This window comes from Monodelphis domestica, chromosome 1 (assembly GCF_027887165.1).
Source record: "Monodelphis domestica isolate mMonDom1 chromosome 1, mMonDom1.pri, whole genome shotgun sequence".
Classification (NCBI taxonomy): Eukaryota; Metazoa; Chordata; class Mammalia; order Didelphimorphia; family Didelphidae; genus Monodelphis; species Monodelphis domestica.
Window position 1 is genome coordinate 688454915 of NC_077227.1, and position 72089 is coordinate 688527003.

The following is a 72089-nucleotide window of genomic DNA, read 5'->3' on the forward strand; positions in this document are numbered from 1 at the left end:
CATATGCATATTTTTAACTTTAGGTATCTGTTTTTCTCAATATCTACTCTTTGTGAAGTTAGTTTGACTGAAATAGAAGGGGGATACAACCAGTTCTTATAGGCCTTTGTTGTGGGGGTGCAGATGTGTATGCCTGGGGTTCAAGAAGGATACCTTTTGCAAGAATGCAAAACTCCAAAACTTTGCTTAAAAACAAAAAGATAAATGTATTAATTTAGGATGTAATGTTAAGAATGGCCAGGAGCATAGCAAGGTGGAACAGCAAGATAGGGATCAGTTTCTTGGGAGAACAGAATGAATGGAAAGGCTGTTCCCCCATTAGGATAGCATGACTGCTCTCCAAATGACATCAGTTCTGAGGATCTTATACTTTTTACAACAGAGAGTATTAGTCACTCAGGCATGTGATGGGGTGATCATTTGTCTGGGGTCTGCCTGGGGACATAAAGATTTCTTAGTTTTAGGGAACAAACTGATGTCTGATAGGATCAAGATGTGACCTGGAGATGCATCTTTCTGTCCATCTTAAATCTAAAAGATGATGAAAGGAGGACAATCATCTCAGGACCCCAGAGGGGTCATTGGATGTTTTTAGACTCAGAGTCACAAGGATGTAAGGGAGCAAAGGAGTTTCCCTGATAATAGTTTGCCTGAGTTTCTGGGGGTACAATGCCCAAGTCAGTCTTTGCTTGATACAAAAGACAAGATAGGAAAATTTCATATAGTACTTAATAAAAGTTTTTTGTTGGAATAAGATAGAATGTTGGTTGTAAAATAAATGAATTATTTTTAAATTTCTTGGTAAGATATATTTTCAATATTTCAGGTTTTTTTAACATTGGAAATGTATTTTTAAAATAACAATAACTATGACAAAAGTGCAGAAATATGGATTTTTTGGTAATAATTGATCTAGTGAATATTTCTTTTTATTAAAAGTCAGTAAAAATAGAATAATAACCCTGACCTAGATTTTCATAGCATGAGTCACAAAAAATACTGATAGAGATGTTTGATAAATAAAAATAATGGCAATGCCACCTTCATTGGATAAAACTAATGGTGTTTTAGTAATGGTAACTTGCATAATGCTTAAAATTTTATCAAATATTTATGTTTAGAAGAGAATTATTGAATAGTCCCAGAAATAAAAAATCATGTATTCAATACTTACTAGATTCTAGGTACTATACTAAATAAAGGGATTATACATCCAAGCAAACATAACATTCCTTTCCTTCAAGGAGAGAGCATTTTAAAGAGGAGTACAAAGACCTATAAAGGAGGTGTGAATTGTTAAAACCTGTCTATTAGACGAGTTATAGAAAAGAAGACATTACTACTCATCAATTAGGATGAAGCAGGGCAGAGCCAAGGTGGTGGCTTAGCAGCAAAAGCTGAAACTAGTAGCAAAAACAAAGTGCCCTGACAATCCTTCCAAACCAATATTTAAAAAACACAATAGTTCTGGATCCTTTCAAGTCTGTGTTTCTGTGGTGAAGAAGTAGCCCCAGAGCAAAATAGATCAAAGTTCTAATCCCTGCAATCCAGCAGTAGAGGAGACAGAATCATCAAGCAGCTTTCAGAATTTCTGGTGCACAGGCAAAAAATGTGGGAAAATGGGTAAAAAGTAAAAGAAATACCACCCTTGAAAATTAAATATAGGAATAAAAAGCAAAGCACAGAAAACACAGGGGAAGATAAGAATCAAGAAATTACATGCAAAACTTGAAAGAAAAATGGAACTTGGTCTCCAACTGAAGAACTAAAAAAAGAATAAAAAACCAAATAAGACAGGTCAAAGAAAAATGGGAAAAAGAAACAAAAGTAGTCCAAAATGGAAAAAAAAAAACAGCTTAAAAAGCAAAAGTGGTCAACTGGAAAAAGAGACACAAAAAATCCAATGAAGAAAAGAGTGCCATGAAAAAAGAAAGAACTAAATTGGGGGGGGGGGAGATCAAAAGGTCATGGAAGAAATTCAGTCTTTAAAAATTAGAATTTGGCAAATAGAAGATAATGACTTCAAGAGGCATAGAGAAAAGATAAAATCAAATCAAAAGAATGAAAAATAACAAAAGAAAATAAGAACTATTTCACTGAAAAAACCCTAAAAAACAAAAACAACTAACCTGAAAAATAAATTTAGGAGAGACAATTTAAGAATTTTTGGACTATCTTAAAATGATGGCCAATAAAATAAATCTATACAACATATTAAAAAAAAATTGTCCAAAATTTTTTCCTGACATTCTTGAACAAGAGGGCAATATAGAAATTGAGAGTCCACAGATCACCTCCTTCAATAAATCCCCAAATGACAATTCCAAGGAATGTTACAGCCACGATCAAGAGTTTTCAGGCCAAGGAGAAAATATTGCAAGCAGCCAGAAAGAAGAAAATCAAATATTTTGGATCCCTAGTAGGGATTAGACAGAATATGGAAGCTTCCATATTGAAGGACAAGAAAGCTTGGAATTTTACATTCCAGAAGTCAAGGAAACTGAGTTTACAGTCAGAAATTACCTACCCATGAAAACTGAGTATATTCTTTCAGAAGAGTATATGGTCATTTAACAAAATAGAAGATTTCTAAGCATTCCTGAAGAAAAGTACCAGGCTTAAACAGACAATTTGATGTTTAAATACAAAACAAAAGTAAAGCATAAAATGGTAAAAAAGAAAGAGAAAATATTTAAGGGCTTAAATAAGATCAAATTATCCATATTCCTATATGGAAAGATGATATCTATGACCCTTAAAATCATTTTCATTATCATAGTAGTTAGGAGAAGTATACATAGACAGAGGTTGTCTTAATAAGTTATATAAGATTACATATAAAGCAATAGGATTGAAAAATGACTGTACTAGTAAAAATGGGAAGAGAGAATTAAAACAGGATCAATTATATCACATAAAGAGGCAAGGGAGGGACAAAATAAACTTACAGTTGAAGAGAGGATGAGGGTGATGACACATAATATTCAAACCTTACTCTCAATGAAATTGGCTTAGAGAGGGAAAATCAGCCAGATTCACTGGGGTATAGAATCCTTTCTTACCCTATAGTTAAGGGGAATGAGAAAAGGGTTCAGAAAGGGAAGTAATATAAATGAGTGGGAAGTAGTAAAGTGACTAAAAGGAAAACACTGGTGTGGAGAAAGAATAAAAGGAGAAAGAGTAGGATTAAAAGAAGAAATTAAGATGGAGTGAAATACACAGATTAATCATAACTATGAATGTGAATGGAATGAACTTACCTATACCGTGCAAACATATCAGAGTGAATTAAAAAACAGTATCCTAATATATGCTATTTACAAGAGACAGTTTTGAGGGAAGTAGACACATATAGAATAAAGGTAAGAGGCTGTAATAGAATTTGTTGGGCTTTGACTGAGGCAAAACAAGCAATAGTAGCAATTATGATCTCAGACAAAGCTAAAGCAAAAATAGATCTTATTAAAAGAGATAAGCAAGGTAATTACATCTCAATAAAAGGCAATATATACAATGAAGAAACACCAGTACTGAACACATATTAACCAAATGGTATAACACCCACATTTTAAAAGTAGAAACTAAAGAAGTTTAAGGAATAATAGCTAGTAAAACTATACCAATTAGGGGCCTCAATCTTCCCCTATTTGACCTAGATAAATCTCACCAAAAAATAAATATGAAAGAAATAAAGTGAATGAAATTTTAGAAAAGTTAGATTTAATATTAGGAGAAAATTGAATAGGCATAAAAAGGAATATAAAGTGATCGCTCACCAATTCTGGGAGTTATGTTCCAGAGTCCTTCAATAGGTGAAAATCTTTAAAGTAACAGCTTTATATCTATTATATATATATACTGTGACAACTACAGAGGCATCTCACTACTCTCCAGTGCTGGAAAGATCCTGGCCTGTGTTATACTCAACAGACTCCTGTCATCTGTTTCAGAGCAGAACCTGCCTGAATCACAATGTGGCTTCCAACCAGATCGCAGCACCATCGACATGGTCTTCACAGTGAGGCAAATGCAGGAAAAATGCCTTGAGCAGAACCTGAGTCTCTACATTGTCTTCATAGACCTGACAAAGGCTTTCGACACAGTGAACAGGGACGCATTGTCGGTGATCCTTAGCAAGCTCAGCTGCCCAGCAAAATTTATCAAACTGATCCAGCTCTTTCATGTCAACATGACAGGGGAATTCCTATCTGGTGGAGAGACTTCTGATCGTTTCAACATCTCCAATGGCATGAAACAAGGCTGTGTCCTCGCTCCGGTACTATTCAACCTATTTTTCACCCAAGCATTACGACATGCTGTGATGGATCTAGACCTGGGCATCTACATCAAATACCGACTGGATGGCTCACTATTTGACCTTAGCGACCTGACTGCAAAAACAAAGACAACAGGGAGACTCATCCTGGAAACTCTCTTTGCAGATGACTGTGCTCTCATGGCCCACCAAGAAAATCATCTTCAAACCATTGTGGACAGGTTCTCTACCGCAACAAAACTGTTTGGCCTGACTATCAGCCTCAGCAAAACAGAGGTGCTGTTCCAACCTGCACCAGGGAGGCCAACTAACCAGCCATGCATTATAATCGACGGCACGCAGCCTTCTAACATCACTTTCAAGTACCTAGGCAGCACCATCACCAACAACGGATCCCTAGAACACGAGATTAATGCCAGGATCCAAAAGGCCATCCAGGCACTCGGGCGGCTGCACTCCAAAATCCTCCAACACAGTGGTGTAAGCACTGCAATGAAGCTCAAAGTGTACAACGCAGTGGTCCTCAGCTCACTCTTGTACAGTTGTAAGACATGGACACTGTTCCGGAAGCACATGAAACAGCTGGAGCAATTCCACCAACGCTCCCTCCGGTCAATCATGAGGATCCGATGGCAGGACCGAATCACCAACCAGGAAGTCCTCGACAGAGCCAACTCCACCAGCATTGAAGTAATGGTCCTCCAAACCCAGCTACAATGGTCTGGACACGTCATCCGCATGGACCCACAGTGAATACCAAGACAGGTATTCTATGGTGAACTGTCAGCTGGACTCAGGAAACATGGCTGACAAAAGAAAAGATCAGCTAAAGTCCAACTTGAAGTGGGCTGGCATTACACCAAAGCAACTAGAACTTGCTGTCTCTGACAGAAGCAGCTAGAGAACCCACATTAACAATGCTGCCACCACCTTTGAAGATGAACGATGTCGACGTTTTGCCGATGTGTTTGAACGCCAACATCAGGCCACAACCGCACCTCCCATAACAACTGGCATCCCATGCCCCATGTGCCACAAACTCTGAGCCTCAGTCTTTGGACTCCAAATCCACATGAGGGTACACCATAGATGAAACTGCACAAAGACAACAGTTCATTCTCCATCACCGAGAGACTACCACTATACATACACTTTATAAACCCTTCCCACTCTCCCATAAACTCCTTTAAGATACTCTTATTAAATTTTCCCATACACTTATAAACACTTTATATGCTCTTAAACACTTTCTACACTCTTAAACCTACATAATTTAGCATTTGGGTTTACTGCCAGAAACCTCAGAAGATACAGAATGTTTGGGTGGCATAGGACTTGAAATAAATTCAACCATTTTTGGAAATTTCACAAAAACATGACATTGCAGAGCAACACTACATACAATGATCAGATGTAGATGTGAAGTGGACAAGGAAAGATGCTGAACATATGAGCACAGTGCAAGAGAGCAAACAGACCAATGCTACATTCACTGAGCCAAGCGATGCCCAGGATTAAGAAAACAGTACTGTGGTTAGTTGCCTTTCTTGACATCAGCCAATAGTGTGGCATGTACAAGCTCATGTTGACAAAATTGTGCAAACAATAATGGCATACTGCATTTCCATTGCGTACAATACAGTGTTATTCCACAAAATCCCATGTTATTGTAAAAATTCCATGAACAGAATTTATATATATATACTAGGTACAAGCCATCAATGAACTCACCAAGAAAAAATCCCCAGGATCAGATGGACTCACAAATGAATTCTCTCATACATTTAAAGAATAGTCATTCCCAATATTAAAGAAAATATTTGGTAAATTAAGGGAAGAAGAGTTCTATGAAATTCTATTTATGACACAATATATTGCTGATACCTAAGCCAGGAAGACCAAAAACAGAGAATGAAAATTACAGAGCAATTTCCTTAATGAACATTGATGCAAGTGTCTTAAATAAAATAATATTAAAAGGACAACATCGAGTTATCACTAGGATTATTCACTATGACCAGGTAGGATTCATACTAGGAATGTAAAGCTGGTTTAACATTGGGAAAATCATCAACATAATTGACTATCAATAACCAAATTAACAGAAATCATATGTCATCTCAATAGATGCATAAAAAAAACAAACCTTTGACAAAATACAATACCCATTCTTATTGAAAACACTAGAAATCAGTAATAAAAGGGCTTTTCCTTAAAACAATAAGCAATATTTATTTAAAAACATCAGCAGTTATCATTTGCAATAGGGATATGTTAGAAGCCTTCTCAAAAAAAATTAGGAGTGAAGCAGAGATTCCTATTATTACCATTATTATTTAAAATTTTCTAGAAATGGTAGTGTTAGTGATTAAAGAAGAAAAAGAAATTGAAGGAATTAATGTATGCAATGAGGAAACTATCACTCTTTGTTGATGATGAGAACGCATACTTAGAGAATCCTAGAAATCAACTAAAAATTATTTGAAATCATTCATAACTTTAGCAAAGTTACAGGATACAAAATGAATTCACATAAATCATTGACAGTTCTATATATTTCCAACAAAACAGCAGCAAGAGTTAGAAAGAGAAACTCCATTCAAAATTACTCTAGAAATCATATATTACCTGGGAATCTGTTTGTTGAGTCAAACACAGCAATAATATGAACACAATTACAAAATACTTTCACACAAATAAAATTAGATTTAAAAATCTAAAAAAGTATTATTTGATCCTGGGTAGGTCCATCCAACTAATATAATAAAAATGACAATCCTATCCAAATTAATTTAGTTATTCAGTGTTATATTAATATAAATACCAAAAATATTTTATAAAACTAGAAAAATAAAAACAAGATTCATTTCTAAGAAGAAAAGGTCAAGAATATCAAGGAATCTAATGAAAAAAGTTGTGAAGGATAGTAGCCTACTAGTACTGAAACTTAAACTTTAATATAAATTATCAAAACTAGGCCCTTCTTACTATAAACTCATCTCTATACTCTCTTTCTTCCCTTAATTCCTTCATTTGCATTAATTAAAAGCTCCATAAAACCCAGCTGATTTGAGTATTTTCATATTTGGGAATTTTTCCCATGGTGACCACTTTTTTTTTAATATATTTTATTTGATCATTTCCAAGCATTATTCGTTAAAGACATAGATCATTTTCTTTTCCTCCCCCCCCCACCCCCCATAGCCGACGCGTAAGTCCACTGGGCATTAGATGTTTTCTTGATTTGAACCCATTGCTTTGTTGATAGTATTTGCATTAGAGTGTTCATTTAGAGTCTATCCTCTGTCATGTCCCCTCAACCTCTGTATTCAGGCAGTTGCTTTTTCTCGGTGTTTCCACTCCCATAGTTTATCCTTTGCTTATGAATGGTGTTTTTTTCTCCTGGGTCCCTGCAAGTTGTTCAGGGACATTACACCACCACCAATGGAGAAGTCCATTACGTTCGATGATACCACAGTGTGTTTGTCTCTGTGTACAATGTTCTCCTGGTTCTGCTCCTCTCGCTCTGCATCACTTCCTGGAGGTTGTTCCAGTCTCCATGGAACTTCTCCACTTTATTATTCCTTTTAGCACAATAGTACTCCATCACCAACATATACCACAGTTTGTTCAGCCATTCCCCAATTGATGGGCATCCCCTCGTTTTCCAGTTTTGGGCCACCACAAAGAGCGCGGCTAAGAATATTTTTGTACAAGTCTTTGTGTCCATTATCTCTTTGGGGTACAGACCCAGCAGTGCTATGGCTGGGTCAAAGGGTAGATATTCTTTTAGCACCCTTTGGGCATAGTTCCAAATTGCCCTCCAGAATGGTTGGATCAGTTCACAGCTCCACCAGCAATGAATTAATGTCCCTATTTTGCCACATCCCCTCCAGCATTCATTACTTTCCTTTGCTGTTATGTTAGCCAATCTGCTAGGTGTGAGGTGATACCTCAGAGTTGTTTTGATTTGCATCTCTCTGATTATAAGAGATGTAGAACACTTCTTCATGTGCTTGTTAATAGTTTTGATTTCTTTATCTGAGAACTGCCTATCCATTTCCCTTGCCCATTTATCAATTGGAGAATGGCTTGATTTTTTGTACAATTGATTTAGCTCATTATAAATATGAGTAATTAAACCTTTGTCAGAGGTTTCTATGAAGATTTTTTCCCAATTTGTTGTTTCCCTTCTGATTTTAGTTATATTGGTTTTGTTTGTACAAAAGCTTTTTAGTTTGATGTAGTCAAAATTATTTATTTTACATTTTGTGATTCTTTCTATATCTTGCTTGGTTTTAAAGCCTTTCCCCTCCCAAAGGTCTGACATGTATACTATTCTGTGTTTACCCAATTTACTTATGGTTTCCTTCTTTATGTTTAAGTCACTCACCCATTTTGAATTTATCTTGGTGTAGGGTGTGAGGTGTTGATCTATTCCTAGTCTCTCCCACACTGTCTTCGAATTTTCCCAGCAGTTTTTATCGAATAGTGGATTTTTGTCCCAAAAGCTGGGATCTTTGGGTTTATCGTATACTGTCTTGCTGAGGTCGCTTTCCCCCAGTCTATTCCACTGATCTTCCTTTCTGTTTCTTAGCCAGTACCAAATTGTTTTGATGACTACTGCTTTGTAATATAGTTTTAGGTCAGGGACTGCAAGGCCCCCATCATATGTGTTTTTTTTCATTATTTCCCTGGATATCCTTGATCTTTTGTTCTTCCAAATGAACTTTGTTATGGTTTTTTCTAAATCAGTGAAGAAGTATTTTGGTAGTTCAATGGGTATGGCACTAAATAGATAAATAAGTTTGGGTAGGATGGTCATTTTTATTATATTGGCTCGTCCTATCCATGAGCAGTTAATGTTTTTCCATTTGTTCAAGTCTAGTTTTAGTTGTGTGGCGAGTGTTTTGTAGTTGTGTTCATATAGTTCCTGTGTTTGTCTTGGGAGGTAGATTCCTAGGTATTTTATTTTGTCTAAGGTGATTTTGAATGGGATTTCTCTTTCTAGTTCTTGCTGCTGAGCTGTGTTGGAGATATATAGAAAAGCTGATGATTTATGTGGGTTTATTTTGTATCCTGCAACTTTGCTAAAGTTGTTGATTATTTCAATTAGCTTTTTGGTTGAATCTCTAGGATTCTTTAAGTAGACCATCATGTCATCCGCAAAGAGTGATAACTTGGTCTCCTCCTTGCCTATTTTGATGCCTTCAATTCCTTTATCTTCTCTAATTGCTACTGCTAGTGTTTCTAGTACAATGTCAAATAGTAGAGGTGATAATGGGCATCCTTGTTTCACTCCTGATCTTATTGGGAATGCATCTAGTTTATCCCCATTGCAGATGATATTAGCTGTTGGTTTTAGATAAATACTGTTTATTATTTTTAGGAATGATCCTTCTATTCCTATGCTTTCTAGTGTTTTTAATAGGAATGGGTGTTGTATTTTATCAAAGGCTTTTTCTGCATCTATTGAGATAATCATGTGGTTCTTGCTAGTTTGCTTGTTGATGTGGTCAATTATGTGTATGGTTTTCCTAATGTTGAACCAGCCCTGCATCCCTGGTATGAATCCTACTTGATCATGGTGAATGATCCTTCTGATCACTTGCTGGAGTCTTTTTGCTAGTATCCTATTTAAGATTTTTGCATCTATATTCATTAGGGAGATTGGCCTATAGTTTTCTTTCTCTGTTTTTGACCTGCCTGGTTTTGGAATCAGTACCATGTTTGTGTCGTAAAAGGAGTTTGGTAGAACTCCCTCTTTGCTTATTATGTCAAATAGTTTGTATAGTATTGGGATTAACTGTTCTCTGAATGTTTGATAGAATTCACAGGTGAATCCATCAGGCCCTGGGGACTTTTTCTTAGGAAGTTCTTTGATGGCTTGTTGGATTTCAATTTCTGATATGGGATTATTTAGGAATTCTATTTCCTCTTCTGTTAGTCTAGGCAGTTTGTATTTTTGTATATATTCATCCATTTCTCCTAAATTGATGTATTTATTGCCATATAATTGGGCAAAGTAATTTCTAATGATTGCCTTAATTTCCTCCTCATTGGAGGTGCTGTCCCCCTTTTCATCTTTAATGCTGTGAATTTGCTTTTCTTCCTTCCTTTTTTTAACTAGATTGACCAGTACCTTGTCTATTTTGTTTGTTTTTTCAAAGTACCAGCTTCTTGTCTCATTTATTAAATCAATAGTTATATCACTTTCGATTTTATTAATTTCTCCCTTAATTTTTAGGATTTCTAATTTGGTTTTCTGCTGGGGGGTTTTAATTTGATCGCTTTCCAGTTTTTACATTTGCATTTCCAATTGATTGATCTCTGCTCTCCCTTGTTTGTTAATATAAGCATTCAGGGATATGAATTTACCTCTGATTACCACTTTGGCTGCATCCCAAAAGGTTTGAAAGGATGTTTCGCCATTGTCATTTTCCTCGATGAAATTATTAATTGTTTCTATGATTTCTTCTTTAACTAAACGGTTTTGGAGTATCATATTGTTTAATTTCCAATTGGTTTTAGATTTGGTTTTCCATGTACCATTACTAATCATTATTTTTATTGCCTTGTGATCTGAGAAGGCTGCATTCATTATTTCTGCTTTTCTGCATTTGTGTGCTATGTTTCTGTGACCTAATGTATGGTCAATTTTTGTGAATGTGCCATGTGGTGCTGAGAAGAAGGTGTATTCCTTTTTATCCCTATTTATTTTTCTCCATATGTCTATTAATTCTAATTTTTCTAAGATTTCATTCACTTCTTTTACCTCTTTCTTATTTATTTTTTGATTTGATTTATCTAAATTTGATAATGGTTGGTTTAAGTCTCCCACTAGTATGGTTTTATTGTCTATTTCTTCCTTCAATTCTCCTAGTTTCTCCATTAGAAATTTGGGTGCTATATTATTTGGTGCATACATATTGATTAATGATATTTCCTCATTGTCTATAGTCCCTTTTAAGAAAATATAATTACCTTCCCTATCCCTTTTGATCAGGTCTATTTTTGCATTGGCTTTATCAGATATCATGATTACCACTCCTGCCTTCTTTCTATCAGTTGAAGCCCAGAAGGTCTTACTCCATCCTTTAATTCTGACCTTGTGGGTGTCAACCCGCCTCATGTGTGTTTCTTGAAGACAACATATGGTAGGGTTTTGGATTCTAATCCATTCTGCTATTCGTCTACGTTTTATGGGTGAGTTCATCCCATTCACATTCAAAGTTATGATTGTCATTTGTGGACTCCCTGGCATTTTGATTGCCTTCCCTAATTCTAACCTTTTCTTCTTCAGCTCTACCTTTTAGTCCAGTGATTTACTTTGAAACAGTCCCCCTTGTCCCCTCCCTTGATGTTTCCCTTTTTAGTCCCTCCCTTTTTGTTCCCTCCCCCTCCCCCCTCTCTTTCCCTCCCTTTTTGTTCTCCCTCTCCCCCCCCCCCTTGGTTTTCCCTTCTCCTTACCCTTGTTGGGTAAGATAGAATTCAAGATCCCAATGGATCTGGATGTTTTTCCCTCTCAGAGCTGATTTCCCTGAGATTGAGGTTTAAGTAACCCCCCCCCCCTTCCTCTCCTTCTTATAGGAGTTTTCTTCCCCTCCCCTTCCCATGTGAATCTTTGTGTGAGAATGATTATTCTATTTGGTCTTTCTTTACCCCCTATTTATACATTACATTTTTCCCCCCACATGTTAGTATACATAGGTTGATATAAATGTAGTCCTTATTGAAGAGAGTTTGAGTAAAAGAAGAAGATAACATTTTCCCCTTTCCTTAATATTTACCTTTTCAGGTATTCCTTGCTCTTTGATTTTCGGTATCAAACTTTCCACAGAGCTCTGGTCTTTTCTTTGCAAAAAGTTGGAAGTCTTCTATTTTGTTGAATGCCCATACTTTCCCTTGGATGTATATAGTCAGTTTTGCTGGGTAGCTGATTCTTGGTTGGAGACCCAGCTCTCTTGCCTTTCTGAAGATCATGTTCCATGCCTTACGATCATTCAGAGTAGAACTTGCAAGGTCTTGGGTGACCCTGATTGGCATTCCTTTATATCTAAATTGTCTTTTTCTGGCTTCCTGTAGGATTTTTTCTTTTGTTTGATAGCTTTGGAATTTGGCAATTACATTCCTGGGAGTTGTCTTTTGGGGGTTTAGTGTAGAAGGTGTTCTGTGAGCTCTGTCAGTGGCTGTATTGCCCCCTTGTTCTAGAATCTCTGGGCAATTTTCTTTGATTATATCTTGTATCACCATGTCCAGTTTGGTGTTTATTTCTGGCTTTTCTGGGAGTCCAATTATTCTTAAATTATCCCTTCTCCCCCTATTTTCCAGATCTATCACCTTGTCGGTGAGATATTTTATGTTCTCTTCTAATTTCTTGGTATTTTGGCTTTGCTTTATTGATTCTTGCTCTTTTACACGATCGTTGTCTTCCAGCTGCCTGATTCTGGCCTTTAAAGCCTGGTTTTCTTTTACAGTTTGGTCAAACTGGTATTGTAGATGCGTGAATTTCTTTTGCATTATTTCCAACTTTTCCTCCCAGAAGGCTTCCATCTTTTTGGTCATTTCTGATTCAAATTCTTCATAGGTTTGTGGAGAGTTTCCATTTCCTTTGGAAGGTTTTGGAGCATTTTCTTTTATATTATCTTCTGTCTGCTCTGTATTTTGTATTTTGGCTCCATAGAATGTGTCCAAAGTCGCCCCTTTCTTCTTATTTTTCTTGGTATTTTGGGGCTTCTGTGGTTCTGTGGAGTTTGCCATTTCTGAATGTGGAGGATTAGCTTTTCTTATCTCTGGTGATCCGAGGCTTTAGTCCTGGGCAGATGTTGGTTCTATGAGTTTTCCCTGGGTTAAACTGAATATGCCTCACTGGAACTGGAATGGAAGGGTCAGACCACGAGGCCACACTCTCCCCCTAGCTTGCTTTCAGGAAGTTGCCTTCAGAATCGCTGGCCGTGAGGCTGTTTCGTAGGCCTGCGGGGGGATGGGCTGCAGCTTTCCCAAGCTCTAGGGCAAGGACTTTCACTCCGACTTGGATAGCAGGATCCAGCCCGTGAGGCTGTCTTGCCCGCCCTGAGGGTTGCTGTTGTTTCGACCAGCTCTCTGCAGCGGAAGCCCCAGGCAGTAACTTTCACCAGGACTGTAGAAGGCCCTGAGGGTTCTGCTCTCTGAGCCCGGCCAGGCTGCGGCTTCCGGGAGCCTTGGACTCTGCGCTCCTACCCCTGAGGTCCGAGTGATCTCGGGTTCTGGCTTTTAAGGGGAGCCGTACCTTTTGAACCGGGTCCAGGTCCAGGAGGAGGGTTCCCAGGGTCTGTGCTGTTGATCGTTTTGAATTTCGGCGCCTTAGGAGCTTATATTTTGAGATCGGTCGGGAAGGGTTTTCAGGAGATCTGAGCTTTAGCTTTCTCTAAGCCGCCATCTTAACCGGAAGTCCGTGACCACTTATTTTTGATTTAAATCAAGACACTAAAATTATCTTTACAGTTTTGGCAATTCACAGTCCTGAAACTGACATTTTTCACAGTCACAGGTACCACCTTCCACCTCTCAGATTGGCCAATATGACAGTAAAGCAAAATGACAAATGTTGTAGGGAATATGACAAAATTGGGGTACAAATGCATTGCTAGTGGATTTGGGAACTAATCCAACTGTTTTGGAGGACAATTTGGAATTATGCTCAAACAACTATAAAAGAATGCATACCTTTTAATCCAGTAATACCACTATTGGCTCAGTATACCAAAGAGATAAAAAAAAATGCGCAAGAATCTTTTTGTACAAAAAATGTTTATAGCTGCCCTTTTTGAGTTGGCAAACAATTGGAAATTAAAGGGATATTCCTCAATTGGGAAATGGCTGAACAAAATATGGTATATGATGGTGACAAAAAATAATTTCCCTTTAAGTAATGATGAACAGGAAGATTTCAGAAAGAACTGGAAAGACCCATGTGAACTGATATAGAGTGAAATAAGCAGAACCAGGAAAACATTATACACAGTAACTCAAATATTGTTGGATAATGAAATGTGATAGACTTTGTTACTAATAGCAATATAATGACACGACTATTCTGAGGGACCCAAAAAAAAGAATGCTATCCATTTCTAACTTGATCTTCATCAAAAGACCCAGAGGTGATTGCTATCTACCTCTAGAGGAAAATTGTGTAGTATAAATGTAGATGAAAACACTCCAGCTGCTCCATGTTCTGAACCTGGACTCAAGCTAACCTCAAGACACTATGATCCTGCCTAAATGTCCAGAAGAGTACCCCATACCCACCCCTTGAAGTTCCAAGTCCTAGCACTTCAGTCCATAATCTATCAGCTGTCTTAAGGGGAGGTCCAGAAGCTATGTCCAAGCCTACAGTGAGATCCCAAGTACTAGTATAAGGTAGGTCATAGTCTACCTGGACAGCGTAAACCCAGAGTGAGTCCTAGGGCTCTTGCCCAAGACTGAGATGAGGCACTGAGTCTCAAAATAACTCACAGTGCCCTGAGCCCTGCAATCTTTCAACCTTCATTTACACTAAGAATCTTATACCCAACAAAATTGAGTATATTATTTTAGGGGAAGAAATGATAATTTAATAAAATAGAAGATTCCCCAAACCATGTTTTAATATCTTTCAGACTTCTTATGCTCACAAAGTGTCAATTAATTATCCTTTGGGGAGATTCAATTATTTGAGGATTTCATCAATTTCTCACAATCATATCCAGAAAACTGTAAAAACAGTGATATATAAAAAACAAAAACAAAAACAAAAAAAAAGACTTAGGTATATTTCATTGAGAAACTTAGGATAGAGGAAAGATAGTAAAATGAAATAATATCCTTAGTTGATATTGATTCAATTATGTCATTTCACAAAACAAAACCAAAAAAACTGATCTCCTCTAAATGCTACTACTAAGATTATTTTTATTCAACCATAAAGTAGAATGCACCAAGTAATCTCAGCATGGGAATGCCTGAAAAATTTTAAAGGAGGTGGAGTTTTTGCAATACCTTCCATTAAATCAGACTGGATTCTCCATGACTATTAAATTGCCCAAGCATTAACAAGAATGAATGTTTTGCTTTGGTTTTCATTCATGGTTCTACTTTCTCATTTCTGGAAATTTGTTTTGCATTTTTAATTTGATGAAGATTTTAAGATGACCTAATCAAGCCTGAGCTCTCCTTTGACTATGTGACTTTACTAGTACAATGGAAATAGGCAAAATTAATGCTCAGCAGACCAGTGTACTTTTTAGTGCCATTTCAGTATCAATGTCCCCACAGAATAGAAAAATAAAAAGATGGTGTCTTGAAAATAGGCATGTAAAAATGGAATTATTCACCATCTGCACTTACCTAAGGTGCCTGCCATAATCATTTAGAGTTCCTTGTAAATTAGGTTTTGACCTGTTTGATTTCTGCTTCTGCCATTAATGAGTTCCTTGTGGCTATAGTTTTCTAGTATTCATTTTGTTTAACTTGATCAGTTTGACAGAAAGCAAATAAAATGCGTCAAAACATGATTCTCCAACTAATGGTATGAAAGACAGGGAGGGAACATTCTGATACAAACTCTTGCCCAAAGCACCTATATTTTATTTATTCTATTTTAGAGGTATTTTTCAATCCGTTTTACTCAGAATCCAGCTGCACTACTAAATTTAGGTTATGGACAATAAAATAATTGTTTCTTTCTCTTAGGAGAAGCAGCATTTCTAGTGGGTCAAGTATTGTATTTGGAGTAAGGCAGACAGATTTAAGTCCTGTCTCAGGCATAAGAATGGGCAAGCCACTAAGACTCAGTATCCTTCTCTGTAAGGTGTGGTAGTAACAGCACCTGCATCCCAGATAATCCTCCCAGGGGTTGTAAAGAAAAATTGAGATGGTAATAGTAAAGTGTTTAGTAAAGTACCTGTTTCTTATCAGTAGTCTCTAAGTGTTAGTTAAGTTGTCATCATCATCATCATCATCATCATCATTAATTGTATTGCCCTGGGTAATGTAATAATAGTTAGCTAAAGGTAGTTTTGAAATTTTTATCATCTTTACTTCAATCCTAGCTCCCTATTCACAATGTAACACTGTCTCTGGTCTAATATTTTAAAATTATTTTAATATTAATTTGATTAATCTGGGGAAAATAATTCACCAAATCATTTTATTTTATTTTTGCCTTTAAGAGTGGTATTACCCTATTCTTTATTCTCCACTCAATCTATGAAGACAAAGTATGAGACACCTTCTCTTATGTTTCACTCTCTACTCACCCTTGGAAGTGTGAAACACATACCCTGTTGAAAATTTACCAAGCTAGAGAATACTTCTGGACAATATATCTTTCAGTGAATTGTTAATAGAAGTATGGGGAAGAAAACCCAGTACTGAGATTATTTGCAAAAAGGAAAGTCTTCTATTTGTAGTTCATATTTTCTCTCTCTCATATATATTCTGTGTTAGATGTTAGGAAGTTATTTAAGGGTTTGGAAATCCATCTCCTAATTTGTAATGCAAGTCTGTTATACTTACCAAGCAAGATTTATCTACGGCCCCCTTTGGTTTAAAAATCCCATTATATATGAATACAATTTACTTAGTAAATTTGTTATTATGCCACATAACTGTATAGCTGATTATGAAGAGAACGTTTAAGGGAAATGTCAGATTAGAATTGGATTTATTTTAGAAAAGAAAAGGACACTGTGATGTTATCTTCACAGGAATAAAGAATTTAGGTTGTGTTTATGAAGAGGAAAGAAAAATTATCTGTTAATATCCTTTGAACATTTATCACTTGGGGAATGACAATACAAATTTGCCTCAGTTCTCCATATATTTGAGATAAATCCCCCAATTTCTGCTTTCCTGCAAAGCTAGCTACATTGTTTTTATTTCTATTAAATTTAATGTAATCAAAATTATTTTATATCACAATGCTCTCTGCCTCTTATTTATTCATAATTTTCTCCTATTCATAAATTTGATAGTATTTGCCATATCCTTCTAATTTACTTATGCTATCTACCTTTATTTCTGTGTTATGTATCCATTTTGACATTTTATCGGTAAGTGTCATATGATAATGATTTATACCTAGTTTCTGTCAGATAGCTTTGCATTTTCCCAATAATTTCATAAACAAATATTATATTATTATCCTGAAAGCCTAAATTGTTGTATTTATTAAATGCAAAGTTATTATAATAATTTGTTATAATACATTTATACCTATTTTATAGTGGCATCACCGACCCACTATTTTATTTCTTCATCAGTATCAGATAGTTTTGATACTTAATGCATTATAAAGTTCAATATCAAATTCTACTAGAATACTTCCTTTACATCTTTTCATTAATTCCTTTTATATTTTATACTTTGTTTTTCTCCAAATGTATTTTATAGTTTTTTTCAAAATCAAATCTATATGTAGTCTTAAAAATGTTTCAAATCATTATAAAAATACATAAATGTAAATAAAACAATTTTGAGCTACTCTCTAATACCTATCAGATTGATAAAAAAGACAGAAGAAAATAAAAATTTTTGAGGGAATGTGGAAAAATTGAATCATTAATGTATTTTGGTGGAATTGTGAATTTGTTAATCCATTTTGGTGAACAAGATTGAATTTTGCCAAAAGAGATATAAAACTGACCCAGCAATATATCTATTAGGTCTGTATCAAAGAGAACAGGGGAAAAGGAAAATAATTTATATATTTCCAAATATTTATAGAAACTCTTTTTGCAGTGGCAAACAACTAGAAATTTAGGAATGCTCACCAATTAAAAATGGGTGAACAAGTTTTGTGTATATCCTGCAAGCAATAATGAACAGATTGATTTTAGGGAAAAAAACATGGAAAGTATAAAAAATAATGTTGAGTAAAAAGAACAGAAACAAGATAACATTACATAGAGTAACAGCAATAATGTTTGAAATCTAATCAAATGACCTCCAGAGAAATGATATATAGAAGGACATATTATATAGTTGTGTGTATACTTTTGGGAGAAAGGGAGGAAGAAAACTCAGAACTCAAAATATAGACAAAAATATTATTTTTAAAAGAGGAAAGAAATCATCTATGTTAATGAACGAATAGACATCTCTGGGTTAGAGACATATTCTGAAGAAAAGGTAGTAAATTTTGCTTACTCAAATTAATGGAACTTTCATTCGGGGGAAGGGTACCCTGAGGATCTGAGGATATAACCACAAGTATTATATTTCTCAATAACATTGACAGGTGGACATCTTTGTTTCTTTGGGCATCTTGCGGTACAAAAGACAAGTCTGACTAGGCTGAAAGTGACATCAACATAGAAAAAGAAAATATGAAAACCAAAAAGAGGAAGAGAGAGTCAGAGACAGACATACAGAAATAGAGAGAGCCAAAGAGAAGCTAAAAGAAAAGAGAGAGATCAGATTATATGAAAATATTTATATTTCATATAGAATTTTAGGTTATATATAATAGAAACTATTTTATAATCATGATATATTCATATAGTATTTTAAGTTTTTAAAATATATTTTATTTTCTTATTAAATTATCAAAACAACTATGAATTAGATGCTATTATTATTCTTACTTTCTGGATGAGGAGGCTTTAGCTTAAAAAAAATTGTAGTTTTGGGAAGACAATTCAGCCTACTTTATACCTCCTGTTCAATTCTAATTCCAATTTATTAGCTACCTGAACTTCCTCATCCAAGTATATGCATCAATGGATGAACTCTACCCTTTGTTAATAGGTTCTGGCTATAATACATATTCTTTAGAATATTCCTCTTATCCTGGGCAAAAAATACTTCCTAAATCATTAGTTGTTTAAGGAGGAAATTGTTTTTGTTTTTGTTTTTTCTAATTATACAGTACTAAGGAGAATCTTTAATGCAATGGTAAAGAATTAATTCTAGGATCAGAACACATCAGGTCATGGTTAAGACTTGATGACTGGTTCATGACTGCTTAAATCATTCTACTCTTCTGGGTCTTTGTTTCTCTATTTGCAAAATATTTGATGATGACAATAATATTAACAACCATAAACATTAAATCTACTATGTGCTAGCCATTGTATTATTATTTTCTGAAATGTTACCTCATTTTATTTTCAGAAAAATTCTGGAAGATGGGTGCTATACACATTTTACAGGAAAGTAAGGCAAACCAGTTAAGTGACTTGCTGAGGACCATACAGCTAGTAAAAGTCTAAAGTAAGATTTGAACTTAGGTCTTTTTGACTCTAGACCCAGTTCTCTATCCATTATATCAATTAGCTATCTCAAACTTTATGTATTGGCTTGTTGAGTAAAATATTCTGCAAATATTAAAATGCAAAAGATACATTAGTTAGCTTTAAAAAAAAGCATATCTTTCTCTGTTCTAAAGCCCTACCAAATTTTGCATTCTATCTTCTAATGTCCTTTCTTTTTTAAAATAAGTGATGTTCTTAATAATAATAGTCAGCATTTATGCAGTATTTTCAGTTTTGCAAAACTCAAAAATTATCTAATGTCCTTTCAAATTTTACCCAACCATGATTTTAGTGAAAAAGAATAACTAGTTTGGAATTTTTCTGAGAAAATCAATTTCAGAGTTATCTATCTTGATAGTTCACTCATCAGGGCTAGAGGTCAGATATAAGAAGTAGTTACTGAAGTTAATTCTAACTCAGAGTTGTGAGTCATCAGGTACTCATTCATATGTCATCTGTAGAATACGAGTGAATAGAGTATGCTTCAGTAGTTTGGAAATGAGGAATTAAATATTTATTGAACTTTTATGAAAATAAATTAGAACATATACAAAGAACAGTTATCTTAAAATTATATGATGAATATGATTTATCTTATTAAAGAACAAACATATTAATTTAGTTAATAAAAATAACCTACTATGAAATCATTAGTAACAATGAAGAGGCTGAGAAGAGGATCCTCTTTGAAGGAGAGAAACAAGTGATTAGGAAGATGGATTCCAATTTATTCTTTTCCTTCCTTCCTTCCTTCCTTCCTTCCTTCCTTCCTTCCTTCCTTCCTTCCTTCCTTCCTTCCTTCCTCCCTCCCTCCCTCCCTCTCTCTCTCTCTCTCTCTCTCTCTCTCTCTCTCTCTCTCTCTCTCTCTCTCTCTCTCTCTTTCTTTCTTTCTTTCTTTCTTTCTTTCTTTCTTTCTTTCTTTCTTTCTTTCTTTCTTTCTTTCTTTCTTTCTTTCTTTCTTTCTTCCTTTCTTCCTTTCTTCCTTTCTTCCTTTCTTCCTTTCTTCCTTTCCTTCTTTCACATTTGCTTCAATAGATGAATAAGTTATTATTTATTTTGACTTATTGTTAAATAAAGGTATGTTAAAATCTTCATGAGTCATTGTAACTGACAGGTTTTGTGTAAGTGGAAGCATATTGCTGGTAGCTCAAGTGCCATAATTGTTAATAGGAGGGGGGGTGGAGTCTGGATAGTGGCTTAGAAGCAACAATCATCAATTCTTCTGTGAAAACCTACACCAATCAAAAACATAGTGATTCAAGTGGGACAGAAAACCAAATCCAAGAACAAGACAGAGCCTGGGGATGATCCTGCTTGATTCAACTTAAAAGCTACTCAGAGAAGGTTGAATTCTCTGGTTTAAGGAAAAGAAAGAAGAAAGGTACAAGACCCCTCCCCCACCCACTGTGCTGAGACTCAGGAGGTTGGTGGGATCTCAGGCCAGGGCTCCTGTCCCGAGGGAGTGCCTTGCTACCACAGCTACTAGAGGCTCAGGGTTCTGACCACAGTTGGCAGGGAGGCAATCGGAGGAGAGGGGCAGTCTGGTCGCAGCCTTCAGCCACCACTCCATCTTGGGCCTCTGTCTCTGGAAATTTTGGCCTCAGGGCACATTCTGCTCTGCAGATCAGCTCAGCCAGGCTTAATCCAGTCTATAAACAGTGCAGAGAAGAAGCCCCCAGAGGGCAGTATAACAATGAATTGAATTAAAATTAAATTTTAGAATTTAGAATTGGATTTATATTTTGATTTTTGTATTTGAACTAAATTCAACTTCTTGGTTTGAAGAGTTTTGTATTCATCATCATTACAGAGACTAAATTGGTGGATGAGACTATAATACTTGGATTCCTGGATCCTACCAAAGCTATAATGATTGGGACTTGCCATTTATGGTTAAATCTCATGAGACTATAAATAATATTGTAACAAGTTTGATTTTCAGTAGGTTCACTAGGATGTACTATTTCAGCACTGGTGTTGATAATGTCAGTTAGTTAATTCCAAAACCTCCTAAATTAATCCTTAACTGCTTAAAACATTTCATACTATTTATATAAAAAAAGAATGAGTATGACTATTGTCTAAGATATGATATTCAATTGGATAGACTACATAGCTCATCCACTAATATGGATATTTAAGGCCAACACAGCAAATAAACAGGAGTTGGTCTACAACAAGAAAGAGTAAGCAGTCTTGCTTTAGGTTTATTAAAAAATCTTTAAAGCTTCCAGACTTCCTTCAAAGAGAGGTTCATCTTCTTATGATTAATTATTATTTTCCAGATTATATATCAATGCAATTTTCAATAATCATTCTATGTATTTCACAAATTGTGTTCTCTATCTCCTCACTCCTCATCCAACCCCAAAATGGCAAAAAATATGTGTTGTACATGTATCATGTATTATCATATAATACTTCCATGTTCACAATATTGTAAAAGAAAATACCTATTATTATGTATTTCCACTAGAGAAAATTCATTGAGGAAATAAAGTGAATATGATCTTTCAATCTGTGTTTGGACTGTCAGTTTCTTCAAGACTCCTTTTTAATATTAGAATTCTTCTGGTGATGGTGTATGGCCAAACTTCATGGATAATAAGAGTATCAAAAAAATGGAGATGAGGATAACTCAGAAGATAAAATGCACAGCTCATGCTTCTTGAACAAAGTAGGCATTCAATATTTTATTGATTTTAATCCTATTTTATTACACTGAATTTAATTGAATAGAATAGACATCTTTTTCTTTGACCTAGTTGCAATAGGCTGTATGAAAAGCTCTTTTTGAAAAAAATGCTATTCTTCCTAATGCAATAATTATAATAATAAATGCATATATTGAACAGTGATGTTTAAAAAATATATATATATATAATTTTTTGACCCAAGCAACTAGCTGATAATATAAATACTATTTTTATCCACATTATATAGATGAGCAAATAGAAGTTGAGAGATGATAATTGTCTTGCCCAGTATTGCAGAAGTAATAAATGACTGAGGCAGCATTGAAACTCATATTGTTCTAAAATACAGTCTAGTATTTTATGTCTCATGCCTCCTGTGCCTATATATTATCTGCCCATAGACTTTCATTAACATCTTTGATTTTATTTTGTATGTGATATGAAAATGTAAATTCAAAATATTTAATGCTATTTATTTATGCTGCATTCTTTTAAAAAGTCTATTCAATAACATGTATAAAAGGGATTAAATCAACATAAGCACAAAGAAAATAAAAGTAATGTTTGCATGTGAATCTATCACTGGTGTATCTAATGCTTTCTAAATGGATTTTGCATCTTGCCATTTCAACAATCTCTATTATTGTTCAAATTGCAACTGTTATATTTTTCTTATACAAAATAATCAGCCAAAGCAATTTAAATATATATTGAATATTTCTATGACTTTTCTCAGTGCTTTGGAAAAAATGAATGAAAAGGGAAATAACTTCGTAGAATTAGAGCTACAAGGGAATTTAAAGAAACTGTAGTTCAATGTAGTTTAATCAAAAAAGCAACAAACATATCTAGGTTAAAGGCATGTATTAATAGATTGTTAGGGTTTAAAAATTGTTCATAGAACATAAAAGTCAATTATTTCATTTGTAGAAATGAGGAAACTGAGTCTCAGAAAGGATTTGCCTAGGACACATAGGTAATTAGTGTCATAGGTGGTACTCAAAAACACTTTTCCAGAATCCTAGAGATGTATAAAAAATTACATAATCTCTAGCTTGAGCACCGTTTTAAGAGTATTTTTATTGGTACAATTTCTATCAACCCAATTTGGGTTCTGGATTAGTCCCTAGAAATAGAATATTTTGACTATATATGTGTATATATATATATATATGTGTGTGTGTGTGTGTGTACACACACACACAGAAACATATTTCACTGCTTTGCATTTAATTTTCTTTGTCAAATGGGAAAAATATCATACTAAGTTACTAAGATTTTATATTTTTACATTTATATTTCATGAGAATTCAGTGATAGATATGTAAAATTCTCTGCAAACAATTTTCTCTTATTAAAGTTATTATTGTTGTTTATAGAATATATTGACAATTGTTACAAGAATTTCATCATGAAATTGCTGATCTTTTAAGTCATTGGGCAGAAACTGAGCTACTTGGTAGATGTTATAGTTAATATTCTATTTATATGGGATTGTATTACTTGGCCGAAGAAGTACCTTCCAACTCTCAAAAACTAATTATTCTCTAATTTAATAAATTCTTCACAATTCATCGGAGATAAAGTTGGACAAAAGGACATGTTCTCTAGCCTTGAGAAATGTATAATTTATTAGGGTAGTAAGGTTATACAAATTTCTAGAATGAAGTTTTTATCTATAATAAATATACATGAAATATCAGAGAGATCTTAGAGTTTTGATGAAGACAATTAATCCCAGGTTGAGGAACTGTGGTGTGGAAGGTTTCATTGAGAAGGAAACTCAATGTTGGCCATATAACAATTATACTGAGGGAATTAGATTCTATGACCTCCAGACTCACTTTCACTTTTAATATTGTTGTTGTCTTGTTTGATTTAGTATTAGGAGAGTAAGGTTTAAAATAATAATACTTCGGCTTCCATATGTAAATCACTTTGGAATTCCTAATAACACACCATAAATCCATTAAAACTTTTTAGAAGATCTGCAAAATGCTAGAATTATAGATTAAGAACTTGAAAAGACCACAGAGGTCATCTAAGTCCCACCCTCTCATATTTCATAAATTGAATTGAAGTCTATAAAGGAGATTTGAAGCCAAAATTATCATTACCTTATTATAAAGTTGTCTACATTTAGCTAGGCTACTTTTCAGACAAAAGAAATATAGTCCATTACTGGATTAATACTTGAATCCTTTCCAGGTCAGTAGGATCTGCTAAGACTTGAGCCTGCACAAATGGCCTATGATGAAGGCTCCTCACCTTGATATCATAATGAAACATCATAGGCGAATTTCAGTTTGGGAGTATCCATCATCATCAGAGATAGATGATAATGGTGATAAAGACAGAAAACAATGATAATGATGATAATGTAATATTTCCAGTTCACATGGTCCTTTAATACTAATAAAGTGATTTCTACATAATAATCAGAGAAATATGATTATTCCTTATATATATATACATATATATATATATACATATATATATGTATATATATATATACACAGTCTCAAAATGATTAAGTGATATCTAAATGTTATTAAGCTAGTAATTTTCCATATTGGAATTTGAAATAACGTTTTTTTAACTTTCAGTTTAAATAAACAACTTTTTTTTTTTCAGCAATCTTTTCCCTAAACTTAACATCTATTCTCATACCCCCTCCAAAGAATGCTTTACTAGCTATTGTCTCTATTGATAGTATTATCATCGTCCACTATGAGCATATTCACAGATATTAAGCCAAGGTAATAGAAGGATATCTGAGGCATAAATTATAATGTCAATGAAATATTTTTATTGCTTTTTTTAATGATATTTCAAAAAGATGTCTGATTGTAACAGACAAGAGTACATCTTTCACAAATGTACAACATTCAAACTGAGGGAGTAAAAACACCGAGAAAAAGCAACTGCTTGACTACAGAGGTTGAGGGGACATGATGGAGGAGAGATGCTAAATGAGCACCCTAATGCAAATACCAACAACAAGGAAATGGGTTCAGAGCAAGGACACATGTGATACCCAGATGAATCATGTGTCAGCTAGGGAAGGGGTGGCGGGGGTGGGGGGGAAGGAAAAGTAAATGATCTGTTTCCAATGAATAATGTATGAAAATGACCAAATAAAATAATGTTTTAAAAACTAAAACAAAAAACAAAAAAAAAACCAAATGTACAACATTCAGATAATTAACCATAATTACATCTCTCATCATTTTCATTAGATAATAAATATTACCCATGTTGCATTATTTATTATTTATTACTTACATAATTTACTGACTAAAAAGTCTTTCTAATTTTATTTCAGATATTAAAATGTTGGAGTGTAGTGTGAAGATAGAATTTTCCCTCTGTTATTTCTAATGTATTCAATCAGTAACCTTTAGTTTAATCAATCAAAAATTGAAAACACCTCTACTTAACACATGACCAGTCACTAGGTGGAAGAGTTCACAAGTCAAAAACTTTCACCTCCAAGGGGGACTGCCTAGCCCTGGGTAAGGCTAAGCTTATCCAATTTGGAAGCTATGATTGGTTCCTGTGAAGAGGGGAAGAGACAGGAAGTGATTTGGGGAAAGGACTATAAAAAGGCCACGACTTCCTGGATTTGGGTCTTCTTCTTCTTTCTTAGGATCTTCTGTCTTGGAGTCATTCATGCCTTGGTGCTTAATGAGACATTTTCCTTGGATCCTACAGTGGTGAGTGGAGTGATTCCTTCCTTGGTTTTTCAGTGTGGTGACCCTCTCTGCTCATTGGTGCCTCGGTAGGACACTCCCTTCAATGTGAGCTCTGGTGAGATTCTTGATGGTCTTAACCTTATGTGCACTGAACGTTCTTGATAGATTCTTCAGTGTCTCCTGGCTCTTCAGATTTTGGCTTCCTAATTAGGACTTTGGATTTTGGTGAGATTAGCTTTTAGATTCACATTTGTGTTCTGGAGACATTTGATTTAAACTCAGGGTATTTGTAGCTAGGTGGTACTTTCTGTCTATATTTTTTTCACTTTTACTCTTTCCACCTCTTTATAAATAAAGCTGGTAAAAGTCATTTTGACTTAAGCTGTAATATTTTTAAATTGATGACTATAATAATATTACCTTAGAACTTTCATATTAGCATAAAACATAAACTTAAATTCTTACAGTAGGTAAGTTGACTAAGTTGACTGCTGTATTTTTAGGTAACAGTCCAGAAGTTGATGATCTTTGTATTAGGTCAAGGTAATATGTGTGTACACACACACAAACACACACACACACACACACACAAACATAATTTGTTCAATCATATTAAATTTATTGTTTCAATGAATCAGCATACTATGCATTGAGAATATTCAATGCCTTTAAGCCAGCATTGCAATAGGCAGTTTAAATCCTGTGAGAAAGCTTCTCCTTCAGAGGACTGATCTTCAGCAGAAGCTGAAATATGTTCCTCTCAGTGACCTTATAAATCTATCTATCTATCTATCTATCTATCTATCTATCTATCTATCTATCTATCTATCTATCTATCTATCTATCTAACTCTTGCTTGAAAAAGAAAATGTCGAATGGGGAAGGATGTATCTCTTAATTCTTGATCTCTCTAAACCATGGGTTCTTAACTTTTTCCAGTAGGCATCATAGACCCCTTTGATTGTCAGTAGAAATTTATGGGCAACTTCTCAGGTTAAGTTTTGTTTTGTTAAACCCATACCTTCTGCCTTAGAAGAGTGGTAAGGGCTAGGCAATGGGAGTTAAATGATTTGTCCTAAATCTAAAAACCTAAAAAGGCTAAAAAGTGTCTGAGGCCAGATTTGAACTTGGGACCTCCCATCTCTGGGTGTAGCTCTCAATCCACTGAGCCACCTAGCTGCCCTCTTAGATTAAGTTTTAAATGAATGAAATAAAATTTAAATGAAACAAAACAAACAAAAAAAAAAGAAAATCAATTATGCTGGAAAATAACATTTTAAAATATTGAATACCATTCATGAAAAATGCTTTAAAGATCAATGAGTTCACAAATCCAAATTCAAGAACTTTGTTTTGTAGAACATGGAACAAAAGTATAATTGTAACAAATTCATAAAATATCAGATTTGAAGGAATTTTCAAGAACAAAGTTTAGAGCAAGAATGACTTTTGAAAAGTAGTTATACATATGTAAAATCTATCCTGGAATTAATTTTTGAGCATAGATTGTGAGAATATAGATTGTATAATGACCAGGTATGAAATGTCCTTAGAACACAGAATCTTGAAGTATAAAGTAGAAGAAAAATGTAGAGGCAGAAAATTTCTTTACAAATTGAAAATTAGAGTAAGAATAGACCTTGAATGCCCTCTATTCTCCCACTTCCCAAATGAGAAAATTGTAATACAATGATTTTCCTTCCAAATCACACTATTTATGGAATGTAAAAATAATTTTAAATGGCTGAATAATAAAATCCTCTGTTTGTTCTAAGGGCATTTAAGTGGATGTATTTAACACACTGCTTTCTAAACTTCATTAGAACACTTCACTGCTTTTTCAGAGATTTGGCAATTCTCCAAATTCTGTATTTGCAACTGACATTGACTTCAGTAGGAATTAAGCAGCTCTGTGTGAAATGTACTTGGAAAATCAATATCCCATGATATTGTTAGCATGATTTTGGAGAGAGTTTATGTTAATATTTTAAAGACAACTGTGCTCCCCATCCTCCACCTCTAATTTTCATGTGTTATTGAGCAGTTTTTTCCAAATGGTTGGTGAACTTCTGATGTGTTCAATATAATATATGGTGCTAACAATGATTCAAAGCTCTAAAAAAACAATACTGGAGAAATCTAAAATAGTATCAAATTGTGCTCTGATAATTCTTCAATTATGTGTCATTGAAGTATATATAATTTTTAGTTGGGGCGTTACAGCTCCTTATTTCATTCCTTTCCAATTGACTCTAGTTTCACATTGTTCTCATCCAAGATATTTTCCCTTAAACAATTTTGAAAGAGGAAATAGTCTGTGCTGGGCAAGAATAATAGAGATTCAAGGTAATATGACTTTTTTTTCCTTCTGGTCTATTTCCCCATTTGTAAGTAGAACAGAATAGACCTTAGACCTATGGACAGAACATGTGCATGTGTTTGTGCATACATGTGTGTTAGTGTGTGTTTGTGTGTGAAAGAGACTCTCTTTTCATAGTAGGGTAACTTGGAAGCACAGGAAATAGTTCTTATTTGACCCAAAATATTTTTTTACCTGTTTGACAATTATAAGTCAGTTAATACTGCCTGATTCCCTTTCTACAACTGTCTTATTTTTTCCCCAACTATAAAAATAATACTTATCCCCTAGCACTGTTTTGAGGATAAAAACTGATATCATTAAAGGACCACAGATTTATAATAAATATTTTCCTTCCTTTTTTCTCAGAATTTTTTAACTTCCTCAGTTTTCAAGTGCATAAGACAATGTAGAAATTATTATAGAGGTAATCAGACATATTCAAATACTGTAATCAATTAAAAATTAGAATCTCAAGTCAAGAAAACATGTTCTAGATAAAATCAAGGCTACAGAAATAACATACTAATAACTAGTTGCATCACATTTAAAATATATTGCTGGACAATATTTGTATTTAAATATTCTTAGAAGAAAATAAATATAATTTCATGCTTTGAATGGCATGCTTTTCATACTCATTTCGAACCATATTAATCATAATGATACAAACATAGAATTTTTGGTTAATTTACCTCTTATCAATTTATTTGCCCTTCATAATAATTTCTTGGAAAAAATGATTTCATCAGTAATAGAGAAAACATGAATTGTTTAGGTATAAGTATGTGTTCAGGGGGAAGGAATCGGATTTCAGAGACACAAGTTATGACCAAGATATTAACTCATATATAAATCATTTTCTTTGGATCTCAGTTGCCTTATCTAAAAAAAGGTGTCTGAAGTCAATTCAATTTTAACACTATATGACTATTCTTTGAATATTGGAAAGCATGTTTAACAAGGGACCAGATTTTCAGTCAGGTAACTCAAGTTCAAACCTAATTTCTGACCCTTACCAGCTGCTATTTAATTCTAGCAAATACCAACTTTGAACCCCAAATTTCTCATAATTGCATTTATATAGTGCTTTAAAGTTGGTAAAGTATTTTGTAAACATTTTCTTATTTTACCTTCACAAAAGCACATTAGCAAGATATCTTCATGTCCATTTTATAAATTTTATAATAAATTAGCAGACAATAACTGGCTTGCCTAAGATCACTTGTCTAGTAAGGTCTGAGACTAGAACTGAATTTAGAGCTTTCTGATTTTAAGATCAGTGCTTTAACCTCCTTGGACCACTTAGCTCATGCATCTATAAAATATTATATGAAATTCTCAGTTATCTCATGTCATGTATATTATACATTTTATAGAATTATTAAAAAAACACTGTAATCCTTAAAAGCTTTAGATAAATATTATTCTAAAAATCATAGACATTTTTATCATCCTATCTTCTAATCTTCCATAGGATAATAGGCCTGTTTTCCTCTTCCCCCAAATAAAATGAACTCACTCTTTTTTCTTCTCTTTGGTCCTATGTTATACTTTGGTCATATATCCAAGACTTCCTGCCTTTTTTATTTCCCTCCTAATTGATTGGAAGTGTATTTCAAAAGTAATAATGCTTTATTGTAGTCAATAGAGGATACAGTTTAAATCTTGATTCTGATCCTTGATATTTATCTGAACTTTCAGAAGTCTAAAAATTTCACTAAGCCTCAGTTTTTGAATATGAAAAATGGGAATGATATCACTTATGATACCTAATCCAGGAGATTATTGCTATAAGCATTAAAGTAAATGATGTGCAGATTTCTTGTATATATAAATGTTGTTTATTATTGTAGCAACATTGCATATAACTCTTCCTCCTCTTGAACGAATGGTAAATTTTGTATATTTATAGTATCTGTTCTAATTATGCTTGAAGCAGCAAAAATCTTTGTTCATGAAATAATATCAATACTAAAGTTCCAAATGTTTAAAAATTCTCTCTCTGCCAAGCTGGCATTCAACTCTACTAAACAGACACTGTTCAACTCTAGCATTATGTGTTCTAAGCCTTCTTCCATTTCATCCAGTTATTCCTAGGTCTAAACATCCAAATCTTACATTCTCACATTTGACATTCTAAGTTCTGCTGATATTTGATTTTCTAAGCCTCTAATTACTTCTATGGGATAATATCACAACTTGATTTCCTTAAAAAATTATTAGATTTAACGTATTTTCCTGAGACATATACAGTGACATTCCTCCCTCCCACCCTATTTTAATACTTAGTAATATAGATATGTTGCACTACCTTCTTCCATTCAACTAGTTTGAGTTAGTGAAGTTTGCCTCTTCAGAATTCTGATACCACTGAGTTCTTTGTGTTTCCCAGAAGTTTGCCAGTTCACTGCTATCCATGCTCCAGGATTAAGACAGGTAATAGAAATACCAGCAACTTAGTGCAAGCCTTTTAAATCATGCATTTCTTTTCTGAAAAAGTCAAGAATGTCATCACAAGGAGACTGTATACCCAGCAGTAACTGAGGTATCGCAGAAGTTTCATTGAACTTCCATAATCCCATTGAAGACCGATAATAAAAGAAAAAGACATTTTCTGGGACTCTGAATCAACTCAGGGAAATTTTTGACAATGTGAAGCACAGTTAGGTAACAGGGTCACAGTACTAAAGGGAGGAGGGGAAAAAGATCTTCAAGAGCCCACAGGCACCAAAGGGAACATTCAGAGCAACATAAGTGAATGTGTCAAATCATCTTGCTACCCAGGAATCAGGCTACTAAGTCACAGTCATACAGTGACAGCACTCCAGGAGCTCTGAAGACATCTTGATGAATTTTCTGGCAAGCGGAAGATCAGATCTGGTGGAGTGCAAGTCAATTAGAAAAGTGAGACTTTGTCATTCAGTTGCCATGCCTTATTGATTCAATAATCAAAGTCTTTCTGGTCACAGTGAGGTAGTGAAATGAATATCGAGTACTTTACTTAGTCAGGAAAACCTGAATTCACATCGTACCTTAAACAAAAAATAAATGTCAGACATTGGGTAGCTCATTTAATTAGCCTAGCCTTAGTTATTATGAAGATCAAAAAGGACAAAGTGCTTTGACAGTCTTTAAATATTATATAAATACCAGCTGTTTGTTATTATTTTTATTATTTAATGTTGCTCTCATTAGTCACCTACTCATTCACATGGTAAGTGCAATAGCTTCAGTCTTTATTATCATTTAACTAGACTATTTTAATCCAACCCTGAAAAACTAGTCTTTCCAAGAAACTGGTTGTCCCAGGTTCAGAAGTCATAGATGGCTCCATACAGAATCATTTCACACTTTCCCCCTGTAATATTCTCCCTCCTCATCTCTATTTCCTAGTTTTTAAGGCTTATTTCAATTTTTTCTTGAGTCCAATTTTGGTGGGATAGTTTTCTCAATCTATTTCTATCTTATTTCCTTCCTCTATTAATTTCCTTGAATTTATATGATATGTATCTTTTTTGTACATAGTGGTCTCCCTTATTAGTGTGCACTATATACAAATGATCCTATTTATATGTGTATGTACTTATTCATGTCTGCACAACTGTATGCATTTGTTTAGCTATCTGACTGTTTATTGACTTATTTTGTTTAACAATTTTGGTCATGTGTCCATTTATTTGTTTACTCATTCATTCTTTTATTTATTATCTCATACATTATTTTGTTCATTCATTTTTGATGCTTATTTGCTTGTGTGTTAGGTTATTTGTTTATTTGTTTTTGTTTTGATTATTCATCACTTTTCTTTACCTCCAGCACTTATCTCACTGCCTGTCACATGATACATGCTTATTTTCCTAATCAATCATACATCTGCATCCTAGTTACAGAGGACTAGTCTCAATTCTAATTTTCAGTTCTCCTCTCATAACCATATTTTATGAATACCATCCTTCTTTTCTTGAAATTGACATTCTACCCCCTACCATAATCACCATCTCCAGTGCAACCTCTTCCTTAAGTCAAGGACTCTAAGATGATAGAAACTTCTCCCTTAATCAAATTCTCAAAATGTCCTGTAAGTTTATTTTGTGTTTTGTAATATAATTGGTTTTTTTTTTCTGATAGAGATATCACTTCTGATCTATAGGATTATAAACTCCTTGAGAACAGGACATCTATGATTTCTATATCTGTAATATTCTTGGGAAAAAAACAGAGTTTCAGTAAATGTCTGCTAATTTAAATTCTTGCTGCATCATGTTCACAGAGATAATATAAGTCACATAAGAATCCTTACCTCTTAACCTCAGATCTACCATCTTACTTACATTCATGCTGTTTAGAGGAAGTATGGTCCATTGAAAAGGAAATTGTTGCAAGTAAGCACAACAGTATCAGATATATGATAGATTGGTTGTGTGTCCTTAAACAGAGTATTTTCCTTCTCCTAGATTCAGTTCCCTCCTCTTTAACACGATTATAACATGAGGATCAGTATTATGACCATGGCCTACCGCAAAGACTTATTTTGAAAGTCTAATGGAACAGATTATTTGCAAAAAGCCCTATAATACTAGGGCTAGAGAAATTTGCATTGATAATCATTCCAATGGAATTAGTATATTCCTCAGTTTCTTTTTTTATGGTAATGAAAGGGTTAGTACAGAAAATCTTTAAGATTCCTCAATCTTCAGAGTAACCCAGAGCAACTATTTGTCACCATGAGAATGCTCTCCTACCAAGATTAAAATATTATCACAAAATGAATACTGGAGTAAAAGAACCAACAAGTTGATAGAATGAAACAACGTTCAAGAAAAGAAAAACCCCAAAGTTAGGCAGACAACATCTGGGACACTGTGGCAAGAGAAGAGTAGAGCTAGCAAGAGGCTGTAGCAAGGAGGGAAGAGCAAGTTAAGAGCAAGCCACTTACCCCCAAGCCTACATCTGCTGTCCCAGGTTTGTAACCTAGGCCCAAAACAACATATAGAACCTGAAATCCTTCCTGGACAAATAGTTGTACAAGCCAACCCACACCTCTTAAAATTTCAAACCTCTAGAGAAGTTTGGAATCCCACCCCAGGGCAATTTGGGCTGAAGTGGGCTAATCAATGTGTGCCCAGAGTAAAGCCAGGAATCCCAGTCTGGGCTTGGGAAAATAACATAGTATACAGTTGGGGTGGCTGATAGTAATAAATATTAATGATTTAAGTACTGATCTTTTTTGCTTAAAGTTCAGGGAATAACTCCAAGAAATGGCAATTAAGGGTGTGCCTGATTGCATCAAGCATACAGTGAGATAAAAACTAGAGCTTGAGCCAGGGGCTAGAATTTGATCAGCCCCTGACCTGATCAAGTTCAGAGTGAGATCAAAAGCTTATACCTAAGCCTGGGGCAAATCTTTAAGCTCTCAGTATCTCAGGGATCTATTGAATCAGCATGGGAGGGGAGTCTCAGAGTTCTCAGCCTCATTTTTATGGATACAAAGAGCAAGGCATAGACACAGAAGAGGTAGGGAAAACAAAGGAAACACATGCAAAGTCCAAAAGAATAATATGGATTGGGCATAGATTCTGGAAGAGCTCAAAAAAGACCTCACAATACAATTAACAGAGGCAGTGGAAAAGTGGGAGAGAGAAATGAAAATGATGCAAGGAGAAATCAAAGTGACATAAGAAGAAACAGACCAATTGAAATAGGAGAACCAAAAACTGAACAAGAAAAATCAGGGCTTACAAATGAGAACTGAAACAAATTATTTCATAAGAAACCAAGGAACAATAAAGCAGAATCAAAATAATGAAAAAGAGGAAAATATGAAATATGTTATTAAAAAAGAAGTGATGTAGAAAATAGATCTAGAAGAAACAATTTGAGAATATTTGGACTACCTGAAAACCATGATCAAGAAAAAACCTTGGACATCACACTTCAAGAAATTATCAAAGAAAACTTCCCAGAGTTCCTCAAAACACAAGAGAAACCCAAAAATGTAAATAAAAAAGAGAAAATTTAAGGGACTCATTAAGGTAAAAAGTTTTATATTTCTACATGGAAAGAGAATATATGTAATTCTCTTAGTAGCAGGAATGATAGAAGGAATTTACCCAGAAAGACATTGGGGAAGTAAACTGATTATGATGATATATGATGTATATGATAATATAAGATTAGACATGTGTGATGAGATGAAATGATATGCATATATGATATGTATGCATGTGAATGATATATAAAAAATTAAAGGCTGAAAAAAAGGGATGTATTGAGAGAAAAGGAAAGGGAGAGGCAGAATAGGGTAAATTATATAACATAAAGAGGAATGAAAAATCATTACAGAAAGGAGACGATGAGGGTGGTGATAAGCAAGTATACTTTGTGGGGTATAGAATTCTGTCTTACCCTATAGAGAAGTATGTAAACCTTAAAATTTCTTAGACTTATAAATGTTGGAAATTTCACCATTGGGAAATTTCATACTTGGAAAATTTCTTAGTGATAGTCTATTGGAATGTGAACCCCATTGCCATGGGAGGTTCCTCCTCCTTCCTTCTTAAGATTACTTTAGGACAGAAAACTTTTGCTGAACAATGGAAAGGACTTTGACCTATGCTTAAGCATAGAACAGGAATTTCTTTGAGTCATGATTGATTTTAGAATTGATACAATGGAGATACTTGGAATGACAGAACCAAGTCTTGGAAATTGCAATCTCCACCCTACTCAGTCCTAACAGGATTTAGGAAGGGCTGCAGCATAGATCAAAATTTAATTATTCCAATCTCTACCCTACTCAGGGTAACAGGATTTAGGAAGGGCTGTAGCAAAAGATCAAGATTTAATTATTTGAGAATATGACCTCCAACAGACATGTGCAAAGCCACAGACCTCTGGGCGGTCCTGGGTTTAGCTAGAGCCACCATTGGCACAGGGAAAATGATGGACAGTGATTGGTAGATGTGAGAACTGAGGGGAGGGAACTTGGATGGTTTCCTTAAAGATAGAGGGGGTCTGAGCACTGAAGGTTGGTTGGAGAGTTTTGGCTCTGAGTGGTTGGAGAGGTGCTCTGAGAAGCTTGCTCTGAAGGAAGCTGGAGGTGGAGGCCCCGGAGACTGTTTCTCCATTTTGGTCACGTGAGTAATAGGGACTTATCTCCTTTATTTGCCTCAGCTATCTAAGGGCTTGGGCCTTTTGGCCCAGGCTAAACAGAAGGGGTATTTAAGCCCTATTCCCTTCTCTCCCCTTTCTCTCTCTCTCTCTCTCACTCTCTCTCTCTCTCTCTCTCTCTCTCTCTCTCTCTCTCTCATTCCTTTCTTCCTCCTGTTTGTAATTAAACTCTATAAAAGGCTGACGGCTGACTTGAGTTTTCATTTAGGAATTACATAGGTGAATTCCTCGGTGACCTTAAATTAATATATATATATCAGTCTTTTAAAGTGATTTCCTTGTCACAAGTAGTAGGGAAATAAGACAAGGGAAAGGGGAGGTAATTGAAGGCAGAGGGAGGTGGGGGTTGAAAAAAAAAAAGATTCCTCCTACTGGTTTAGGATTTAGAACAAATTGAATCCCTAGCAATTCTTTAAAGCCATTTGTTTATTTTACATATGAGGAAGTGGAAGTGCACATAGGCATGATTAGTCCAATGTTTTTTCTTCTGTATAGCAGAATTAAATTCCAGCTCTTCTGATTCTAACTCCATTCCACCCTTCCTTCATAGGATTCCTGCTTTTTCAGAGTATACAGATAATATATACATTGCTTTTTGGATTGTGGTTATTTTTCTACTATTACAATTCCTTTTTATCTATCACTTAATTCTATTTCACATCCCTCACCATATCTATTCTTCATGATCTCACTACTCTTCAATTCCAGTTTGAAAATCATACCTAAAGGCAATTAAGGGGTCTATTTTTAGGAATTTCCCAAAGAATTTAGAAAAAAATCATTTTCTCTGAAATCCTTTTTTTTCTTATACCAATGTTGCTGTAGTTTCCTTACCCAGTATCTTCCCTATAATTGTCAGCAGGTCAATGCAGTTGCATCTTCTCTGTCAAATTTTGGAAAAAGCAAGTTTTCTTTTATTGAAAATTGACTTTGTTTTAAAACCATAGATTAGAGTTTTCAAAACTAACTTGATGGCAAAAGACCATAATAAACATCCATGACCAAGTAAGAAAATTGAGGTAAAGTAACATGTTTTTATATACTGTTCTATATGTTAACAGATTGTTGAAGAAATTAAATCATAGTGGTATCTGCATCTAATGTTTCTTGGGAATAAATCCTTTTCTTTATATTTACTAAAACAAAGTTATTTTTCTTTAGAGATAGTTGCCCTCCAGGTCCTTCTAAATACCTGTCCTGGGTGTCCCACTTAATAATCTAAGAAGAGCTAGAAAGATTTCTTAAAAGGCTGGGAATTCAAGAAGTGTACTCAATTTCATACTATTTATCCTAGTGAATTATTTGCTTTCTATAGCACTTTAACTATTACAAAGAACAAACAACAAATCTTTAGAGTAGATAGTTCAAGCATACTTGCCCTAAATTGACATTGTAGTAAACTAAGGTTTTGAAAAAAAAATTACTTTCTGGAAGTCAAATCGTTATGAATGCAGTAACTAATATCAAAATTCCAGAAGTTCATTCTATGGTGCTGATCAGTATAGTGCAATCTCAGGTCTATTTCTGTTTAAGACAATTTTACATCTTGAAACATTTTCATTTTATCGACTTAAGTCTGGTTTTAAAGTTTTAAACTATGAATACAGATATTAAGGACACACATCTTTCTGAATAACATTTTAATTGAACTTTCAATTTGTCCACTTTTTTCTTGCTTAGCAGTTCAAAAGCAGTGAACTGTCTAAACCATGACACCAAAGATGACCAGTAGAATAATTTCAACATTTTGATTGAAGATCTTAGTAAGGAGATTATTGGCTATTTGTGAGTATGTGTATGTGTGGAGGGGGTGTGAGAGTTAGGATTGGAGGGAGAGGAATTCAAAGACTATTAAGCTGACAAAATCAAAACAAAATAATTTTCTACCCTTCATTTTTTAAAAAATAAAACAATACTTTTTAAAAATTTCAAATGTATTACAAGGGCATTATGTACAATGGCATGACATAAAAAGTATGGATTTGAATATGAACTCTGCTCCTCATTGCTTGTGTGACCTTGAACAAACATCTATTTACCTTTCAGTTTCCACATATTTAAAGGAGGTGGTAGACTAGAAAATCTTAACATGTCCATCTAGTCCAGCCCAAATTTTATGATCCTAAGACCCAAAGTCTAGTGATAGAAAGTAGGAGGAAACTCAGCTCAGAATATAAATTTACAAAATTTTGCTCTTGCTTATTTGTTTTTAATGGTGTCTGCTTATAGATCAGATGTACCAGAAACTCTTAAGAAGCTAGTCTAATAAACTATGGTGGAGGGAAGACCCTAGGGACAGAATGGCAAATCTATGGCACCCATGCATAAAAGGACATGCACAATCTCCTCTGTGGGTACACCTGCAGTCAACTGCCAGAGTTTGTTAGCAGAAAGCCAGAAGGACTTGGGGTGGAGGTCTTCCTCTTCCCCTTTCCATTAGTTTGAGGACATTCTTTACTTTCCCTGCTCCTCTGTCCATCAGTCCAATGGGAACACTTCTACCCTCCCCTGTCTGGAGTAGGGACCTGGGGGAGAGAAGTTTACATGCTGAGCAAGTGTGTGGAGCAGACAACAGCCTACTGAGTCTATGGTGAAGGTGATTCCCATGGTGGGAGTAGAGAGGAGCTAGGTTTGAGGGAAACATAGCTCCCAGTGTGGCACATAGGTAGACAGGAACAGAACTGGAGAGGATAAGAGCACTTGGGCCACTCTCCTCCCTTTCTTTACACACACCTCTCATCATTTGCTCCTCTACCCAGAAGCCCAATGGGAGTGTTTCCTCTCTCCCCTTTCTGGAATAAGGGAGGTGAGACAGTAGATGATGTTGGTGGGGAAGGTTGTGGTACCTGCTCTCTTGGGTGGAAGGAATCAGCACAGCACTTGGTCTGGGGATAGGGATGGGGGCAGGGCCCACATTCAGTCTCTATAAAGTTTACCATCACTTCCCCAGGGAATGTGATTTTTTAAAAATGTAATATTCAGTTAGAGTGGGAGTCCATAAAAAGTGACCTAGTCAAAATGACTAATGCTGTCAAGACTAAAATGACTAGAAAAATATGTTTCTATGTACACATGTAAACAAAAATAATTGCCATTGTAATACATCAATGGATATGTAATTTGAAAGATGTTAATCATAAACATATGTGAATTTTTTGCCTTTCTTGCCCATGTACTCCCATAAGTCATTTCTAAGAAATTAGACAACTGATCATTGTTTATTTTCTTTCTTTCCTTTTTTTTGTGTGAGGAGAATAAAACAGTAGAGAGGTCTTTATTTTCTCCCAACATTAAGTGAATACTAACCAAAAAATGTACTGTCCTTTTCATGAATATAACAACTGACTCAATAAAATCACTGATTATAGATCTACACAAATAGATCTAAACAACTTTGTTGTTTATTTTGTGTTTTTTTTTTTTACAAATCAAGTTTGGAAAAAGAAAAATATATGGGCTGCATTTAGAACAGTATTCTTTCTAGAAGCTAGTTCATTTTGAAATGTTATCCTAATTTATTTGTATTCACTACTATAGAATTCTTGACTTAACATAGTTCTATCTTTACAGATAAACTAAACAGGATGATAACGGAACAATCACTTCCCCTCTGGAAGGAAAGAACATATTCCTAGACAAGAATTTAGAGAATTGTTTCCTTATTTCCTTAGGTAATTTTTGGAACCTTATATTCTTCATTTGTAAAATGAAGAGATTGAATTACATAAACTCAAATTTCCCTTCCAGGTTTTATACCTATGATTTAATTTATGCTTCCAGACCTTTGTAAAACTAAGTTATTCTGAGGCTTTAGCATTGTCATTTTTTTCTAAAAGTCTGATTTCATTTTAGGGATGGAATTCATACAATTTGACTTCTTTACCTGTGTCAACTGCATAGATAGAATATGGAACCCTATATAAGCATCTGGTCAATAAATGTTCACACATTGAAAATGTCTTATGATACCTTTTCAGAGGCATACTAAATAAAATCTTTGATTAAATACAAATTTCCACCTCCCTGCTTCACACCATAAATGAGATTTGTGCTGCAGACTTTTTCTAAAATGGTGAGCTGGGCAGAAATGCTCATCTGGCCACCTAGTTTTTCCTGAGACCATCTCTATTTGCATTGCATTAGCATAATGTTGAAAAATTGAAGTAACAGAATCATTTTTTTCATAACTGAGCAGTGATAGAAATGGAATATTCTGTATTTTATTCAACTACCTATTACTTTAGCACAGCTACAGTGCAGCCTGTTAAAAGATTATAAATTGATTTTTCCTACATTTATAGCCTTTCTCTATTTCACATTTCTATACATACACATTTGAGACCAACCAGCACATGCCCAAATGTATATTCCTATTATGTATAAACACATATATCATGGTAAAGTGTTGCAATGAAGTCTAATAAGCATTCTACCTACTATTTTTAAAGTATGTCATTTAATAACTCTTATCCCACATTCTATTTATGCCCTTTTCCTTGTCATAATTCACTTTACATTGAGTTGTATCCCTTAATCGGGCCTTAAACAGAATTTCTTTATATTGTTAAGACTTCCTGATATGAGATCAGGCATTTTGAGAATGTCATGCTTGAATAGTTAATGTAAGTTATAATGTGGCAGGCCTCAGAGGCTAAACAGTGACTCTTTGATCTTAAAAGCCTTTCAAATGAATAACCCTACTTTGTACTTCCTTGGAAATTCCAGGTAGTCCAAATTGAGTTTTAAGGCTTTGATAATTTGCATAAGTGCTTCACATTTCAATTAGGTTACTATAAACATGTGGTTAATGAGTATGTGTCCTGGGAATCTGGTAGAAACAAATTTGTCATGAGCCTTGTGGGGCCATAGATTGGAGAGACAATTCTTTTACTGACTGGATGTGTAAGAAGCAAGTGTAGTATACACAAAATTGTGTGGAGGGTTAGAAATCAGTAACAACTATTATGGCTCACTGTTCTCTCTCACCACAAGGAAAAGCTGACATGGCATTCCCTGGCATGGAGATTTTCTGTGTATTAAATCATTCTTGGATCTATACAGGGTCCTTTGACCTCTGAATAGAAGAGCCCAGTAACCACTGATATAACCATATCCACAGAGGAATGTGAAATGCTCAGAAGATATTGTCAAGAACATGGACTTAGTAGACTTATGGCCCAGGTCATCACATTCTGGACCTTTGACATTCTCTATGTATGAAATGTCACCCATCTCAGATACCCATTAAAGGAGATTCTTTTAGGAAAATAGTATATAGTAGGAAATGCAGAAAGAAGGAAAGTCATTCATACAATTAGATTCTCCAAAGCTCAAAACTATGTCACAGTATCATGGAAATAGTTCACTCAAATTCTATTTTTATTTAAATCTAGCCTTACAGCAATATTATAAGGGCTAGTTGAGGGAGCACCAACTACATGTCTATTATCCCTATTTTTACTCATTTCATTCACTTCATATAGGTAAAATGTAAGGGAGAACAGCTGGTATTCTCTTTAGGTCTTTAGTTGTTTCCTTCCTGTCCCTCCAGCCTATCTTCCCCATCACTCTGACTTTGATATTAGCTAATTATTAGTTCCAACATGGTCTTTTGTAGGGAAAGCAAAGCAGAGATTGCAGTTACCAAAAGACTCCATAAAAAGAACATATCCAAGACCAAAAAGAAATCGCTAGGAAAGGAAGGAGATTATATAGGCATAAAAGTTTGATCAGTAGTAGAGTCCAGGGACTAAAGTGTGGTCTTTCCAAAAACTAGAACCTTATTTCTAAGAACCTATGATAGCTTTAGAAAACACAAAGATAAAAATAAAAGAATCTCAACAATGACATTCATTGTGCTTTTTACTCAATTTTTTCTTACTCTTGGTGACCTCAGTTAGGATTTTCTAAGCTAAAAACCTGTAGTGGTTTGTAATTTCCTACAGTTCATTTTATAGTTGAAGAAACTGAAGTAAATATGGTTAAGTGACTTGTTCACTTCTACAAGGTTAGTGTCTGAGACTGGATTTGAAAGTAGGTCTTCCTGACTCCACTTGCTTTTTTTTTTAAAACCCCTATCTTCCATCTTGGAGTCAATATTGTGTATTGGCTCCAAGGCAGAAGAGTGGTAAGGGCTAGGCAATGGGGGTTAAGTGACTTGCCCAGGGTCACACAGCTGGGAAGTGTCTGAGGCCAGATTTGAACCTAGGACCTTCTGTCTCTAGGTCTGACTCTCAATCCACTGAGCCACCCAGCTGCCCCCCAACTCCACTTCTAACACTATCCACTACACCATTTTAATCAGATTTTTTTTTTCTTACCCATGGAGGTCAGAAGTAGGAAGAATCAGTCAAAGTTAAAGAGACAGATTTTTAACTCTGTGTAAAAAAAAACCTCATATGATTAGTGCCTTCCAAAATGGGAAGATAGTTTAAAAATATTTAGTGAGTTTTCGATCATTGGAGATTTCGAAACAGAGGCTAGATGACCATTTGTCAGGACTTTTAATAGAATTTTGTTTGTTTTGTCCCTCTACTTCCAAGGTAAGGTGTAGACTGAATAACCTTTGAAGTCTTTATGAATGAGTTAATTTGGGGAATGAATGTCAAATATGTATAAATGGAAAAAAAAAACATGAACTACACACAATTCTTCAGATATTGTGATAAGAATGGAAAATACCTATACAAATATGGAAGATAGTTCCTTAAGGAGCATAAATTCTAATAGAAAAATATGCCACACAAAAAGAAGTTTGAATTGGAAGTAGAATTGTGCTGAATATGGTTATATAACTTGGAAAAGCCTGGCATATTCCTGGAAGCCTCGTCCCACCAAAATAAAGAAGCAATTTACTTACCAGAGCTCAAAATTGAAAAGTCAGGGTTGAGTTACATGGGGAGTAAGAGGATGACCAAAATGCAGGCAAAACACCATTGGCCACAGTCAAGATTCTAATATTCTGATATTTAGTTTCCCCAATTTTTAATACATTTATCAACCAAAATAATGCTAAGTATTGCTATGTGTCTCTAAAAAGCGGGTTTCTTTTTCTAGCTATTACTATACTTGATGATTTCCAACATTTTATGATTCCTTTTAGTTGGCTTCCTGGTTTCCTTTACCAAATTAGGCACATAAAGTAAACTATTTACATCTGATAGATAAGATAAATCAATTAATGAAAAAAAAAAAGAAAAGAAAAAACAGATTTCCACTGATGGATTTAGGCTTTACAAAAGATTTAATAAACTAACAGACTCTGTTTTAACAATTTCTTATTTTCTGGCTCCCACTTCCCTCTGATTTTGTAAGGTGTGGCAACTAAAAATAATAACTGACATTTATATAGCACTTAAGGATTTGCAAATCAGTTAGATATCCACTATTATTTGATAAAACTACTGTAGGGTGTAGACAATAACATTATTCTTACCATTTTAACAAAGGATCTCTAGCCCTGAATGTTTGGAGGTTGGTTTTGTCCACTCCTCCTCCTGGATTCTTCTAGCACATTTAGTAGATTGTATGGCTCCCTCTTCTCTATAGATCTTTAGTCAATTGAGTTCCTCAATTTTAGTTTCAGAATACCAGTTCCCTTTAATGAAATAACATTAGTTTTTAAAGAGAAATACTTTTTTTTTTCAAAGAAATAACTGGAATTAACATAAAAACATCTCCCCTAACACCTCAGTGATATAATCCCCACAACATTACCATGTATTATTGGAGGCTATAGGGATTATGTTCACAGCCCAACTAATTTCCAATATAGCATTTACCCAATTTAAGTCCAGAATCTAACTCTCTCCTAATCAGTATGTTAGGCTTGCTCCAAGCCACTTTCTCTTAGCTTTCCTGCTAAGAAGGTATAATATCCAGCTTCAGGTTCTGTGCTCCAAGATGTCCATAGAGCATGCTCTCAGGTTGAGGACTCCACTTTGTGCACTTATATCTGAAGAGGATAAATGAAATAGAGTGAAACTCAAGCCCCTTCTCAGGACTACATAGCCTTAAGGTAGAGCAGAGTGACTCTCAGTCTCTTCCCTATTCACTTCTTAGTATTACTTGCAGTAACTGGATGAGTCCTTCAACACCAGATACCACAGAAAAGAGAGACCATCCTGGTCAGTTAGTTTTAAAGATGTAGAGGTCCTGATCCACAACTAATGAAAAGAGACTGATCCCAACCATGTGACAAGGTGGCACAGATTATCTATCCATTGTAATCTGCATAACCAAAGTCTTTATTAGATTTTTTTTGCTCCTCTTTTGAAGGTCTTCTACTTATCAATACCTCATTAAACCACAAATGGTGCAGCAAATTGGACATATTCTTACAGATGTGATCTTAATGATATCAATGAGGCCAAATCACCTTCTTGCAATAGCTACTCTAGTGCCCTTACATTTCTTATTTAACATTATTTATTAGTGTATAGTCGCTTGAGGTCATGGATTTTCCTCTGTCTCTTAATTGTTTTTGCCTTCTTTGGATTTCTGGAATTCTCAATTATATTTAGTTCCAGGCAAGGTGATATAGATATCACTGTTGATTCAGTTCTTTGGCCCAGAGTGAGTAAAAATTAGTTTTCACTAAGATCAGTTCATATATTACAAACCCAATCACTTTTGTTTTCATTTATTAGTACTGTCCCCCTGAATAAACCATAGTCTCACAGAGGTTCATTTTCTTCTAAATTTGGAATAATTTTTTTGTAGCTATATCTGAGATTCTGGTCAGTGCCCCATTATAACTGTACTAATCTGTTGTGCTTATATTTGTTGACCTGGGACTTTACTTAACTCAGCTGTTTCAGTCTGGATATTCAAATTTATCCAATTATGACATGCCCCAACCTGCTGCTACTTGAACCTGCTGGAGGAATAATATGTAACTTTTGACATCTCAGAGTGATCAACACCTCTAGACGATGCAGAGCATAAAAATGTAAATTTTTCCCTAGAAATATAGTTTTTCCACTTCTAATTAAAAATACCAGCCTTTGTGATGCTGAAAAACAATCCTGAGGTTTTATTTATTTATTTATTTATTCTTTTTATTATTCTTTTATTTATTATTTATTTATTATTTATTATTCTTTGCCTTCTCATCTTCTTTGTCTGGACTTGACCTATTTCAATTGAATGTTTGCAATTTCTTCCAGGTTCTCCTGCTTAACTAGACTTTTATGTTGTTCTTAGTATCCCTGTACCATGTCCTATTCTCAATTCCATGGCAAACATGGTGAAGAGTTGGAGAGAACTTAAGCTAGGAGCAGAGAGGGATTGGCTGCTGTTTCTACCATTTCCTTCTTTAGATGTGTGACTTTAGGAACAACTCTCTGAGCCTCAGTTTTCCCAACTTTACACTATGATTAAAAATACTTCCATTACTTTTTCCAAAGGGTTGTTGTGGAAAAAAAAATTCTTGCAACTATATATAACACACAATATAGAAGTAATCAAGGTTGCTTTTAATAATCTCAGAGATCCCTGAGTTTTAATGATTGTCTCTGATATTTTTATTCCTTTAGTTTTTCTATCACCAACATCATCATCATCATTAATATTAGCTCTCATTTATATAGAACTTAAAGGTTTCCAAAGTTCTTTACATATATTGACTCATTTGACCCTCAAAACAATCCTGTGAGTTACATGCTTTTATAATGCTTATAGGAAATATAGGAAATAGAGGTTTAGAGAATTGAAACGACTTCCTAAGGACTATACAAGAAACTGTCTAAGATAGTATTAGAACATAGTTTTCCTTCCTCTGAGTTATATTATATCCACTGTGCCATCTAGGTACATGGTAAACATCCAAATCCATGTCGTCATCCAAAATTTTGTCAATTTGACTGATAAGGAATCTAAAAAATGATTATTAATCACTATAAGCAGACTGCAATTATTGAATCAAAAATATGTGGTTTTTACAGTGCAAGTCAAGAAGAGGTATAGTCATAGCTATTTCCTCTACTTGGTCCTGTTTTCTCATCTTTAAAATGAAGGGAAAAAACTATATGAGCTCCAAGGTCTTTCTACCTCACTCTATCCTTAAATTCTCCTAATTTGTAATGATTTATTTCCATTTACTAAATTATTTCTTAGATTGAGCATTTTTTCTAATAAGTTAAATATGCTCTGATAGCTTCTAGCTCTAACTTTATATGTTCTATTCTGTTGTTGAAGATATTTCATTTCTATAACATTTAATATGAAGCCATGTTATATAAGACTCAAAATCCTATATTATATGCTATCTTCCTCATAAACAAAATAATATGGCTAAAAGAATCCAAATTCCCTTCACCTCTTAATAACATTGTCCTATATGAAGAGCAATACAGATTAAAGCAATTTTATTACTCCATCTCATATCCAACAAGCTTGCAAACATGAGGAAGGAAAAGGGAAATTTACAAATGTTGTAGGGACTCACTACTGGTGGACATATGAATTAGAATAAATATTCTTGAAAGCAATTTTGAATTTTCCTAAAAAAGTTTCTAAACATTGCATACTCCTTGAAAAAGCTATACTAGACCCATAATCAAAGGAAACTGAAGAAAGAAGAAAATATTACATATCTAAAAATATATTGATCTGTATAAATTATGTATATATGCACACATATATATGTGTGTACATATATAAATATACATACATGCATGGATGCAAATTAACATAAACACATGCACACATATATACATTCATTGTATATATGTAATATATTTGATAACATCAATATTATAAAAATAATTTTGATATCTTGAATAGTTAAACTAAGTTCTAAAATAACAATGGTCAAAGATAAACATCTTAAAATTTTTAAGAAATATTTTCAATATAATGAACATCCATGACTTATAGCTTATTGGGATTCTATAGATATGGATTGTTGCTTGAACTTTTAAATGAAGTCACTGTATTATTGGTTTGGCTTAATTGTTTTAATTTGTTACAAAAGAACTCTCACAAGGTGTGAGTAATAAGTCAATATTTGTGATTAAAAAATAAAACATATTTATAAATCTTTTAAAAAATGCATTAAACCTTAAAAAAGCAAATGTAAGGACTGAGAGAAGGGGAAGGGGAGGAGAGAGGTAATAAGTTCCTAACATCTAATCAAGCATCTAATTCATTGCTCAAGTGTCTGTAATGGAGTATGGATTTTCCAGCAGTTTTCTTTGGAGAAAAATAAACTATTTTCCTATAATGAAGCATCTAAACAGAATAGTTCAGCACATATTCAAGCTGAGAAAACCACAGTAATAATGATGATAAATATTATAAATACATAAGAACCATATCTTAGTGATGGAGGCAGTGATCACTTTGATCTTTTTGAAGAAAAAAGATTCATAGAATAAGATATCAGATAGGATAAATAGTAATTCTGTACAGCTCAGAGGCTCAAAAAGTGGCATTTGATCCATTCATTTAAAAGATCATAGTTCATTTTGTAAATGAACCAGAGGATATACAGCACTGTGGGATTTCAATCTCATAGCAGCCTTCGTGGTTACATAGACTAAAATTGTCATTTTGTAGACAATGAAACTAACACCTAAGAAAGGAAATGATTACCAGAGGAAGAATGCTTTTTGTGCAGTAAAAACTTCTAATGAGAAGGAATGCACTGTCTGGTTTCACTAATACTGAAACAATTAGAAAAGATCAATTAAATCCATATAGTGGCAATAGAAAAATAGGATAGGTAGGATGGTTTAATAGATAAAGGAGGAATAAAGCAGCTATTTCAACACCTTGTTTGTAGGGAGAAGGAAATGGAAGCTTAAAAGAAGAGAGCAACTTTCCATACATCACACATCTAGTAACTGGCAGGTAGAAAAAAAAAGTTCCTAATTTAAAGTTCAGCTATTTCTTTTCCTTTTTTCCCATTTCACCATTCTCTGAGTTCATTGACATTGATTTTGAAATCCCTAATCCTTCAACAGCTTTTCTGTTTATGATGAAAGCTCTGTCAGTTCCTATGGCCCTGTCTACAGATATTTTTATTCTCCCAGGAGAGTTTTTGGCTTCAAATGCCAAAATTTTCTAAATCACAAAAGTTTTCCTAAGGGAAAAAAGTAGGAGTAGAGTTTTGAGGTTCCTGTTTTATTCTCAGCAACAGGAAAAAGAGGAAAGAGAGAAGCAGGCACCCAAAACTCAAGTTTGTTTGTTCTCTAGCAGGCAAGAGGATAGTAGGGAAGGCCATGATACCAAAATCAAGGAAAGTTTGCCTAGTGTTTATAGTAAAATTCATTTATATGCTCAGCTACAGGCTATTTTCTGTACTATCCCTTTTTCAGAGGTTATGCAGTGACCCCCTGGACCCACCAAAAAAGTATAATTAATTAAATAAATTAAAATGTGTGTTCCTCCAGAAAGTCCATATTATTGAAATAAGATCTTGGCTTGTTTTTCTTATAAGGAGCTTCATTCCTCAATTCATGACCTCTTGAGTAATATTTTTTCTATAGGCAGAAACCAGATGGGGAAAAAAGGTAGGCCTTAAAATTACTTTCATTCCTTTTTAACAAAGCAAGAGATTTTGCCTAATTGTGGTAATGGTGGTACTCATTGTAATATACCAAGTTAAGTAAATGTGCTATAGATAATCTGGGGGCAATGAAGGTTTTCTTTTTTTTATCAATAGTTACAAAACAGTCAAGGTGTGACACTGAAAAGTCCCCAAAAGAGGGGAATATCTATAGGGCAAGAGAGATTCTGGAGATGAACTACTTCCCATAGATTATCATAATATCTCACACAATAAAAATGTTCACACTGTTTTTATAATCAATAAGCCAGCAACCTTGTACTTATATAGCTTTGTTCAAGGGCAAATTTAAAAACTTCCCTGGCTGCTGGCTGCTATTGATTTCAGGTGTCCAAAATACTATTTATATTTTGAATACCCTTGCCTAAGACCTATGGCAAGGGAAGGTAAAATATGGGCCTGCTTATGAATTATTTAGATGATATTCAAAATTATAATTGATATTATAAAAAATGAAAAAATATATATAGTATCCCTCTATCTGCTACATACAGAATTGTGCTGAGGAAAACTCATAACTAATATTCCTCCTGTTATTGTGTTAACAATACCAGTCATCATGTCTACCACATTTCAAAGAATGGAAGAAATGAGGACACAGTTAGACAATATCTATTAGTAACTGTGTATTACTAAAAAAATGAAATGAAGTAATTGACAAGAAAAAAATGTACTCCCATGTATAATTTCAAGAGAGATATTAATCAATTAACATCTTTATTGTTCAAAATCCTTCTCTTTATCATTCATATTTGACAGATTACAGACCATACTTTGTCTTGAACCTGCTCACTTATCTTGCCTGAGATTCAGGGGAGAAAGTAATCTCTCTACAATCCTTTGCCACTTAAGTCTTTAAGATTCTGTCTCTAAGATTCATCCAGTTCAGAATTCCTCAAACCCATGTTCTCCTTCACTATAGGAGATCCCAAGGAAAGAACTTCAAAGAGATTGGAGGTGAAAATTTCAAACCTTTTCAGACTCTATTGTATTATGAAAGTTGTTATATTTTATTGAATTTTGCTGATTGTTTTGCTTATGATTTAATTTTGTTGCTTTAAGTTCATATATTAATATATTCAATACTATTCTGTAATACTGAATCAGTTAATATACTGTGTTTTAATTATTGGATATATTCTGTTACCTTTCCCCTATGACTACTGAACATAATATTGTAAAAGCACAAAAACAGCGGGTTTTTTTTTTTCAATTTTCATTTGTTAATTGTCACATACATGATGGATGGACTAAACCTGGCTAACAACCTTTGAAAAATTTAATGAGGTAAGAATTTAAATGGCAATTCATTGTTGTCTTCAGAAATAATTTTAATTAAGTAGTGGTTTCTGAATGGATGATTTTAAAAAAAAATTTATATTATAAAAATGTTATAGGTAGAGAAACAAAGACATGTTCCCACCAAGGTGTTTCTATGAAGCAGGAAACCAAAAAGAGCTCCTGCAAAACTCTTCAGTTTAATTTACTTCCACCAGAACAATCTAGATTTCTTGGTGATATTCTAGACACAAATAAGTCTTACTTTGTTTAAAAGTATATTTGCCAAGGTTGAAAGTTTTGCTATGTCTGTAAAAGTTGTGACAAATATCCACCAGTTGCAGGTTTCTTTTTGTCTTACAGCAGTAGTAGTAGTCTCTCGGTAACCGAGGATGACAATTATCTTTGTGCATTTTCATCTATGAAAGATGAGTGTGCACAAAGACACTTGTGTGTGAAGGAGATTTAAGTGGAAAAGTCGATGCATAGAGACAGTCCCACTCTCTCGGCATTGGAAGCCTGGGTCCAGTGGCACGAAAAATCGTTACACCTGGAGACTTCCTCAGCTGCATTGGATGGCCGTGTTGTCTTTTGTGCTCCAACACGTCCTAAGCACTCCACAGTGCTTTGCTTTATTGCCCTCTCAGCTGCTGAACCTTCTTATTGGTTTCTTCTGTCTGTTTGGCCAAAGCAGTCTTCACATACTGGGTGACCAAAATCCTGATTCACCAGGAGTCTATGACCTGATGACTACTCTCACAAGGTTTAGGCAGCCTGTCGAAGCCATTGCCCAGGGTGTGGCCTCTGCCGCATGCTAGCAGCTACTAGGAGCCACAAGTGAGAGCTGGGTGTCAGGTGAGGGTCAGAGGTTGGAAAGCTGCCCTAGGAGGGCACGACAAGCCCTCCATACAAGAGATACTACTCCTCCCTGAGCACCCCATACACTCCTTACAGCAACTTATATGAAATATGATAGTGGGTTTATTTGCTGTCCTAATTAACTGGACTATTGTGAATTTTGGGGACTTTGGTACTTCTTTGAATGTGCATTATCTACTGTATTACTGTTTTATTGTAAAAATCATTTGTACTTACAGTGGTTGAGTTAAAAAGGAAATGGATCTCATTTTTTTTTGGTGGGAAACCTTTGTATTCTACCTCTCCTTGGCTGATACAGAGTGACACTGATGGTAAGCTATATATTTTTGATTTTTAAAACATTTTTATTATTGTTTTTCCTTGCATGTACAATATAGTATCTGAGTCTTATTTTTATCTCCTTTTTTGTATTTGAAACACATGTCAAGAGTATTGAGATTTTTCTTTATTTTTTATTTTGAGGGAATATGAGTTTATAATACATTTGTTCAAATATTAATGCCTACCCAAAAAGCTTTAGACTATTAAAATGATGCCATTTATTGTTTAAAAAATATGGGACTTTGTTTAATTATTTTGTCTGATTCCAGGAGAAAGGAATACAAAAAGAGTCATTGCACAGTGCCAAAGAAGCACAAAGCTAAACTGCATAGAACCAATCAATCATAAAGTCAAAGAGACCAACCAATCCCAATGGGATTGATGAAATTTTGAACCAAGAAAATAGGACTTGAACTTGTTTGGGGTTCGAGGTTGTGGCTATTTTGATATATGTCAAACGCATATCTTCCTTGTCCTACATTCTACCAAGTATCTCATATTTGGCTCCTACCTGGTTCCTATAATCTAGTCCTTATTCTGTCTTTCATAGTGTAGCAATCTTCCTGTAGTCCTGTCTACTGATTGGGTAAGTCCATAATTGCTTAAATCATATTAACTGGGCCCTGATTCAAGGACCTGTTATAGGTTTATTTTCCTTTACTTAGAATTTTTCACACAAGACTTTGATAGTCTATATTACATCCAGAAATTATCTTTTCTCTTTTATTTGGATTTTTTTATGTTTTAGATTTCTGTTGCCAATTGATTCATATACCTCATAACTCATCCATGTATCCCTGAGTGATCCCTGTGTTTTTCAACACCCTCTTCAGGGGGGAATGTATTATTATTATTCTAAAATGCAAAGTTTAAATTCTTTTGAATTTAATTTTATGTTAAAAAACATACTACCTCTCTGAATCCAGAAAGTAACCTGTTTGGAGAAGTCACCATAAAGATGACTGCACAGACCGCACACTGCCCCAGAAGATCCAGAGGGAACTTTAGAATGTGGTGACTTGAATTGTGTGGGGTTGAATTCATTTGTTTTGTACATATACTCTTATGCTGAAGGGGACTGCCCCTTACTGGCCTTTTGTAAATGTGCCTGGCAATCATTAGTTTTGTTCTCTTTTCCTTTTATCCCCAAATTATTGTAATTTAAAAATTGATTATGTTAAATGATTCCTTGGGGAGACTAGTCTCCCAATGATCATCAGGGGGGATGTATAATTAAAAATGTTATCTTAAAAAAGCACTACATTTCCTGGGAGGCCCCTAACTTCTTGTCATTATGTACTTCCTGTAGACAAGAGGGTTTCTTCTCGTTACATATTTCCTGTAGACAGGATAAATTGAGTGGGCAGTCCTACTTGGCTTTTTTTTTTTACTTCTTGACCTGAGCTTGGTGGCAGTAAGGTAGGCTTTCAAACTGGCTGATCAGCCATGGGCACATGGTCTTTATTTTGTATCCTCTTTATTCCTTGATTTCTAATTATCATTAATAAATCTCCTAAAATATAATATTTTTGTTATTGATATTTAATTTTAACTTTTACAGTCTAAAACCCCCACTAGCCATATGATCCTTGTATACTGCTTAACCTCCTTAGGCCTCAGTTTTCTCATCTCTAAAAATGGGAATATAATGTCTATATCATGTGGTTTTGATTGTGAAGAGTAAGTAGAAATTAATTAAAGGAAAGTGGTCTATTATGATTTTCTAGATAATCTATAGATGGAAGTTAATATACCATATATAGAGCTATATCTATCTAGCTATAAATCTTTATATCTATCTGTTACTCTAGATCTCTCTCTCTCTCTCTATATATATATATAAATTTCTATATAATATTGACATGAATTTCAATATTGATATCCATCTACAAATATATTCCAAAAAGTATGAATTTATTAACATAAAAAACTTTTATTTAACAATTTTTCCAGTAAGGAAACCAATGTAGAAAATTATATTCTCCTCTGCATTTTAAAATCTTAAATAACTGTACAAAGCACTAAAAAGTGAATTTCTCATAGTCAAAGTCAGAATATGTAAGAGATGGGGCTTGAACATTAGTCTTCTTTAGAATGAGTTCACTATCCATTGTTTCATGCTATTTTCTCTGTTACTGTTATTGTTATATTTCTTAAAGATATTGTCCTATTATTGAACCTTGGGTTACTTAAAGCCCATTTTAAAGTCTTTAGTAGAGTGATTATTTTATTTTGGGGATCTTCACTACTTTTACAAATAATAATACATAAAAGAATGTATTTTTGAGTCATCAGAGGGATAATAAACTAAGCCATACTCACAAGAGACATCCTATTTCACATCCCTTTTTAACTCTCAGGGAGTAACTTACACTTTGGGGAAAAGTCAGCTTGAATACAAAGTGAAAGTAAAAATAAAGAAGTTGCTCTAAATTGCATATGGACATATGGATCAATAGTAAATTGCTCCTGGTTTTTATTCTTTCTGGATTCTGATCATATGCTACTGATTACAAAGCTGTGGAGAAAACAGAAGTTTCAAATAAGAATATCAATTAGTTACGTACCCCTTCCCCCTTTTTTTTTTACAAGCGGAAGTCCCTTTAATTCATTTTAAAATTGATATATTGTTTTTTGGGAATGTGGAGAAGTAAGGTTCAGAATGATGACATTAAATCACACTTGTGAATGTGTCAATTTGTTTCCATTTAAGATAATATGAAATTTAATGCTTTATACATACTTAGTTGCTAGTAACTTAGGCTACTCATGAATATACAAATCTTTGTATTTTTCACCCAAATATATTGGAAGAATGCCATGGTATTCAAATAGTTTCAATATGTGCTTAAGCTTTGATTCTACTCATTTTAGCTCATCTTAAAATGAATTTAAGATAATCATGGGTACTCCTCTAAAAAAGACAAAGAATATTATAAGACACCATTGAGTTCATGTAGTCCAACTACCTTATTTGATTGATGGGGGGAAAAAGGCTTATGAAGTTTAATGATTTGTTTCTATAGCTAAGAAGCATAGAACCAATATTTCCAATGAAATTATATGGTACTGTCCAGTGCTCTTTCCACTATGTCATAATCCCATTGTTTTTCCTTCCTCCTCCAAATGAGAAAATTATCTCTAAATCTCTAAAATTGAGTCACATATTATTAGAGTGTAACAGAAAATTTTTAATTGGTGAGCATAATTTTCAAAGTCATGAGAATTTCTAATCTACAGCATTTGGAATAAATTGACATTGAACCTTAGCTCAAAAGTTTATGATGGGAGGAAACTCAATGTTTCACATTAATAAAAATAGAAATTCATCATAACAAGAGTTCTTACAAACACTTTAATTAAACAGTGTACCTGGGTATTGTTACAAGTGAAAATTAATATATCTACCCAGTTATTAATTTTATAAAGTTTATTAATAGGAAAGGTAGATCAGCATAGTTTAAAATATCTTTCTTACTCTAAGTCCTCTGACCACATGTCTCCTAGCCTGCCAGTCCCTTCCTCTTCCCTGTTACCTGCCTTCTCTCTTCCCACATTCATCAAAAAGCCTGGTCAGTCCCTTCCCCCTCTCTTTTATTGATGTTTGAAGACACTGTGCTGACATTTTAAGAAGTTTGATGGACCAGATCAGCCCCTCGGGAGGAGGGGGTGAATTTCCCTTGACACAATCATCCCCTGTGATCTTTTGTGAAACCAGTTTCCCCAATGGATCATTTAAACACAACCATTTTATACCTCTAAATATCTTCTAACTAAAAGCACATACAATATTTCATTTTTCTAAGAGGAAGTTACAATAATTAGAGATGAGAGGGAAATATGAGAAGAAAAATACAAAAAATGATTGATAGACTCATTGACAAAATGCCTATTTGGGGGCAGTCCCCTTTGGCATAAGATTTTACATTCAGAATAAGTATATTCAACACCTTTCAAATGAGTTCATTATATCCCCAAGTTCATTCTGGATATTTTAATGCAGTGTGTGGCTTCTTCAGGCATCTTTACAGCACCTTCTCCAAAAGGATTGTATTCATTTATAATCTTGAACCCTAGCTTACATTTCCCACAATCCCCTTTTATTTTTCCTGTTTGTGCATATTATTATATGGATTGGGGTTTGGGGTTTCCATTTCTGCCCTTGAGATCTCTCTGTCTTGTACCAGCATGAAGGAAGGAGAGTTTTTTTTTTATGTGTATCTTTTTTTAATTGCTCTTTGCTCTAAGTGTATTTTAATAAATAGTATTAAAATAATATTTTGAGTATTGAATATTAATTTTAATCTTTACAGGATCTACTTTCTTGATTCAAGATGTTGGCAAGTTTCTTTTCCTGAAATTTCTCCAAAAAATTTTTAAATTTTGGATTTTTGGATAATTACAAAATCCCCCCTGAGGAGGGTGTTGCCCAACATCAGAGTCACCCTGGGGTACATGGCTGATTTATGAGGTATATGAAACAATTGTCATAAGAAAAGCAAAAATAAACTACTCAAAAAATCTCAAATAAAAAACAAAAATTGATTTCTGTATAAAAGTAATAAGTACAGAAATGATAAAAAATAAAATTCTTATGTGTACAAAATTCAAAGTAAAAAATAAACCTGTAACATGTTCTTGAATCAGTAGCAAGGCCCAATTAAAGTGACTCTTGTCCCACAAGCCTGTAGGATAATTGTAGCAATAGAGTACTTTACCCATTTGCAGACAGGACTACAGGAAATTGCCAAACTATAAGAGAGAAGAGATTAGGTTTAAGCAGAAAATGGGGAAAAAATCATTCCCTATTCTAATTTTACCTTCACTGTCCGGGATAAGGGGAGTCAGGATGATAGCCAACCTGAGGTACTTGACAGAATATTGCACAAGGAGTGTGGTATGAGGTGTCCTGCATCTTAACATATGTCGAGTGCCTCAACCTTGAGTCTCACACTAGGTTCAAGTCCTTTTGTATTGACTTAGAAGTTCAACAATCTTCCCTTGATTGGTTTGTTCCTTTGTGACCTTGTGCTACTAGGAACTGTATATTGGCTCTGTTATTTCTTTGTTCTGGAATCAGACACAATCATTAATCACAGTCCCATAATATTTATCAATAAATTGCTGGTTTCCATAGTCTAAAGCTTTTGGGTATGCATAGATACTAGGGCTAATAGATACTGTAATCTTTCTCCTTCAAGTCAAAAACATTAATACTGATTTCATGTACTTCAAGTATTATCAAGGATAGGAAAGAAGAAAGAAAACTCAAATATCCTATTGTAAATATAAAGAAAAGTAATTAAAAATCATAATTTCATATTTCACAGTCCATTTGACAATGGGTTAGTCAAGCAGAGGCACAACACAAAAAGTGCTCACTCAAAAATGAGATTTATATCCCTCTTAACTTGGCCAGGATCCACAGTGTGAGAGTACATAATTTTTTTCACCAGTTAAAAGCCTTTTAAAAACAGTAATACAAAAACTAATACAGATTCTAAGAAGAACCAAAATCCCCAAAATTATAAGAGCCCATTTTAGGACAACTGCAAACAAACCCATTTCTTGTAGTCATGAGAGGTTCCACCAGTTATCATTAGGATTCATATAAGTCTCTATAGCTCCTTGCTGTGTGTCATTAGAAAGCTTTTTAAGCTCATAGATATTTGTCACAATCTATCCAGACCTATTTACATAAGAACAACAAGACTGATGAATAAATGCACAAACATACTCCTCATGAAGCAGTGAGTATGTAGAGGTAAGACTGTTTTTGCTAAGTCAATCTCCTCCTGTAGATAAAAGATGGCTTTAGTGGTTTGGGAGATGGCTTGAACTGTGTCTTGAGACAATCTTTCAACCTTAGCTGAGATATTACTAACAGAGTCTATTATTGCCATCATTCTAAAATTTGGCAGGAGAGTCCAAAATAACCATTGTCCTGCTGATGAAGAGGCTACTGAATTTGATCTTGACATCTTGGGTCTAGAATACCACCGAGAACCTAGAACTCCAGCTGTTGATTTGTCTTTCCAGCCAACATTGTGATCCTGCACAGATACAGTTAGAATAACATAGATTAAAGCATAAGTACCATATCATCCTGATGGAAGGGTAAAGTAAGCTGAGGAGTTACAAATATAAACCTGTCCAGGGGTGACCAAACCCTATGGGAAATTCTCCCTCCTCTGGGATGAAATTTTAATAGCCGTAAAAAGCATGCATTTAAATGTCCCATCCATTTCATTTTTAAGCTGTACTACAACACTGATAAATGTGGAGGTAGGGAATGCAATAATGTGTTTATACTGTGCCTTGTCTCCTATGTAGTTACTACTACTCGATGGAGCTTTACCTCTTCTTACACACAAGTCAAAGGTGGGAATATGATCAGTAATAGGTAGTGGTGCTCCTAGTAATCTGAAAATTGCTTCTGAAGAACCACTAACATCAACTGAGATTTTTAATTCATCAGATTTTTCAAAAGTCACTGACATAGATCATAATCATTTTGATGGGGTCTACCTATCATCATTAATGTGACAATTAACTAAAGCCAAATGAACAAAAGGCTGTTTAGAAAACATGTGACCTCCTTGTATTGCAAATTGTGGTAACATCTTATTACTGTGGACTGGAATTGTTGCCCATTACAAAACAGAGCTCTGAGGGATCTGATGAAAAACCCAGCACCCATGAGGACCAATGGTATTTCCTTGGAAAAGTTTTTCCAACTTCTCTAAGGACTTTTATAATGGTATTATCACCAGTCCAGTCATAGGGGCAGGTTACAAATAAAGACAATGTAACAAAACACATAGCTAATAGCTGAAACTCAGTAACTAAGTGTGATATAGTAAAATGGAATATGATAAATTAGATTAATATGTGAATTCAAAAACAAAATTAAATATTAAAACAATTAGTAAATACAACAAATGTGATAAGATACAATCATTCAACATCAATAGAAGGTAACAATTTTACATGGGAACAATGAATCCAGGAGACCTTTTATCTAATTTTAAGAGCTGTAGGAGTGAATAACAGTATTTGAAATGGACCTTTCCCAGGCAGGCTGAGTTGCTCCAGCATGCTGGAAGTTCTTTATGTACACTTTGTCACCTGGGTGTAGGTCATGGAACAAGACATCTAAAGGTCCTATTTATACCACAGCTCCAGATTTGTGGAGTTTTTACAATATGATTTGTAAATCCTATATATAAGAAGCAATATAAGTGTCCCCATCTAGTAATGATGTGTATGCAGGAGAAAAAGGCTTAGCCTGCATTAGGGGGTTATCTGAAAAGCATCTCAAATGGTGAGATATGTAAATATTCCCTAGGTCTGCAACAAAGATAAAACAAAACTAAGGGGAAGACTTCAGGCCATTTTAAGAGTCTCAGTATACAATTTTCCAGTCATGGTCTTACGTTCTCTATTTATTCTCTCAACTTGGCCTAGTTGATTTTCTCAGTTTCTCTAAATATACAATCATATCATCTGCAAAGACTGATAGTTTAGTTTCTTCATTGCCTACTTTAATCCCTTCAATTTATTTTGCTTCTCCAATTGCTACTGCTAGCTTTTCTAGTACACTATTAAATAATAGAGGTGATATTGGGCATCCTTACTTACTTTATTGGGAAGGTTTCTAACTTGTCCCCATTTTGGATGATACTTGCTGATGGTTTTAAATATATACTGTTTATTATTTTGGGGAATGGCCCTTCTATTACTATACTTTATAGTGTTTTCAATAGGAATAGATGTATTTTATCGAAGGGTTTTTCTGCATCTATAAAGATAATCAATTGACTTCTGTTGATTTGATCAATGACATGGTCAATTATGTAGATGGTTTTCCTAATATTGAACAAGCCTTGTGTTCCTGGAATAAATCACACCTAGAAATTGTGAAGATTGAATTTAGCTGTCCCCTGATTGTAACAATGAAGGTATTTAGCTCTTCCTTGATTGTGAAGATTTAATTGTAATCCTCTGTCTATTTGTTGATTTAATCCCCAGAAATGTAAGCACAGTATTTGAAATTGAGTGGGAAAATGTGCCCATGTTAGATCTGATCACCAAGGGTGTAAATCTCCCACTTAATCATGAGGTGGGAGGTCTGTGACCCATGTGTGCAATAGTGGGTAATGAATTAGAATTGACTAATTGCCTTCTGGGCAGTCCTAGAGCAGAGCATCTGCTGTGATTGGTAATGTGAAATTTAGGAGAGGTGACACAAGAGAAAAAGATCTTTAAAAAGAGAACCAAGGAAGAGATTTGGGCATTTGAGTTAGAAGGGAAGAACTCTGCCTCAGAGTAAAGACTGGAGGACAGACACTTCAGGAGAGACTGCAAAAGGAACTTGACCCTGGAGGAGCTTCTGCAGGAGACCTCAGACTGCTTTCCTTTTAGATGATCACCATTGGTGAGTGAAAGGCTGACTTAGTGACCCTGCTTTTCTAGAAGTGTGAAGCCTCCAGGAAAGGTTCATCACCTTGAGACTCTTTTCCCCTAGCTGGGGCTTAGAATTTTTAACTGGTATCAGAGTTAGTATGATGCTTGTATCATAAAAAGAATTTGATAAAGCTCCTTTTTTGCTTATTTTGTTGAATAATTTGTAAAGTATTAGATTTAATTGTTTTTTAAATATGTGATAGAATTCACTTCTGAATCCATCTGGCCCTAGGAAATTTTTCTTAGGAAGTTCCTTAATGGCTTGTTCAATTTCTTTTTCTGAGATGGAATTATTTAAATATTCTATTTCCCCTTTTGTTAATTGAGGTAATTTATTTTTTTGTAAATATTCACCCATTTCACCAAATTGTCACATTTAATATGATGTAACTGGGCAAAATAGTTCTTAATTATTAACTTAATTTGCTTTTCATTAAAGGTGAGATTTCCCTTTTTATCTTTGATATTGTTAATTTGATTATTTTATTTCTTTTTTTTAAAATTAGATTAACCAGTACTTTATCTATTTTTTTCAAATAACCAGCTTTCTGGTCTTATTTATTAGTTCATTCATTGTTTTAGTTCTTTTACTTTCAATTGTATTAATTTCTCCTTTGAATTTAAAATTTTAAATTTATTATTTTTCCTGGGGATTTTTAAATTATTCTTCTATTTGTTTAAGTAGTCAGCCCAATTCTCTGATCTCCTCCCTCTCTATTTTGTTGCTAAAAGCACTCAGACATATACATTTTCCCTGGAGTACTGCTTTGACTGTATCCCATAGATTTTGCTATGTTGTACCCTCATTGTTAATCTCTTTAATGAAGTCTGTAATTGTTTCTATGATTTGTTTTTTGACCCATCAGTTTTGAAGAATTAGATTATTTAGTAGTCAATTAATTTTAAATTTGCCTTTCCATGGACCCGTATTAATTATAATTTTTTATTGCATTGTCATCTGAAAAAGTTGCATCCATTATTTCTGCTTTTCTTCATGTCTTTGCAATATTTCTGTTCCTTTGTGCATGGTTGATCTTTATATATGTACCATGTACTGCTGAGAAGAAGGCATATTCCTTTTTATTCCTGTTCAATTTTCTCCGGATATTTATTAACTCTAATTTTTAAACATTTCTTTCACTTCCTTTACTTTGTTATTATTAATTTTTTGGCTTAATTTATGTAGATCTGATAGGAGAAGGTTTATTTCCACCACTAGTATAAATTTACAATCTATTTCCTCCGTAAGCTCTAATAGTTTCTTCTTTGCTATACCATTTGGTGCTTATCTGTTGAGTACTGATATTTCTTTATCTATACTGACTTTTATCAAAATGTAATTACTTTCCTTATCTCTTTTAATGAGTTCTATTTTTGATTTTGCTTTGTCAGAGTTCATAATTTCTACTCCTGCTTTTTATTTTTACTTCAGGTGATGTATAATAAATTCTGATCCACCCTTTTACCTTTAATCTGTGTGAACTACCCTGTTTCAAATGTCTTAGTAAACAACATATAGCAGGATTATGATTTTTATTCCAAGCTGCTTCTTTTTTTATGGGTGAGTTATTTTGTTTCATGGGTGAGTTCTCCCATTTATATTCATAGTTACGATTACTAAATGTGTATTGCCTTCTATCATATTATCACCTTTAGATACTGCTCTATTTTCTATCACTATGTTCCTTCTCACTGGTATTTTGCTTTTTGTCACTCCCACTTCCCCCTTCTTCCAAATACCTCCCCCTTCCCTTGTCTTATTCCCCTTTTACTTCTCTGTAGGGTAAAGATAGAATTCTATCCCAAGTGATTATGCTTGTTTTTCCCTCTCTGAGCCAGTTATGATGAGATCAAAGTTTAAGCTATTTTAGTCCCCACCCTTATCCTACTCTCTCTATAAAGAATTCATGTCTCTTTATGTTATATAATTAACCACATTCTATCTACCCCTTCCCTTTTCTCTCAGTGAAATCCTCTATTTCATCCCTTATTTAATTTTACACATCATTCATGCATATTGTTTCATATCATCACATTTACAAACATATCATATCATTTTATATTATCATATACATCATATCATAATTATCTGCTTAATTACCCACCCTCTTTTAGGTAAATTCCTTCTATCTTCTTTAATACTGAGTAATTTTTGAGAATTACAGAAATCTTTTTTTTTTGCATTTCTTTCATTAATTTTTCCCACTTCTCTTTTCATTTTTCTTCTATCTATGTTACTTGGTTCTTTAATTTCTTTTTGAGTTTTTCCAGAGCTTGCAATCATTTAGCAATTTTATTTTGTGAGAGATGTTAGAAAGTTTGCCTGTGTTTGCCTGCTTCTCATCCTCTCCTGTTACTTCTGTTTGTTGTTTTTGTTGTTGTTTGGTTGGTTTTGCTCTTTGTCTTTGAAGAAAAATATTTTGGAGACAAGAGCTTTCTTTAGTGCTGTTTACTCATTTTCCTTACTTAAGGGCTGGGTATCCTCAAGTTTTTGGTCATTTTTATCTTAGCTTCTGGCTCCAGGTTTTGCATTGATTTCATACTCACTGCCTTGTCAGAGGCCTGAGTGACCCTAGTACTATGGATATCAGAACCTCATCTCCAGGGCCTGGGATTCCCTGGGGTAGATCTGTGGTGCTTTTATCTTATTTCATTTTATTTTGTTAGTGTAGCCCATATCCTATAATCCTGAGGTTGCCCACATCTTGGATGTTTGTCTGTTGTGGTATTTGACAGAAGTGGGGGGTGGTTGGTCTGCCCTTTTCCTTGTTCAGTTTTGCTCCCAGTTTCCCCTTATTTCATGGAAGTCCACTATCTCTTCCTACCTTTCATGTTATGTTCACTGGGAGAGCCCCTTCCGTAGACCTGCTTTGACTTCTGTCCCTTTGAGGTACTTTCAAGATTGGTTTGGAAAGATTTTAAGAGCAGTTTCAGGTAATTAGCCACCATCTTGGTTCTGCCTCCAATATTCACATTTAGTGTAACATTCAAGCCCTGTGGAAACTTTACTTCAACTCAAACTTGCCAAAGTAATGATTTTATAGGTTCACATATAATCACTTCTAAAATTATATTTATGTGTTCTCATCTTTATTAGTCACTCTAAAATTCATAATAAATTCACTTTCAATGTATCATAATGGGGAAAAACAGCTGACTAAAAACTGATATTGAAACATAAAAATCAAAAGAAGCAAATGAAGTCAAATATGAGGGAGAAATAATTTAAAAATCTAAGCAAAGTAGACTATTTACATTCTAATATGGGAAGGAAATACATGTAACCCTCAGAAATTTATAATAATAATGGTTCTTACAAAGAGTCTAATTAAACAGTGTGCTTAGGTATAATACTATTATGTTTGGATAATCTCAAAGAAGAATGGAAGGTTAAAAAACATTATTATATTAGAGGAGGGAAATGGTGAGGAAGAATGAGGTAACTACCACTTATTTAACATTTATGTATATTAGACAAAGGACTCAATGAATTAAATTTCCAGGATTGCTGATGAAAAGGAAAAAAAAACACAATGAAAAATGACAATTAAAATAGACTCAAGGGAGTACTAAAAAAGTTGAAGCAAAAGAGAGCTGTTTTAATTATTATATGAAATGTAAATAATTCTACTTTGTTTAGTGTCTATTTGGGGTTAGAATTTGTGCACATACTCCAAATTTTTCACAAGTGTTCTTATGTACCAAATAATATGAAGTAAAAATATTTAAAGGAAAAGACAAATTACTTATAGGAAAAATAGACACTAACATTATTCTATTGTAAATATCAATTTGCTCCTCTAAGAACAGGAAGAATATAACAATTGTTAAAATTAATTGTAATTGGACTGAAATATATTAATTAGATGGTTCCCAGGTATTTAATTTCTTAATCCCAAAATGAATGACTAAAGTCAATGGAAATTATGGTAGTTTATTTACAATAGAGGGAAGATATTAAGGAATGAGAAAAGGGGAAAACTCTGACTTCCTCTGAGCCAGGTTAAAATACTAAGGCCCTAATTAGGGAAAAGAGTCTCAAGGTAATGGACCTTTCTCTGAGGTTTTACACCTCCGAGAAAGGCAGGGTTCCTAAGTCAGCTTTTTACTCACCAATGGTGACCATCTAAAAGGAAAAGCAGTCTGGGAGCCTGTTCAGGTTGCTCCTGAAGTGTCTGTCTTCCAGTCTCTCCACGAGTCAGAGAGCTCTTTGATCTCCTTGAATCAAATATCGAATTGAATATAACTTCTTCTGGCCTCTGGTCCTTCTTTAAAGATCTTTTTCTCTTGTGTCACTTCCCCTAAATTTCACCTCTAGGAATCATGGCAGATGCTTTTCTCCAGGACTGCCCATTGTTTAGTTCACACCCTTCTTTTGTTAGATTATATCTTTGGGGTTATTTAACACCTTTTTTGGTTAGTTCACCTTTTTGTGATTACTTAACACTTTTTTGTAGTTAATTCACCCTTTGTAATTAATACCTTTTTGTAGTTAAAATGGGTAGATCTACTTAAATACAGAATTATCACCTTTTGTAGATTAAAATCTAAAAATAGTTTGTGGATTATAATTCAATCTTCCCAATAAAGGAAGAGCTAAGTACCTTCATTCTTATAATCAGTGGATTACAATTTAATCTTTACAATAAAGGTAGAGCTAATTATCCTGTTTGTTACAATCAGGGGAGAGCTAAATCCAATCTTCACACAATAAAATAAATAACTTGAGAAGATGAACAGAATTTTTTAAAAGTTTAATATGATGTCTGGAGAATATTGAATGGTTAAAGAAATGAATATATATAAGTCCCATCTGTGAATGGCACCCTCAAACAAATTAGCTGGTTATTTTAGCAGAAAAAACTCTCAAATGAATTCAGAAAAATAAAAATATTAAATGCATCTTTTTTCTGATAACAATACAATAATATTATATTCAAAAATGGTCTTAAGAAGATATTAAAATTTGATTGGGAATTAATTAATGAAGTCCTAAACAATTAATTGATCAAAGAACAAACCTGAAGAACAATCAACAATTTCATTAAATTTAGTTAAAATTATTAAACAACATATCAAAATTTGTGGAATTCAAACAAAGCGATACTTTTTTTTTTAAACCCTTAACTTCTATCTTGGAATCAACATTGTATATTTTGTTTCCAAGGCAGAAGAGTGGTGGTAAGGGCTCGGCAATGGGGGTCAAGTGATGTGCCCCGGGTCACACAGCCAGGAAATGTCTGAGGCCAGATTTGAATCTAGGACCTCCCATTTCTAGGCCTGGCTCTCAATCCACTGAGCTACCCAGTTGCCCTCCAAAGCAATTCTTTGAAGAAAATTTATATGTCTATATGCTTAAATAAAAAAAGAAATATCAAATCAACCAATTAGGAAAAAAAATAAAAACCCCAGCAAATCAATTCACTTCCAATTAATTAACACAATTAAAAGATTAAAAATCCAAAGTGAGATAATTAAAAGTTAACAGAATTAATTAATAAATAAATCTAAAATTGTCTTTTTTAAATAAATAAGCCATTGTCGAATTTGATTAAAAATAAAGAAAATCAAAATCCCCATATCAAAAATGATAATAAAGTGCATTCACTTTCAATTGAGAGGGAAAGAAAGAATTTGTTAGGAGTTCCTTTAAAAAATGCATTATAGGACATACAGAATATTTATGTACTGAACACAAATGACATTCCTAAGGGGGTAAATGTCAGAATCAGTTGGATTTACAAGTGATTTATAACAAAATTAAAATAATAATTACAATATCACATAAGATATTTAAAATTAACTAAAGAAGAGGTGATTTAAAAATTAATTTGAAGAAAGAGAAAAAAAGAAAGAAGGAAAGAAAGAAGGAAAGAAGGAAAGAAAGAAAGAAAGAAAGAAAGAAAGAAAGAAAGAAAGAAAGAAAGAAAGAAAGAAAGAAAGAAAGAAAGAAAGAAAGAAAGAAAGAAAGAAAGAAAGAAAGAAAGAAAGAAAGAGAAAGAAAGAAAGAAGGAAGGAAGGAAGGAAGGAAGGAAGGAAGGAAGGAAGGAAGGAAGGAAGGAAAGAGGGAGGGAGAGAAGTAAGGTAGGAGGAAGGAAAGGAAAGAAATTCTAATAATTCCATGTGTCCAAAATAAATTTCTTCCTACTAATAATTCAGTCTTCTTTTGACATTTCCTGCTTTATAGGCCATAGATCAACTACCCTGAAAATTAAACCATTCAAGTTTCATTTTATATCTGTCAGATCCTCTATTTTTTTTTCACAAGAACATGGAATTTGGTCTCCATTATGATGCTTAGGTCCATTTCCTCTTTCCCATAGGTTGTAGAATAATTAATTTAATCTTCCCTTCTCCTTAATACAGAGATTCAAATGAAGTTGAATAATATCTGGGGCTTTCTGGATCCTTCTGTAAATGTTATTTCTCTCCAAAATTGTGAAAGATCCTTCTAAGAGGTACTATCAGCTTTATATATTTGTATTACTAGCATTTGGGGCAACTAGGTGGTACTGTGCATAGAGCATCAGGCTTGGAATCAGGAAGACTTATCTTACTTTCTAGCCTGGATCATATTCTTTCTCTGATTTTGTCTTGCTTCAAACAAATCTTTCTCTTCTCTCTTCTCTCATTCAATAATATGTTTTAATCCTCTTTCCTCAAAGGTCATGGGAAGATTAAATTTAACTCTTCCATGATCATGAAAATGAAATTAACTCTCCCCTGATTGTGAAGAATAAATTGTAACCCCTGCCTATTTTTAGATTTAGTCACCAGAAGTGTAAACACCCTACTTAAAAGTTGAGTAGGAAGTCTCCCCACTTTTAGATTTAATCACCAAGGGTGTAAACACTCCATTTACACATGAGTGGGGGAAGCCTGTGACCCAAGTGTGCAATAGTGGTTGATGAATCAGAATTAAACTAACTGCCCCAGGCAGTCTTAAAGCAAAGCTTCAATTGTGATTGGTAGATGTAAAATTAGGGGAAAGCAGAGGAAGTGACACAAAAGAAAGTGTCTTTAAAGGGAAGTTACAACTTCCTGAGTAAGTTCTACTGACATTCTTCATTCTTTGGAGTGGAGACTGTTGGAGAATCTTCTGACTGGACCTGAGACTCTGTTCCTGGTGAGGCTATTCTAAAATATCTTCCTTTCAACTGACACGTGGTGAATGAAAAGCTGACTCAATTGCTGGATTTTATGAAAAAAAAAAAAAAACTAGCCTCAGGAGAGACCTACCTCTTGAGGGAGACTTCCCTAGGTCATTGGCTTTGCTGAGGTGTAAGTACTAACTCTCCCTGCCTGGGTTGAGCCAGGGGCCAGTAGTAAATTACTTAGTACTTAAACTAGATATATTCCCCTATTCTCTCTCTGATTTTCTTACTTCACTCTTTCTATATTTTATAAATAAATTGTAAATAAATCTCTTTTGGAATAAATTAATTTCCTGGTGATTCTATTTTAAATATAATCCAGTCTAATTTTATATAACCCATTTCCCCCTTTCAGTAATAATATACATTTTCAAATTTCTCATAGCATATCATAGTATATATATACATATATATGAATATGTTAATTTATTATTTTTCTTATCCTTTTAATTGTTTTTATGGACATGTATATTTCTGTACTTTATATGTGTGTGTATATCTTTGTGAGTCCTTCAGGCTCAGATCTATGTAATATATCTTTTTTGTATCCCCTATATATATCATAAGTGCTTTATCCATCAGAGGTACTTAATACTTATTCATTACATTGAATTACATTTAGGAGTAATTCACTCTTGCCTTTCCTACCATATCTCTGGACATTAGAGAATTGTACAGAAATTTACTCTACAAGAGTATCTCTATTTGATCATTTGTTCATTATCAAACACAAAGGGACTATCAGGTGCTACTTGTTAAAATCCAATGTGACCTGATTGTGACTGAGAGTGTCCTCAATGTAAAAACAGTTTCCTATTAAGAAAATCATGAAAGGCTTTTGATGGGTAATGCTATCCACCTCCAGAGAAAGAACTCTTGGAGCCAGATGGATGCAAATCAAAGCACACTATAGTTCACATCAGTCTTTTTATGTTTTTTTTTTGAGGGGGGGCTTAGTTTAATATGTGTGTGCTCTTACAACAATGACCAATATGGAAGTGTTTTTCCTGATAATAAAAATGAAATTTAAAAATAAAAAAATCCCTAAACCAGGAATCCATCCTAATGTAATTTGTTTTAGACACACTAGCTGTTCATTTCCAATTTTCCAAAGTGAAATAATAGCCAGACAATATTTTCAACAAGATGCACCATACATTTTAATAAGAATTACATACACATTAGAAGAGCAGGGTTCTGTTATGAGAGACTGACTTAAGTTAACTTTTATAAACATCAATCATATTGGTCCATTGTCATGCTTACTCTTTTGTTTCCCAAGCATCTCTCAGTCATGATTCATATGCATGAGAAATAGAGGTTGGCCTGGAAAGGTATCAGATTGCTATTAGACTGTGACAGTGTCTGTAAGGAAATTTGAAACTACCTAGGAACACATATTAAAAGATTTTTCATTGAGATTTGCCCTATTATGCTCAAGTGTTGCAAGTTCTACTCAGTGTGTTTGTTTTCTCAGAATATCTTCTTCTTCCCCTATAGCTTAATGGTTGTAAAGAATCTGCCATCCTGTAGTTAAATGATCACACAATTGACTTCTTTCTTGAAGAAGAGAAAATAATTTTATTTCCAGTGATGTAGATTTTCAGAAAGAGAAGTTACCTCAAAAGTCATTTAATCTGTACTCTAATTATACAGAAATCATCTCAACAATACCTCTGATAAATAATTCAGCCTATTTGTCAACCTCTACCAATGAAAGATGCGCAGACTTCAAAGCAGTCTTCAATTTTGATGCAGCTCTCAGTGAAAAGAAAACTTCCTTAACCTTATTTTGAAGCATATTTATCTACAACTTCTACCTATTACCCTTAACTTTGGCCTCTGTGGCCGTGCAAATAAGATAAATCCATGGTTTATATCAGAGTTCTTCAAATAGTTGAAGATAGCTGTCCTTCCCTTTTCCCACAACACAATTTAATTATTCTCTCAGCTAAGTAATACCATTTATAAAATGACCTTTATCATATCCTTGATTATTTGGGTTTTTACATAAACTCCTCTGATAACTCTAGGAGTGAACACTTTGTATTAACTAAAGTACTGAATTCAGCAAGAAACAGTTATGCATATAGATACAGCCAGACTACAACACTGTCAATGTGTTCTTGAAAGGTCAGGTAGCGCCTGACTGTTCCATCACAAGCTCCTTCAGAAGCCCAGATAATCACATAATGACAGAGATAAATGGGGATTGGGGAAGTAAACAAAAATCATACTTGGGAGGTGATAGTCCTACCAGTCAATGTTTTGAACAGATAAGAATTAGATCAATTCTCAAAAGTGTCAAGAAACTTAAATTATAAGAAGCCATCTGAAAAAAAAATGATCCTAATATCTGAGGTTCTATATTTCTTTGTGCCAAAACTAAACAGGTAAGTAGTTGAGTGTTCTGGTTCAGATGACAAATTCAACTCCATTTAAATTTACTGATCATATCTCATAAGTCTAACTTTGGACTGAAATTGATAAGGTATAGCCTTCCCTTGAAAAAATATTTTTTCTTCAGATAAAATTTCACAAAGCCCAGGCTACCAGTTTGTCTTCCAAGTAAAGTGTACATGAGCCTGCTCCAAATAGGACTAAATGGCTTGTTGAACTAGGGTCACACAATGTGCTTTCTCATTAATTCTGAAAACATTTACCAATTCTTGGGACTTTAAATATATTTGACTCTGAGTTTTCATCAATTGATCATCTGTAAACTGTTTCCTAGATTAAGTAAGAACAAATGGGATTTGTGCATGTAAGTTTCCCATTTAATTTTATCAGACATTATTTGAATAGATTTCTTTATATAAAGTAATTTATTAAGCTTCTAAAGAATGTGGTAAGAAAATATTGCAAGGAGAATGAATGGTTTTTGTTCTCTTTCTCAAAGATAAAGCCTTGAGAATCTTTTTAACTTAGGCAAAATATAATATCAAGTTCTCCAAATAACTATGCTCACAAAAAGATTTATATTTGACCTATTTGAGTTTTTTTAAAGATAAGCCATGTTGTTCTGTGACTTGGCTGTCATTGATTTTGCTATCCCCTTAAGCATATAAGTTTTAAAAGGGTGGAATGGCTTTTGAGACAATATCATCAATCAGAAAAAGTGAGTCCTCCTCTATGGAAATTGTATCAAAATACATAGAAAACTGAATTCAGATCTAGTTCCATATCTTGACTCTGTCACTGTCTATGTGACTTTACTATATTCATTTTATTTTTCTGTGATTCAATGTCCTCATCTCTAAAACAAGAGTCACAAAATAGATATCCTTAGTCTCTTTTAGTTTTTTTCACATTATTTTTCACATTATAGCACTGTATTTTCCAGGTACCTTTCAGCTTTAATATACTATATAGAAAGGAAGAACATTGTTTGTAGGGTACTACATTTGGACTTGGAGTCAGGAACACCCAAATTCAAATCCTAAATCAGATATGTTCTATCTTTATGATACCAGAAAAGTTTTGCATGCTTCTTGCCCCTCAATTTCTTTATAATAGAACCAAATATGATGGGATTATATGTAAAGTTCCATCTCAAAATTTATGTTTTAATTATCCATGATTTACATGCAAGTGTTCCTTGAATTTATGTATACAAAATATAATTATTTTCATATGCACACATGTATGTCTATTTATGCATACAATTAAAATCACTAAGCTTATCCATGATAGTGTAGAACTTTCTCCAAAGCTACTTCTCCAACTCTTATATTGCCTGGTCAAGTCCATAGTGAATGATTGAGTACTTCTGCCTTCAGGATCTTTGGGGTTAGATTCCATATCAGATTTCCCAGATTTCCTTGAATAGTGATTTACAATTCCTCACTTGTATATTCCTTATTGGTTATCAGCTAGGACTCAAAACATTTTTAAAGGATATTCACTAAACAGGTAGTTGTTCATAGTTCATTTTGAAGAACAATAACATAATGGGTTGAATTGAGTTTAAGCAAGGAAAAGTTGCACTAAATAATCAGCCTCACTCTTTCTTCCAGCCTCATTAAAATCCAGTGGCAAGACAAAAGTCAGGATGCCTGATGATGGCCTGGGTTGCTGTAGATGATCTTAATTTCTTTGATATCTGACTAAGCTCTAAGTACTCCACAGCACCTGTTTCAGTTGCTTTCATTGCTATTGGAAAAAATTGTTCTCATGTGCCCATTCCACCAGAGGAAATCTTCATATGCTTTTGGTAGACATTTCTATAAGTCACTGATGGGTAGCAGGTATTGAATGAACAGTTAATACAGAAATATCTTCTGCCACCCAAACCAAATGTGTTCTCTCCCTTCCTCCCATTAAGTTCCTAGGAAGAATGAGTTTAAACATGAAATGCCCATATTGTTGAAGGATGAATTTTAAAAGTTCATAATTAAAAGTTTTCTCCTAACCTTTTGTAATGTCTTGATGACTTTCCCTTTAGTTGGATTTCTCTGAATATTTAAAGATAAGAAAAATCATCAGGGATATTGCCATATCCCTGTCTCCATAAAGGGATCATCCTCATAGCATCTCTAGGAGGACAACTTCCCAATTCCAGACTAGGAAGGTTAGGTCTTGTCCAGCTATTGTTTGACCACTTCTAGTAAGGGTTTCTTGAATATTATGTGAAACTGTTTCATTATTAGGGAACCGTGATGATAAGATAATTCTTTTTTATTTTTTTAGGTAAGATACAATGTACCTACCTATAATTATACCTATATCTATCCCTGGCACTATTTTATATCTTTCTTATGGCAGATATTCCTTAAAACATTGTTGAATATTTAACTAGGTTCTCCGTATGGTTTCCAGTTGTGGAGGTAAGCCTCCCAGGATTCACTTGTCTATTCTTCCCATGGAATGTTTTCAAGATCCTTTCATCTCAGTAACCCACATTTGGCCTTTGTAACATTTAACTAGGTTTCTCTTAGGGCATATTCTATAGATTTATAAAAGCAATGTATTAGTACTATCATGAAATAAAGGATTGGAGTATATATAGGTGATATTCTTACTCTTGTGGCTCATAGTTCCAGGCTGGCAAAGCAGTGTACTGTAAGCATGAATACCTATAGAACAAACTTGAAAGTGTGTATATACACATACTTTTCATGAACGCACACATATATACATACAAATATAACATGTATTACATATGTATATACATATATGTATATATATATATTCAGTTGTGGATATATATATATATATATATATATATAAACAAAGGCACACACACATATAGTCACAATTGAATAAGCAACAATTAGTTTCAAGAATGGGATGTGCATCCCCAAGTTCCTTTAAAGTCCTAAGAAGGAAGATTTCTTCAACACTTACTCCTCTCCCTTCCTATAAGTTATTCCATGACTCTCTGTTCTGTCTCTTCGAGAAACATTTCCTATTTCTCTACAACTTCTTGAACATTTTTCATTACTCCATATCTAAATTTTGAGCACCCAAGTCCCCATTCACAAACCAAGCAGTGGCAAATCTCTACTGTCTTCCAAATTATTTATGCCTTTATGCCATACTAGACAAATTAATATCTCAAGATTCTTTCTCTACTTTCTTAATTAGTACTATTCTATCCTTTATCTACTTCCATTACACTTTGAAAAAACATGACATTTTAAAGCTATTATATTGTGTTCCAATATTATATTTATATATTTATCCTAAAGCAAAATAACTATTGAAGACCATTCACTCTGTTTGTTATTTGCCAGTACATTACTTGTATAAACAAATGAAATCACCAATAAACAAGATAATGTATTTTCTCTGTATTTCACATGTCAATGGATTTAAATACCCTTTGGTGATTTTGACATTCAGTCAAAGATTTTTTTTTTTTAAAGTGAGATTTTGCAAGCACTTCAAATTAACAAGGCAAATTGATTTTAAGACTGATTTCTGATGCTATAAACTTGTGTAAAAAAG